Source organism: Gorilla gorilla, chromosome 1 (genome assembly GCF_029281585.2).
Source record: "Gorilla gorilla gorilla isolate KB3781 chromosome 1, NHGRI_mGorGor1-v2.1_pri, whole genome shotgun sequence".
In the NCBI taxonomy this organism is placed as follows: domain Eukaryota; kingdom Metazoa; phylum Chordata; class Mammalia; order Primates; family Hominidae; genus Gorilla; species Gorilla gorilla.
Window position 1 is genome coordinate 94,169,269 of NC_073224.2, and position 59,055 is coordinate 94,228,323.

General features: G+C 40.7%; 1 protein-coding gene across 34 annotated transcripts; it reads right to left on the reverse strand.

Moving 5' to 3' along the window:
- Nucleotides 1–1,506: 1,506 nt before the first annotated feature.
- On the reverse strand, nt 1,507–40,172 carry UAP1 (UDP-N-acetylglucosamine pyrophosphorylase 1). 34 transcript variants are annotated; one of them, XM_063693352.1, is made up of 13 exons: nt 39,835–40,096; nt 39,013–39,124; nt 37,926–38,210; nt 35,245–35,581; nt 24,553–24,757; nt 21,944–22,119; nt 20,091–20,263; nt 13,891–14,084; nt 12,727–12,867; nt 11,065–11,253; nt 8,792–8,842; nt 3,490–3,556; nt 1,507–2,073 (listed from the first exon to the last, which is right to left on the reverse strand). In XM_063693352.1, the coding sequence occupies exons 4-13, from the start codon at nt 35,522–35,524 to the stop codon at nt 1,981–1,983; spliced, it is 1,569 nt and encodes a 522-aa protein (XP_063549422.1). In that variant the 5' UTR covers nt 35,525–35,581; nt 37,926–38,210; nt 39,013–39,124; nt 39,835–40,096; the 3' UTR covers nt 1,507–1,980. The 34 variants fall into 34 exon arrangements, with proteins under 34 accessions (XP_063549422.1, XP_063549458.1, XP_063549446.1 ...); XM_063693388.1 differs by having other exon boundaries at nt 8,792–8,839; nt 37,926–38,048; nt 39,835–40,083; XM_063693376.1 differs by having other exon boundaries at nt 8,792–8,839; nt 39,835–40,083.
- Between the last annotated feature and the right edge of the window lie 18,883 nt (nt 40,173–59,055).

Below are 59,055 nucleotides of genomic sequence, written 5' to 3' on the forward strand. Positions count from 1 at the left end.
CCATTGGGCTTATATGTTCACTTGTGACTATCAAAAAAGTTATTAAATCACAGCCAGTCGATCAAGCCAGACTCAAAATGACTATCAACTGTCACATAAATTCTATACTGTTACTGCCAAATTATTCTAGCTTTTATTTTCATAAACATTTTACCCAATTCTGTATTTTCTGAATTATAACAATTACTTAACAAGAACTCATAAACATACATAATGCTATCACCTTATCATTTCATGGCTCAGAGGCTCTCAGAGTTTGCTCTTAACTACCCAATGTTCCCCAGCCATCGCTCCTCTCCAACAAAACCACTACACAATCCCGTTTCCATTCTTCCCTTTTCCTAGCATCACTAGTATTTTCTTACAACAGGGGGAGAAGAAATAGCAGGTGGAAATAGCAGAGGAAATAGCAAGGTTCAAGAAAAAAAGAAACGGATCATACCATTAGTACCAGTTTTTGGCATTCAGGAGCTAAAGACTCTGCAATTCCATTCTTACAACCCATTTGGAGCTCATTTCAATGAGAAGTCAAACTTCACTAATCTTTTTGAAAACTGGAATAGATAACAATAGCAAAATTGAGCTGTTATTGAAATAAAATAGAAAATATGCTAAATGAATGATTTAGGCCTTAGTTAAAAAAAAAAAACAGATAAGATTGATGGATATCAACATCACATGCTCTTCAAAAAAAAAAAAAGTGATCCTTAAACAAAAGACCTACCCCATGAATGACATCCTATCTTGTGACAACTTGTTAGTGGAAAATAAAATTTATTCATCTCTTTTCTAGATATAATTTTTAGAATCATTTATCCAGATGTTCCTTTTTATACTTTTGGTCAATACTTAAATATTATTTAAGATGCATTTATAAAGCTCAGTCTTTTCATGCAAACAGCATTTTAGACACAGAGAACCCTTACTAATGACCAATGATCTATGGCCCATATTTAAAGAACCACCTTTGTCTTTTTACTTTTTTAATCCTCTAAAATAACAACAACAATAACAAAAAACTGGAATAGCCTGCCAGAGAAAATTCAGAAACTACATTCTTTTGAATTCCTAAGTGCCACCAAATATTTGGGCAAAACAGAGTAAATGAATAACTTGAAACAAGGCTTCTCGACCTTGACACCATTGACACTTTAGGCCAGATAACTCTTTGTCGTAGGAGACCATCCTGTGCATTGTAGGATGTTTAGTGACATCCCTAATCCCTATTAGATGCCAGTGGTACCACTTCACTTTCCCACTTGTCACAACCAAAAATATCTCCAGACATTGCCAAATGCCCCTTTGGGTGGAGGACAAAATAATCTTTGGGTGAGAGCTACTATTATAAAGTGATAAGAAGATAAAGCCCAAAGTTAGATATTTGCTGAAAGTTCTATGACTCTGCAACCTCACTGAAGCATCAATTTGTTTTTATGCATTATCTTAAAGTTTCTCCCAAGTTTCATATTTTCTCAATGAAATAATTTCTTCAAGTACAAATGACACTCCAGAGACAAGAAGATACATTTATTTTACTGCCCAATTATTTTCTTAAAAAAGCTTAATGTTTGATAAAATAAAACAAACTTTTAGTACCATAGAAACCTTTCAACATGTACAATGACATATTATTACTATGTACAACTTCAAAAACAAATGCTTCCAGCTCCAAGTAAACTGATGTTGAACATCCTGCCTATATTTCAGCTGTACGAAATTTCCTGGATGGCCAATGGTCTCCTTGGCTTGGAAAAAATTATATAAATAAGACCTTCAATGAGTTGGGAATCATAAAAATGCTATCTGAAATTCAGTCATCTGGATCTTGGGAAGTTTGCAATAGCTGTAAGAGTTCAACAAGCAAAATAAAACCCTGTGGATATTTAAACTTCAGTTGTCCAAGACGTCTTGTAGGTTCACAGTTGGTCTATCAAAAATAAAAGCTATTCCTATCATGGCAAACAAAACTTGGTATCTGGTTCAAATACCATTTTTCACCAGCTCATGAACTCCATTCTCATCGATGATTAGAGGTGCATGGAATTCTTTATCTGCCACATAACTTTCTAATCCCTAAAAAGAGGAGTGAAATGAAACACAATTAGAAAATTTGCACTTGTCACGCAGTGCTGGACTTGCTATAATGATGATTTAAAGCACAAATGCCAAAAAAGGTTGAGATGCAGAATATAAAAGTCAAAATCTATTTAATAGACATTTTAGAGTAGACTTAATGACTGACTTGTAAAAGCATGAAACAAAAATATAAAAAGAAAATTACTCTGATCATTTCTACAGTTAATAAGATGATAAACATTTTTCCTATAATCATCTCTCACAGAGTTAACTTTTTTTTTTTTGAGACGGAGTAGTCTCACCCCTATGCTCACTGCAACCCCCACCTCCCAGCTTCAAGCAATTCTCGTGCCTCAGCCTCCTAAGTAGGTGGAACTACAGGTGCCTGCCATCACACCCATCTAAGTTTTTGTATTTTTTAGTAGAAACAGGGCTTCATCATGTTGGCCAGGCTGGTCGCGAACTCCTGACCTCAAATGATCTACCTGCCTTGGCCTCCCAAAGCGCTGGGATTACAGGCATGAGCCACTGCAAGCGGCCAGTTAGAGTTAACTTTCTAAGCAAGAAAGCTATCTCTAATGCTACAACAAAGCAATACAAAGATCTCCAGGAAAAATATTACATAAGTAAAAGAGTCGAGACCTCTAAATCCCCAAGTTTTAAAAGTGACAGTACTAAGTACTTGAACAAACTAGACTCCTTGAAAGAAAACTTACACTGCATTTAAAAAAAGCCAGGTGATTCATCTAAAAAACAAGGCTGATTATATATTTTTCAAAAGCCTACTGCATTTCAATGAGTAGGTGAAATGGACTAGATATTGTAGATGTCTGTTAATGGCAACTAACCCACTTATGGGACAGATGCAAAGCCATAACACGAATTCTCAAAGAGAAGAATTCAGAACAAATGCAGCTTCTCAGCTTGTTCCCAGGAAGAGCTCCTCAGGGCAGGACCATCAGAAAATGCTGCATCTTCTCTAAGGACATCCCTACTTAAACATAAAACAATGCCAGAATTCTACTTTTTAAAAAAGTTTTATTTCTTTTTTTGTAATTTTTTTTTCTTTATAAAGACAGGTCTCACTATATTGCCCAGGCTGGTCTCAAACTCCTGAGCTCAAGCAATCCTCTTGCCTCAGCCTCCCAAAGTACCGGGATTACAGGAGTGAGCCACTGTGCCCAACCTTATTTCATTTTTAATTGACAATAATTGTATATATTTTTCAGATACAATGTGATGATTCGATGCATATATACACTGTCGAATAATCAAATAAAGCCAATTAACATATCTATCACCTCAAATACTTATCCTTTCTTTATGGTGAGAACATTTAAAATCCACTTTTTCATTATTTTGAAATATACAAAGCTTTGTAAAAGAATAGAGGAAAAAGTAAAGCAGACTTACTTCTCCAGCATAGGAGATAAGAGGAGAGATTTCACACTGGATTGGTACATCATTGGCATCCTTCAAGCTAAGAAAAAAAAACAAGTATGTGTTAAAGACTTTGCTTCCCATGTTACTTGCCAGAGCAAAAGTACAAACCATAACTTTCCTCTGAGAAGCTTGCAGATAACAATTCTTCCAGTTAAACAAATGGAATAGATGCTACCCTGATGATCACTAAATTCCCTGAGGATTAAGTTAATATGAAATTCTCAGGTCAGAAGGACACTATTTGGGGCAAGTGCCAATAATTACTGGTAGCTCTTTACAGCACTTCACTAGTTTTTACACACTGTCCCCTTACATACATCTCATTTTTTACCATTTCCAAGTTTCAATTTGATAAAAAGGTGACTACTTACTAGGTATATACTATATGCCAAGCCCAGTGCTAGGTGCTCTGAAGCCTTCATATTGCATTTTAATCTTCACCACTACCTTGGTACTATTAATGTTGACAAACATTCTTTTTTTTTTTTTTTTTTTTTTATTATACTTTAAGTTTTAGGGTACATGTGCACATTGTGCAGGTTAGTTACATATGTATACATGTACCATGCTGGTGGTATATCTCCCAATGCTATCCCTCCCCCCTCCCCCCACCCCACAACAGTCCCCAGAGTGTGATATTCCCCTTCCTGTGTCCATGTGATCTCATTGTTCAATTCCCACCTATGAGTGAGAATATGCATTCTAAAGCTGTACTATCCAATACAGAAGCCAATAGCTGCACAGGGCTACTTAAATTTAATTAAAATTTTTAAAACTAATTTAAAATTTAAAATTCAGTTTCTCAGTCATAATAATCACACTTCGAGTGTTCAGAAGCCATGAATGGCCAATGACTACAAAACTGGACAACAAAGATATGCAACATTTCCTTCACTGCAGAAAGTTCTATCAGACAGTTAAATTATTACCCAATACATGTTTTTTCTCTACAACCCAAATGTCCTAGATTAGCTGAGCTAATTTATTCAATATGTTTCAAAGTACTTCTCTGTTACCGAAAGTCCCTTTTTAAAGAGCTAAGGCAGAATGCACTCAAGCAAAGGTAAGGTCAAAGTCCCTATTTGTTTCATCTAGGTCACAACCTAACATTTATAGCAGTTCTGAATTTCTAAGTTATCTAACACAAAAGTCAATAAATAGTCAATGAGTTTGCAGTCATTAGACCTCTTTGTTATTTGCCACTTCAAGAATCTTACCAATAAGACACAGGGCACAAAAATATTAGTCTTTTGTCAAACCATAGCTCTTTCTGTGCTTTCCCCAAGTACGTAGTCTCAAACTTTGCTGGAGTCAATAAAAATCAGAGGGCTTCTGAGTTTAGCTACAGGTCAACCTTTCTCTAGCATTCAAAGCACTCTCTATCCTACTTCACCTTACTTATCCTGAGACTCTCCACTCAAACCAGATCAGTCACACTCTTTGGATTATTCCAAGTCATTCTCAACTATGGTCCCATAAAAACCATACTCATCCTCCAAGATTTGGCTCAAGCCCCTATCTTCTCTTGACCACTGCATTTCATAGTGATTGTCTCCATCCATTTATTCATATAAAAAATAAATGTGGCTGGGTGCAGTGGCTCACACCTGTAATCCCAGCACTTTGGGAGGCCAAGGTGGGTGGATCACCTGAGGTCAGGAGTTTGAGACCAGCCTGGCTAACATGGTGAAACCCTCTCTCTAATAAAAATACAAAATTACCAGGGTGTGGTGGCGCGTACCTATAAAGCCAGCTACTCCGGAGGCTGAGGCAGGAGAATCGCTAGAACCCAAGAGGCAGAGGTTGCAGTGAGCCGAGATTGCACCATTGCACTCCAGCCGGGGTGACAGAGCGAGACTCTGTCTCGAAAATAAATAAATACATTAATTAATTAATTTAATTAATGTGGCCGGGTGTGGTGGCTCATGCCTATAATCTCAGCACTTTGAGAGGCCGAGGTGGGCAGATCACTTGAGGTCAGGAATTCGAGACCAGCCTGGCCAACATGGTGAAACCCCATCTCTACTAACAATACAAAAAATTAGCTGGGCGTGGAGGCGAGCATCTATAATCCCAGCTACTCAGGAGGCTGAGGCAGGAGAATCGCTTGAGCCCAGAAGGTGAAGGTTGCAATGAGCTGAGATCGCTCCACTGCACTCCAGCCTGGGCGACAGAGCAAGACACTGTCTCAAAAATAATAATAACAATAATAAATAAAAAATAAATGTATTAGACACCTGCTAAGTCACTGCCTCCCAGAATAATTATTGCTACAGCACACATTTAGCACCTAATCACATACTGCCTGAAAATGTTACTTAACTTTTATGTATGTGCATCTTGAACATCCCAGTAGTCTGTAAGAAGTGACTTATTTCTCTTGTATAAGATACTTCAGCACCTAGGATACTAATAGCACCTATAAACCTATGAGCAGGCCTACGAATGCTTGTTGTCTGAACAAATAACACTATGAAAATGATGACAAACTAATGAAGGGAAAAGATGAGGCATAGTGGGGCACACACCTCTCTACATACATGCCAGATTCTACCACAAGAGCTCAAGAGGTCTAGTCCAGACCTTCTGGGGCAACTCAAAGTCATACAAAACCAAATGAATCTTGAGTAGGCACACCAAGGGAAAAAAAAAGAAAAAATGAGGGCCCACCCCATTAAGATGTATATAGCCCAGTCCCACCTAAACCCCTGAAGGATTCAGTGTAGCAGGAACAGAAGGTGGCTGTGAACCCAAGAAACACATATATAGCTGGCCTGAATATGTAACTTCCATTCTACTACCACAAAGATACCCCAAGAAACTAAGGAGTGAACTTCAGTAAACAAAATTGGATGTCCTGAAGGAGGGAAAACAGAAGCTACCATCACCAAATGTAAAATCTCAGGATATAAGCAAATTAGCCCAATAAACCTACTGCCCCACAATTCTTTAGCCATGCATCCTTTTGGTAGCTAACACTATTCAGTAAGCATTAAGGTGAGAAATAAAAATAATATCGAGTCAAAACTCAGCATGGTTGTTTCCATTCTTTCAGAATACCTCCTAGTTGCTTCTTCCCTCTTTTACATAATATACTTCCTTTTCATCTCTTACTATTACATGATGTTCTTCAGCTGTGTAAGGTCATCCTTTGGTGCTAAGGATTATGCAGGAACTCTTTTTCAGTGCATGGTATCACTTAAAGCCAAACTTTGATTTCACTTTAATTATTCTACAAATGGCTAAAATGAAGTAAACTGGGCGATGGGGGATATTAAATAAAAGAGTAAGAATAATGTTTAAAGCTTTTTGTATCTTAACTAAGATAGCTAGATGCTGTCTTCAGTTATATAATTAACAATCTATTACACTGTTAGGTTAAAAGCTATGTTTCAATAACAAAGAAATTTAGTCAAAGTTTTATTTCTTAAATATAAAAGCAGCTTGCTTCCATATATTAAAAATGGTGGATGAGACAGAAAGTGACAAAGGGCTCTGCATCCCAGTTCCCAAGGCAGGAGAGACAACAGTCATCTATGGCAGTGGTCCCCAACCCCTGGGCCATGGACCGGTACTACTCTGTGGCCTGTTAGGACCTGGATCACACACCAGGAGATGAGCAGTGGGCAAGTGAGTAAAGCTTCATCTGTATTTACAGATGCTCCCCACCACTCACATTACTGCCTGAGCTCCACCTCCTGTCAGATCAGTGGCCGCAACAGATTCTCTTAAGAATGTGAACACTATCGTGAACCGCCCATGTAAGGGATCTAGGTTGTGTGCTCCTTATGAGAATCTAATGCCTGATGATGGCTCCCATCATCCCCAAATGGGACCACCTAGGTGCAGGAAAACAAGCTCAGGGCTCCCACTGATTCTATACATTACAGTGAGTTGTATAATTATTTCATTACAATGTAATAGTAATAGAAATAAAGTGTACTATAAATGTAACATGCTTGAATCATCCTGAAACCACCCTCACCACCCCAAGTCTGTGGAAAAACTGTCTTCCACAAAGCCAGTCCCTGGTGCCAAAATAGGTTGGAGACCGCTGATCTACAGCACCTATAACAAATTGATCAGATCTTTGAGTCCACTTCCTTGTTTACAGAATCACATCCCAGAAACACTGACACTCACAGGAATTTGTCTGGGCAGAGGAATGGCACAGACAGGAAAAAGCACTTGGGTGACACTGATGAAGGTGCTACTCTATTTCTGAGATAACTTCCATCTCCAGATCTTTTGCCCTGCATATATTTCCCAAATTACCTTAAAAACTTTTTCTTTTTTTTTTTTTTTTTGAGATGGAGTCTTGCTCTGTCACCAAGGCTGGAGTGCAATGGTGCGATCTCAGCTCACTGCAACCTCTGCCTCCCAGGCTCAAGTGATTCTCCCACCTGAGCCTCCTGAGTAGCTGGGACTACAAGCGTGCACCACCACACCAGCTAATTTTTGTATTTTTAGTAGAGATGAGGTTTCGCCATGTTTGCCAGGCTGGTCTCGAACTCCTGACCTCAGGTAATCTGCCCGCCTCGGCCTCCCAAAGTGCTGGGATTACAGGCGTGAGCCACCACACCCAACCTTAAAAACTTTAACTTTCAAAGTGTAACAATAACATCAAGCTGTCTCTTAAACTATAAAGATAATGGCTTTTCCAAACTCTGTCAGTACCCAGATGGGAGAGGATATGTGTTACTTCTAACTAAAAATGATCTGCCATTAAGATAAAAAGATTCTTTAGAAGCAAGAAAGTAACTGACTAAAATTAATGCAGTGACCAAAAAGGAGAGCTGTTAGTGTGAGAATAAATCAACAGAACAGTTTTCTCCATATTAAGGGCCATCAAATATGACAGGAACAATCAGCCTTTATACTGAGAGCATACACCCAATTCCACAAGACACATCTTCAGAATGGTATTTTTAACCCCGTATAAGCTTATGTTAAAGGTGCAAAATGTGTTCTCCCTGACCTGTAACCTGCTCTGGATCTTACCTATCATCTGAAAATCTGTCAGTTCCAGCTCTAACACCTGTGGTCAGATTCTTTAGTAAAGCATGCTCCCCATTTCCAGCATGCAACAAGATTCTGAGTTAGTGTCATCCAGAGAGATACCTGCCACCAAGTAAGCAGTGCACCCACACCAAAGCTTCAACCATCCTCCCTCCAGACCCCCAAAAGGCAGAGCACTAAACTACGATGCCAGTTAGTATGGAGGGAAGCACAGCCCCATCACCATGCACTGTAGGCAGGCTGGTATATTTACTTGTGATTGACATCAGCTGTGATGGTCTCTGACTTCCCATTTGTAGCACTGCTATGTGGGAATAAATAAGGATTAATGGGAATGGAAGCAAATCAAACAATAACAATGAAATGGAGTTGCAAAATATACTTGATTGAATGGTATGTATTTATGGTAAATCATAAATTCATCCCAAGAGACCAAAAGGGGGTAAAAAAATAAAAATAAAACTCAATGGCCAAAGATGAAACATGAGGACAATGTGACATGCCAAGAGCAAGCTTGTTGACAATAGAGCCCAAAAGTGGCCTTGGACTGGGAGATGAAAGCTACCACTGCTGCTTCTTGTAAAACCAGTTATGTACCAGTAAATTGCAATGTTCAATGTTCTCTACCATTTTATTATTTTTCTTGAGATGGAGTCTCACTCTGTCACCCAGGCCGGAGTGCAGTGGTACAGTCTCAGCTCACTGAAACTTCTCCCTCCCGGGTTCAAGCAATTCTCCTGCCTCAGCCACCCAAGTAGCTGGGATACAGGCATGTGCTACCATGCCCAGCTAATTTTGTATATTTAGTAGAGACAGGGTTTCACCATGTTGGCCAGGCTGGTCTTGAACTTCTAACCTCAGGTAATCTGCCTGCCTCAGTCTCCCAAAATACTGGGATTACAGGCACAAACCACCGTGTCCAGCCCAATATTTTACCATTTATTGAGGCATTCTTGCAGCCAGCCATCTTATCCGTTAGGAATATAAATTAAATGGCAGAATGCTTTTTACATAAGTACGGATATACCAGATGATTCAGAAAGGGAAATTCTAGGTGCCAGTGAAGGTTTCATCATAAAATACAAGATTTAGGCTGAGCACAATAGCTCACACCTGTAATCCCAGCACTTTGGGTGGCCGAGGCGGGTGTATTGTTTAAGCCCAGGAGGTGAAGGTTGCAGTGAGCCAAGATCGCGCCACTGCACTCCAGCCTGGGTGACAGAGCAAGACCTTGTCTTAAAAAAAAAAAAGATTGGCCGGACATGGTGGCTCACGCCTGTAATCCCAGCACTTTGGGAGGCCAAAGCGGGCGGATCACCTGAGGTCAGGATTTCGGGACTAGCCTGACCAACATGGTGAAATCCTGTCTCTACTAAAAATACAAAAATTAGCTGGGCTTTATGGCAGGCGAGTGTAACCCCAGCTACTTGGGAGGCTGAGGCAGGAGAATCACATGAACCCAGGAGGCAGAGGTTGCAGTGGGCAGAGATTGTGCCATTGCACTCCAGCCTGGGTGACAAGAGTGAAACTGTCTCCAAAAAACAAACAAACAAACAAACAAAACAGATTTAGCTGAAAAGTACTTTATCTTGGATTTAAATAACTACAATACCTTCTTTTTTTAACTTCTCAAAACCAAGGCCATTTCTAAAGTATCAGTGAATGTAACTGACATTTACTTCTCTTCTAGACACCTTCCTCAGTGACCTGAAAGTGCTACAGTGAAAACTGCCATTGGACTACAATTTGTAGGTAGCCTGGGGGTGGTGGGGCTATGAGTGGATCTCACAGACAGTACTATTAACAGTAGTGAGGTCAGCCGGGCCCAGTGGCTCACATTTGTAATCCCAGCACTTTGGGAGGCCAAGGCAGGCGGATCACAAGGTCAGGAGATCGAGAGCACTCTGTTCAACATGGTGAAAGCCCATCTCTACTAAAAATAGAAAAATTAGCTGGGTGTGGTGGCGTGTGCCTGTATAGTCCCTGCTACTTGGGAGGCTGAGGTAGGAGAATCGATTTGAACACGGGAGGTGGAGGCTGCAGTGAGCTGAGACTGCGCCACTGCACTCCAACCTGGTGACAAAGCAAGACTCTGTCTCAAAAAAAAAAAAAAATAGTGGTGAGGCCACAGATATATGGGCAACAACAAACAATCCTCTGTGGCTGAAGGACTTGCCCTGTGGTATAGTGTGTTACTGATGGGCTTTAACCATATGGCACACCAAAAAAAAAAAATCTTCTGATCATTATTTAGTAGCAGTCTTTTTGCTGTCATGGTGGCAATGTTTCCAAAAAATAAAAATTAAAAAAAGAGAGATCTGAAAGACTCCTCCTCACAAGAAAGTAAAACAATCATTCTCTTTGTAATAGGCAAAGCTACTGTTATTTCACATCAGGAACTGTTCACACATCAAAACTTTGCTTTTTAAAAAAGATCTAGGAATACAGAGAGAGAGAGAGAGAAAGAAGTCCAAGAGGAAAAGTCCAAGAAAGGATTCACACAAAAGAGAAAAGATACTGACTTACCGGGGAATTGCTGGAAGGCGAGAGCCATTTTCATCTATGAAATGGCCCCCTGCATTGAGGACCCAGCAATGATGAAGGGACATCAAAGCATGCCTTGCAGTAGTAGGGTTGTCTTTCCCATTCTGACTATCAGCATTCTTTAGTGGGGAAAACTCATCTTCTCGCAATACTTCATATACCACAAACTTCCTAGAGCGAAACCATATAAAGACCTCTTTATTATGAAACTGCACACACAGCTTCTAACCCTTTAATATAGCTAAGGCTTTGGTCTCAACAATAGGCTTTCCTATTCCAATTTGAATGATGAATAAAATATTGCTCACCCTTGGACTAAAGAAAGTTGAAATTTTCTTTTTCAATGCAAAATGAGAAATCATTTCCCCCCTCAACTATAGAACAGTTCATCTTAAGTCGGAAAGATTAGAAATCTTAATGTACAAAGATCACATTAGTATCTGTTCTGGAAAAAAAAAAAAAAAAACAGGCAAAAAAGATGATTTAGAAATGGAAAGATTAATTTCATTTTATTTATTTATTTTTTTTGAGACGGAGTCTCACTCTGTCACCCTGGCTGGAGTGCAGTGGCGCAATCTCAGCTCACTGCAACCTCTCCTCCTGGGTTCAAGAGATTCTCTCACCTCAGCCTCCTGAGTAGCTGGGACTTCAGGCATGCACCACCACGCCCGGCTAATTTTTGTACTGTTAGTAGAGACAGGGTTTCACCATGTTGGCCAGGCTGGTATCCAACTCCTTGGCCTCAAGTCATCCACCCGCCTCAGCCTCCCAAACTGCTGGAATTACAGGCGTGAGCCACCACGCATTAACTTTATACAGCTTATTTGTCTTTCTCATTTTTGCACTCGTCAAATTCTGAGACAAGCATCTCAACATCAAATGTGATCTTTATAGAGAGCTATATAATCTAAAAACATGTTTACTGAAACATCTATTCACAGGGCAGTAAGAAGATATCCTAAATACAAAACGAGACAATTCTTTATCTTAACCTTTTCAGTTTCTCATCCAAAATAAATGACTTTAACAACTTTACAGGAGACCAAGGCGGGGCATAGTGGCTCAAGCCTATAATCCCAGCACTTTGGGCGGCCGAGATGGGAAGATCGCTTGAGGCCACAAGTTTGAGACCCGCCTGCTCAACATAGCAAGACCCCATCTCATTTAATAAATAAATAAATATATATTTATATAAATAATACATATTTTTATATATTATATTATAATATATATATTATATTATTATATATATTATTTATATATATTATATATAATATATAAATAATATATAAATATAATATATAATATATATTTAAATATAATATATAAATATTATATATTATATAAATATATAAATTATATTTATATATTATATATATTTAATATATATATGAAAAAAACTTTATAGGAGCCAGAAACTAGTTGATTTAAAAAAAAAAAAAGTTGTACTCATAGGCAACTCAGATCACACTCCTGGTTTTATTCTAGAGAACCATAATGAATCTAGACTACATACTCACAATCAAAATGCCATGTGAGATATGTGCTATCAAATGTTTCCTGAAAACAGTTTCATGCCTAAGACAGTGAAAAGCAGCATTTTAAGACATTTATTTAACCTTATTGGTACTATTCAAAGCATACTTTGCAAACTGGAAGATGTCAAAGACAAATTTTTCCATCTTTATTCCATTGGGTTTGTCTGGCTTAATTAACTGTCCTTGGGTATCCACATAAGGAATCTTCTTTTGAGCCACATGGTGCTGCAACTGAGGTTCATAAACACTAAGAAGCAGGAGGAGAAAAGATATAATCACGTTCCAGATTTAAAATGCCAGAAAATCTTATAACACTCAGGAGCAAATGTGTCAACAACCAATACTAGGATTTTCAAAGTGAAGAGCATTTAAGTTTCAGTTCATATTTAAATAGTAAATGAATAGCTTTCCCCCAATCATCTCTTTATATTTAAAAAAAAATCAAATAACAGTCTCCACTAAAACTGTGTACATGTGCATTAAAACTGTATTCATTACAAATGCCTTAAAACTGTATATATGTACATTAAAAAACGCATTAAGTTACTATGGATGAAACAGTAACACAGCTACAAATGGCATAGAATGGGAAATATTTTGGAACTGGAGTTGATATTCTAAAGTAATGCATATTAACTTTTTAAAAGTAAACAAGTCATCTTGAATGTCTAAAAGCTAAGTGAAATCGATAGTGAGAATGTCCTTCATTTAAAACTATGGTGGGATAAAACAGCTCTTATTTTATCCTTTGTAGGACTACCCGCTAATTTTCATGCAGGTGTCAAGTAATTTCTTCACTCTTTAGCACACTAGTTTCTAAATGCCAGCCTGGGAATCAGCTGAATTAGAACTTTGTGGGCAGCTTTCTAAAAATATAGATGCCCCGAACCCACCTCCTGAAATTCTAATTCAGTTGGTGTAAGGTGAACATCTGTATTTTTTAAAAGCTCACAGTTGTGGTAAAGAAAGTTTCATTTCTTATGCTTTGCTTCAACAGAACCTAGCACATAGTTGGGGGTGGGAGGGTGAGAAGGGAGAAATGCTTTGGCCTCCCATTAATGCGCTGGGGAATGGGCTCCGATGATTCCCACCTTACAATACATCTTACTAAAAACAATCACAACATGAGATAAATATCCATTTGATAAGTGATCCTCAGGAAAGATGAATTCTGTGGGATATGGACTTCGGGTGTCTGCATCCCTCTCAAGTGTCTTAGTTTCTGATTAACAATAAATATAATTTTAAAAGGCCCCCATCTTGCCCATACTTGACAACATCTCTCAGAAATGGTACAGTGAAGAAATGGTTGGCAATGTTCCCCGCATTGAACAGCAGTCGTCCATCTGAGCTTCGTTTTTGAGCTGTTGCCAGGGAAATCTCACTATATTCTACCACCTGGTAAACTCCATCCACTCGGCAAACCACTCCAACTGGTTCTGTAGGGTTCGTTTTCTCTACCACCTGTCCACCAGAGAAAAACAGTAGAGGAGGAAATTGAATTAAATGTTTCTTTGGAGATTTGCCATTGTCAAAGATGACATTTACAACTTTGCTTACACTAAAAGGTATAAAGCCAAGAAGAATCTTTAACTTTAGACAATCAACTATCCATCTTTATATACCTTGACAGAAGCTTTCCAGCTGGAAATGAGGTATATTATTTCCTTCCTATTTATCACCTAACTAAACCTTGGGCTAGAAATTCCATCATATACATATATCTAGCACAGAGTAAATCACATTGGAGTGGGAATAATTACATCAGGAGTCAACATCCCCCATGTATCTTGTACTTTTTATTTAATTTATCCTTAACCACCTCAATTACTTTGATAATAAATAAAATGAAATTTCTCTGGGATTCACAAGACAAAAGACCTAAGTTAGGCATTTTGTCTCTCATTTTCTATTGCCCGATATTTCATTTGAAAATAGCATTTCTTTAATTTTGGCATTTTCCTTGTTTTTCAGGGACCTGAGTAGGAGGTAAAGAGGTTTAGAGCAGGCAGGTCACTAGCCTCCCACTCCAACTTTAATCAGAAAACCCACCCATATTTATCTGTTTTGTATACTCAATTTTGTTTGAAATAAGTGATTCTATACTTCAAAAAAATAATTCTGAAAACCAGTGATGTGATAATTTATCAATGGCTCTGGGCTGATGGGGAGCTGAGAAAAGAGGGTATACTAAAATCAGAGGGAAAATTAAGAATATGTCATTTTTTAAAACCTCACAAGTGATTTTGGTATGCCACCACACTAATCCCACACATCACTGACCTAAGTGTTTAGAAGAAAATTATAAAAGAACTATATGCAATGCACTAATATAAAATCAAGGTTCAGATAAGATAAATATCCAACCGAAGAAACAAACAATAAAAAATATTTGTCAACCTAGGCAACAAGGTGAAACCCTGGCTTCTATTTAAAAAATAAAAAAATTAGCCAGGCGTGGTGGCATGCTGGAGTCTCAGCTACTAGGGAGACTGAGGAAAGAGGATCACCTGAGTCTGGGGAGGTTGAGGCTACAGTGAAACGTGATTGCGCCACTGCACTCCACTCGAGCCTGGGCAACAGAGTAAGACCCTGTCTCAAAAATCCCTATCTATTTGAAGGTATTGTTTTGTTTGTCCAGTCTAATTATCAATTCAGCATGCTTCAAAATGTTTAAAACTCTGTCCTCAATTTGACAAGTCTATCCTAAGTAGACATGAAATTATATTAATAAAGTTAAGACTTTTCTTCAACAACTGATTTCTTAAAATAAATACAGTCAGTAACAGTCTCATTCAGAAAACTAAAGGCACTATTGAGAACTTCGTTTACACAGCAATTAGAGATATAGGCACTGAGTCCAGCTCAGTGAGGCAGGACTGCTGGATAAGTAAGCCTGTTGTGTGGTTCACTGTTTGCCACCCTGAAAGGAACACAGTTCTTAATGAAAAGAAACTTTCTACCGAGGAAGTAGATTAAACTGAAGGGGAACATTATGCAGCAAATTATTCAAATCAATCACGGGCCTATTTACAATTCTTATCTACCAACCCATCACCACCTCTTACTTCATGTACTCTACCTACAGTGGGTATCTTACTAGGCAGGGAATTTGGGATAGATTCCCCTTATTCTCTTTTTTTTTTAACGCACACAGGTTTATTTTCCAGTCACCACTATATACTCCTACTCCCAACCAGCCATAAAAATAAAAATATACATATTCACATTTTACATTTCCCAAAGGTTTACTTCTATGGCAACTATTAACCTCTAAATATTTTAAAAGTCTACATTACAGAAGAAAGCATTTGTAAACTGCATGAAGTGGGAATCCATTTATATTATACAGAAAAGATATAAAGTATAGAACGGGCGTGGTAGCTCACACCTATAATCTCAGCACTTTGGGAGGCTGAGGTGGGTGTATCATCTGAGGTCAGGAGTTCAAGACCAGCCTGGCCAACATGGTGAAACCCCATCTCTACTGAAAATAAAAAAAAAAAAAATTAGCCAGGCATGGTGGTAGGCACTGTAATCCCAGCGATTCAGGAGGCTGAGGCAGCAGAATCACTTGAACCTGGGAGGCAGAGATTGCAGTGAGCCAAGATTGCGCCACTGCGCTCCAGCTGGGGCAACAAGAGAAAGACTCTATCTCAAAAAAAAAAAAAAAGATATACAGTATAAACTTAAAAGGTGTACTCAATATTTCATAAGTTTAATCCAGAAAAACTGAGTCCGGGGCCAGGCACAGTGGCTTACACCTATAATCCCAGCACTCCAGGAGGCCAAGGCAGGTGGATCACTTGAGGTCAGGAGTTAAGAGACCAGCCTGGCCAACATGGTAAATTAGCCAGGTGTGGTGGCACATGCCTGTAATCCCAGCTACTTGGGAGGCTGAGCAGGAGGATCACTTGAACCCAGTAGGCAGAGGCTGCAGTGAGCTGAGAGAAAAGCTGAGTCCAAAATAACACTTTAACCTCAGAGTTACTATAATTGCTTTACAAAATGATCTTCAGTCAACAATGGTTCCTACCTTTTTAACTTTGTACTTTTGCAAACTACCTCACTCTTTCAGTCTTTTCTCATGTTCTTCACTCCATAAAAAATACTTAATGCACCAAGACAGGGGCCTATTAAAGTACTGCAGGCCAGGCATAGTGGTTCACACCTGTAATCCCAGCACTTTGGAAGGCTCAGGCAGGCAGATCACCTGAGCCCAGGATTTCAAGACCAGCCTGGGCAACGTAGCAAAACCCCACCTCTACAAAAAATACAAAAATTAGCCAGGCATGGTGCCGGGTGCCTGTAGTCTCAGCTACTCATGAGGCTAAGGTGAGAGGATCACCTGAACCCAGGAGGTCGAGGCTGCAGTGAAGCCATGATAATGCCACTGCATATCCAGCCTGGGTGGCAGAGTGAGACCCTGTCTCAAAATAAATAAATACAATAAAAATAAAGTACTGCAAATAATTCTACTACCACAGTATGAATCATCCCCTAACTTAGGTGTTTTGAGATACATATTTTAATGCTTTGATTTTCTTATTTTAAAAGGGCAGGGGAGCAATTACGTAAACGGCTTCTAACATTTCTAAAAGATTTTAATATATGCCAGTCTAATCATATTTTGGTTCCACCTGAATATTTACTTATTCATTCACTGAATGACTACTACATTACATGCCAGACACAGGACTAAACAGTGAGTGTCTTTGCAAGGAAGACTGAGTCTGGATTTATCCTACAGAGCCCACAGGTAATGGAGAGGAGTGACTTAACACTTGCATCTTTGCGTGATTAGTGTACTCACAAAAGTTAGCACACCAGTTTAAAGATTTTTGAACTGTCAGCAAAAACTAATCTAAAGAGTATGGTTCTATAATGTAATATAATGTAAGACTAGGAAGTTGGGAAACATGAACTCTAATCCTGGCTCTGTTAATGTGATAAAGAACCTTGAGCCTGAGTCTTATAAAGTACTAGAACTCTGGCCGGGTGCAGTGGCTCACGCCTGTAATCCCAGCACTTTGGGAGGCCAAAGCAGGCAGATCACCTGAGGTCACAAGTTCAAGACCAGCCTGGGCAACACAGTGAAACCCTGTCTCTACTAAAAATACAAAAAGACCCAGAAAAATTAACCAGGTGTGGTGGTGCACGCCTGTGGTAGCAGCTACTCCAGAGGCTGAGGCAGGAGAATTGCTGAGCCTGGAGGCAGAAGTTGCAGTGAGCCAAGATCACATCACTGCAATCCAGCCTAGGCAACAGAGCCAGACCCTGTCAAATAAATAAATAAATAAATAAACAAACAAAGTACTAGAACTCAGGATTCTCATTTCTGAGATCAAAGGGGTTGACCAGATGATCTCTGGGGTCCCTTCCAGGTTGAACACTCTCTGATTGCATAAAGTTTAAATTTGTTCTGAAGCTCGTAACAGTACAATTTTAAGTTTCTATTTTAGGAGAAAAGAGTGACACCGGCTGGGCACAGTGGCTCATGCCTGTAATCCCAGCACTTTGGGAGGCTGAGGTGGGTGGATCATGAGGTCAGGCGTTCGAGACCAGCCTGGCCAACCTAGTGAAACCCTGTCTGTACTAAAAATACAAAAAAATTATCTGGGCCTGGTGGTGGGTGCCTATAATCCCAGCTACTCGGGAGGCTGAGGCAGGAGAATTGCTTGAACCTGGGAGACGGAGGTTGCAGTGAGCCAAGATCATGCCACTGCACTCCAGCCCAGGCGACAGTGCAAGACTGCGTCTCAAAAAAAAAAAAAAAGAGAGTGACACCAAGTGGAAGGCGTGTGCCTATAATCCCAGCTACTGGGGAGGGTGAGGCAGGAGAATCACTTGAACCCAGGAGGCAAAGGTTGCAGTGAGCCAAGATCCTGCCACTGCACTCCAGCCTAGATGACATAGTGAGTCTGTGGCTAAAAAAAAAAAAAAAAAATACAGTTCAGATACTCACAGAGTATTGGAACAGATAGAAGTCTTAAATAACTGAACTAAACCAACACTTATTTTCAGAGTCCAGAGGAGGCTTATTAGGTCTACCAGCCTAATCTCTCAAAACTTGTATCAGTAAATTTAAGATTTCAGCTTCCAATGAGACTTTGCATAAAATTTCTAGATTAACTTTGAGAGAAATAACTTCTTTGGCAGATCTTCTTTTTAAATACAGATATTTCAAAATAATTTGAAATCGAATTTGTTTTTGTCAGAAGCCTATATGGTTACTGCTTTCGGTAGAAAGGTCTTCCTTTTGCATCACAATTATAAAATTCTTCTAATTTTCTTCTAATACCTTTATGATTTCATTTTTAAATATTTAACTGTGTAATCCACCTAAAACTGATATTTGTATGAGCTTTGACAGAGAGATCTTACTTTATTGTTAGCCAGTTATTTCATTCATTTCCTCCACTGAGTCAAAATGCCATATTTTATAAAATGTGTTCTTCTTATACATACACAGATGTGTTTCTGACTGACCTACTCTATTTTCATTAATCTGTCATTCTATTCTGGTTCCAGTATCACACTCTTTTAATTTACAATTCCTTTTAATGCTTGATAGATGGTCTTCGGCCCCCTTTCCTCCCTTATCTTCATCCTTTTTCAACATTTTCCTGGCCACCTTTACATGTTTATTCTAAACTTTGCAATCATTCTGTCAAGTGTCCCCAAAATAGTCTCACTGAGATTTTGACTGGGCTTTTATTATACTGTTTTTGATGAGAATGGATACCTATACAGACTTCTAGTAATGTTTATATCAGTATTTTTAAGTCTTCCAAAGTGTTTTTAAAGGTTTGTATGTTTGCTGTCTATTTTATTTCTAGCTATAATACATATATTTTTTGCTACCATAAACACATGCCATCACGTATACAACTAAAAACGTGTTGAAAAGTACAATGCCAAGAACAGACCCATTACATATCATTACAAACCTCCCTCCAACTTAGTATCATTCTGTGTGTGGTCATTCAAGCAGTTATTCATCTCTTTAATTGTCCTTATGCCCAACTTGCATATTTCTATCTTATTCGAAAGAACATCATAAGATACCTTGTCACCTGACTTAGGAAGTCTAAATCTGTTATTTCTACCACATTTTCCTTACCTACTCCAATAACTTTGTCACAGGAAAAAAGTTGGGTTAATCTGATTGAACACAATTTGATATTAATGAATCCAACCCAGGTCTAGTGATGACCACTTTCCCAAGTACTTACAAATCCTCCTCACATAGTTTAAACTCTTACCTGTGATAAGTATACAACATTACATCTAGAATCGAGTCTTGCCAATTTAAGAAAAAAAGTGGGTGTGGGACCGTTTAGTTACTTTAGAGAGATAAATGGTTCTAAAATATTCAAATCACCCTAATAAACTTGGTTTGACTTCTGGAACGCATACATGACAGAGCAAGACCATCAAAAGCCTCACCATAGTTGAGAAAGGCATTACCTTTGCTCCACAGTCTGCTCCTTTCTGAATGCAAAATCCAATGAACCGTGGGTCTGCCACTTTTACTAATATGTTGTCAACACAATAGACATGAATGCTCCAAATGCCTCTTTGCTCCATATCCTCCACAATATTCTGAGCTGCAAGTGCCCGATAAAGACCACCATTCCCATCTGGAAAACAAAATAGCCCATTAGTAGCATATCAAAATCCATCATAAAGGTAACACAAAGATTGTTTCCAAACTAGGGTTAAGATCCCTAAAAAACAAAATTCACTTCACAAAGGCAAGAAAACTGAATATCCATAAGGAAGGAATCAGGTGTCAAAAAAATTGAACTATAGGATTTTGAAGGTTACTTAGCATTAACTATCCAGAGAATAACACTATCAATGTAAGATCAGGCAACCCCAAAAACCGTATCTTTCTTTTTAACTCAGCCCCTTTTAGTAATATATTGTATGATATAAAATCCTTTATCAGGCAATGATTATTTCATAACATTTCAAGTTCCATTAACATTTGTATGATTCAAGTTAGCTCTGTATTTATAACCCCAACGCTGACAATTTCACCCATCTCAAAAATATGTAAGTATTTTGTATCAAATCATTTGTTAAAAAAACAGATTGATATGAAGGCCTAAGGTGATTTAAACCAGATATAAATAAAGCCTCTTCTTTCTCCATCTATTTATAATGCTGCTTTAATGTACTTTGTCCAATAACAACCTTAACCATAGCTTAAGTGATGAAAAATTAGACAACTTCACAAAATACAGCTAAGAATAGTAACTCTTCCATTAACCAAAAGAATTAAGATGAAATAAAAGCCTACATCTAGAGAGCACCGTTAATACTATTAATTTCTTTTCAGCCTTTCCTCCAAGTACAGATTCTCATAAATATAAATCTGTTAGTAGGTCTATTTTTATAGACTGAGGTTGTACTCAGGGTCACTGAATGTGGCTACACAGGCAATACACTGTCCAATTCTAGTGGGTCCCATTAACAAACCATGATGTGTATGCACTACCTGGAATTGTGCAAAGCAGTGGCCCTAATCATAGACTGTATGCAGTTTTTCATTTTGCATTCTCTTACTTAGCTTGCTGAAATAATGTTTAGCATTTAATGCCACCAATTATTTTAATGCTATTTAAGAATTAATGCTATTTTTAAACTATAATTTAGCCTCTCATTTATTAAATAGCATATGGTTTCCAAGTTTTCACTATAATAAACAATGTAGCCATGAACATTGCAGTATACATAAAATATTTGCTATATGGCTGGGCGGGGTAATTCCAGCCTGTAATTCCAGCACTTTGGGAGGCCAAGGCAGGTACATCATTTGAGGTCAGGAGTTTGAGACCAGCCTAGCCAACATGGCGAAACCCCTTCTCTACAAAAAAATACAAAAACTTATCTGGGCATGGTGGCACGTGCCTGTAATCCCAGCTACTCAGGAGGCTGAGGCAGGAGAATCACTTGAACCCAGTAGGCAGAGGTTGCAGTGAGCCGAGATTGCGCCACTGCACTCCAGCCTGGGCAACAGAGTGAGACTCTGTCTCAAAAATTTTAAAAAATAAAAAATAAAATACTTGTTATAGAGAAAGAATACCCTGAATGCTCCTCAAATTGCTCCATAGAGCAGACACCCACAACAAGCATAAAAGTGTATCCATTACACCAACGGGCATTTTCATCTTTTTAAATCATTTCCAAGCTGCAAAAAACACATATATATTAATGTTTAAATATCCAAATCACCATGTTAAAAAGAAAATCAACATTTGATGATTTATGTTGTTATCCTTTCTAGTCACCATTAAATAAGGATGATTACAAACCTGGAGCCATAGAAACTTTGTTCTTCTCTTCCAAAATAATTTTCCCATCAAAACTCATGGCGGGGAGCATTCCTTGCTGAAAAAAGATTACATTCTCTTTTTTTAAACCAAAGTACTTGTGCTTGGTGAAGAACTCCTTTGTAGATTCCATTGTTCTGCCACTGGTCATTATATACCTTACAAGAGAAAATCAGATCTTCTAAGCAACCATGCTAGGTGGACTAGGGCAAAATAAAGTTTCGTCTATTTCCTAAGCTAAAGATATCTTTGAAAGCACTTGCTTATTATTTTGACTTCCTTCATATTTTTCCTGGGTAAGACACATTCATTAGCTGTTACCCAAGGGGAACTTCTTTCAGTAATTTCATCAACTCTTACGTATGAAATAAATCTACTTACAATATTAAACATACTAAACATACCTCCTTCAAGAGAACCTATAAAATGGCTTAAGTAAACATTTTAGAACTCTGTGAAAGTGTATTTTAAATTTGAAATGCCTATTCTGAATAAACAGGAAGAAAAGGGTAACTGCAATACAGTTTAATGATCTCTTGGGGTTCTTTTTATTGAAATCTGAAATGCAGTCTGGGCTCTGCTAACCCTCCATTTAAAAATCATAAAAGTATAATTATACTTTCTGTTGTCACAAAAATCCAACCCATGCTAGTGTGGCAAAAAAGAAAAAAATTATTTCTAAAACTATAATTAGTGACTGTGGTAGCTTTTGCCCTTACTAGAACGTAAACTACATATAAGAAGGGATTTTTGCCTGTTTGGGTTACTGATTTATCCTCAACACCTAGAAAAAGACACTCAATTAATATTTGTTAAATGAATAAACAAAATGGTATAATTTCATACCACAGGAGGTATCTGTCTGTTTAACAAATTATCCTGGATATTTTGAACTTTAGGTACAAAAGGTTTGGATATATTTAGAAGATGACAGAAGAAGTGGCTAAACTTCTCTGCATAAGAACAGAAATTCTGAGTTGTGAAGAGATGGAAGAAAGAGAGAGAAGAAAATTCAACATGATAGTAGGAGGCCAGGGCTGTAAGTAGAATGTTGGCCACTTAGAACACAGATGTTCCTCCAAATTCCCCACAGGAATCAAGATGAACAAAACAGTTCACAGCAGGCCAGTACTCGTGGTGAGAAGAGCTAGAAGAGCTACAAAAATTACAAAAAGCAGTTTTTTAAAGGCATCAGAGAGCTTCAGAGGCAAAATAGATTGGAACTATAAGTCCAGAGACAGAATCTTTCAAAAGGGAACTGAGGCTATACAGCTGCCTTGTCCTGAGGGCACCTGCTGACTTGGGGTACAGGCTAGTGGTGAATATGGCTTGGACCAAAGGCTGCTGCTCCGGGACAGAAACTAGTAGAGCTTTTGTTGATCACATGGGACTGAAATAACAAGATAGGGACTTGGGGGACCTCAAACACACAGCTGATTTTCCCCTCAAAACATGCTAACTTCCAAAACTGCTTGGGGAAAGAGATTAAAGAGCTGAACCAAAAACTTATGAAAAGCAGAGCAGGATCTTCTGTAATCTCTTGGTCCTTAGGAAACTAACACTGGCTGGACACAGTGGCTCACACCTGTAATCTCAGCATTTTGGGAAGTCAAGGGGGTCAGCCCACTTGAGCTCAGGAATTTGAGACCAGAACCCTGTCTCTACAAAAAAAAACAAAAAAAATAGCAGGGCACGGTGGCTCATGCCTGTAATCTCAGCACTTTGAGATGCTGAGACGGGCAGATCACAAGGTCAGGAGTTCAAGACCAGCTTGACCAACATGGTGAAACTCCATCTCTACTAAAAATACAAAAATTAGCCAGGTGTGGTGGTGTGTGCCTGTAATGCCAGCTACTCAGGAGGCTGAGGCAGGAGAACCGCTTGAACCCGGGAGGCAGGGGTTGCAGTGGGCCGAAATCGCGCCACTACACTCCAGCCTGGGGACAGAGCAAGACTCCCTCTCAAAAAGAAAAAAAAATTAGCCAGGCATGGTGTCAGGTGCCTGTATTCCCAGCTACTGGGGAGGCTGAGGTAGGAGGATGGCTTGAGACCAGAAGGCAAAGGTGACGGTCAGCTAAGACTGCACTACTGCACTCCAGCCTGGGTGACTGAGACAGACCCTGTCTCAAAAAAAAAAGGGAAGGAACTAACACTGACCAAGGTGGAGCCCCTGAGAACCTGAGAATACAGCATACTAGTAGAGGCTGAGGACATAAGTATGGCCCATAGCACAGAAGTCAATGCAGCTTTCACCTGGTGTGTATGCGGAAGAGGCGCATGGGTGTGGGAGAGCTAAATAACCTGGTACCTGAAAATATGAGTTTCTAGATGCAGAGAGCTCACTGAGTACTTTAAGGTACTCAGTCAGGAATGTAAAAGTTGGCGGTGAGTATATATTGCTTATTAAGTCAATAGTGGTCATCTATCAAGCAATAATATATAGCACTTTTAACATATATAGTAAATTATACCTCCCAAGAAAATCAACAGTAACAAGAAATATGTCTGTGAGTGCATAAAGTATATATGCATTTTGAATATTATAAAACAATATATGTTCAGACACACTCCAATAATGAGACGTATCTTACCATGGAATAATGCATTTGTTGCCATAATATTTTTCAGCAACCTGCTGTAGCTTCAGGATACGCTCTGCTTGAATCTGAAAAAGTGTCTTACGGGATGGCAAACCAACATCATACATCCCCTTAGGATATGCAACGCCAAGTCTTGTCCCCTGCCCACCAGCTAGAAGAAGAACTGCTACTTTATTCTGAGAAATCTGGAAAAGTCCTAGAAAAGAAAACACTTGTATCACAAAACCTCTACAATTCAACACTTTAGTATTAAATATACATAGGTAGCAGCAAAGACTCATCAAAAAGGCAGTAAGGCTATACAGCTGCCTTGTCCTGAGGCCATTTGCTGATTTGGGGTACAGGCTAGTGGTGGAGAATCTGGCTTGGACCAAAGCCTGCTTCCTGCTTTTATTGATCACACGGGACTGAAATAACAAGATAGGGGCTTATCAACGTAAGGCACAGAGAACACAGAATCTACATAGAATCGTGGATGACTACCTTGCTAATAAAAACATTTCTATTATTAAAACAATTAAATTTATATAACCCAACCGAACACCAAACAATGAACGATGCATTTTAATGAACTAAATATTTTTTGCTGATAATGTCAGGAGGTAAGAACCGAGAGATATAATAAATGTTTCACAAAAATTTGATGACTAATTGATGTGGCAAGTCAAAAAAAAGACAGAATAAAGAAAATACCAAAGTTTCAGGATGAATGATGACACTATCAAACTACCTCCAGCCTATAATAAATAATCAATGAGCATGCAAATATAGCAGGTAAGCTACATAAAGAAAATAAATCTTCAGTTAGGAAAGTAGTAAAGTATAATGGGTGAGAACTCAGGCTCTGAAGTTAGGATTTCTGGTTTGAAACCCAACTCAACAGAATGCGCTTGGGGTATCACCTGCAAAGGGCATCAGAAGTCTTTGTAGGATGATGGAAATGTGCTTATGTTGATTGGGATGGTAGTTACATGAGTATACATTTGTTAAAACATAAAATTGGCTGGACAGTGGCTCACTCCAGCACTTTGGGAGGCCGCAGCAGGTGGATCACCTGAGGTCAAGAGTTTGAGAGCAGTCTGGCCAACATAGCGAAACCTGTCTCTACTAAAAATACAAAAATTAGCCGGGCATGGTGGCACACACCTGTAGGCTGAAACAGGAGAACTGCTTGAACCCAGAAGGCGGAGGTTGCAGTGAGCCGAGATAGCGCCACTGCACTCCAGCCTGGGTGACAGAGCGAGACTCAAAAAAAAAAAAAACAAAATACAAAAACATAAAACTACGAGACAGGCAGATCACATGAAGCCAGGAGTTCCAGACCAGACCAGGCTGGCCAACATGGCGAAACCCCGTCTCTACTAAAAATACAAAAATTAGCCAGGCATGGTGGTGCATGCCTGTAATCCCAGCTACTCAGGAGGCTGAGGCATGAGAATTGCTTGAACCTAGGAGGCAGAGGTTGCAGTGAGCTAAGACTGCACCACTGCACTCCAGCCTGGGTGACAGTAAAACTCTTTCTCAAAAACAAAACAAAATCAAAAGGTACAACTAATGCATTTTATTATATGTAAATATATATTAATTTATTAAAACGCCTTTTGTAGGCTGGGCACAGTGGCTCACGCCTGTAATCCCAGCACTTTGGAAGGCCAAGGTGGGAGGATTACCTGAGGTCAGGAGTTCAAGACCAGCCTGACCAACATGGCGAAACCCCATCTCTACTAAAAATACAAAAATTAGCCAGGCACGGTGGCAAGCACCTGTAATCCCAGCTACTCAGGAGGCTGAGGCAGGAGAATCACTTGGACCCGGGAGGCGGAGGTTGCCGTGAGCTGAGATCGTGCCACTGCACTCTAGCCTGGGCAACACAGTGGGACTCTGTCTCAAAAATAAATAAATAAATAAAATGCCTTTTTAAAAAATGGGCCATCTATATACCAGCTAAGAAGAATGTAAGACTCAGACTATCTTCATTACTGATTTATTTCTTTGGTCTGGAAGCCTGTCAATTTTTGCCAGTTGAATATTCAGCAATAAGTAGTCATCAAGCATAATGTTTGAATAAAAATGTTATTCTTCAAACCAAAATAAATTCAAGATGATTTGAGATCCAAATGCAAATAAATATAACTATAAAAGCTACAAAAGAGCTCTCAGTCTGAATTAAAAAAAAAAAATCTTGCCATAATCCATTCCTAAGACCCATCTTATTATTCAAAAGTGGATAGTCTCAGTACCATAAGGCAGAGTAGCTTGTGAGAAGAGGCTATGTGGAAATTGGGTCTCTGGCAAGCTAGAAAAACTATAAAATTAAAGCCATGGTAAACAGTTTCGTTCTTGTTTTCTGAGTTTCATACTTTCATTAGAATTCTTAGAAATTCTGTGAACAAACCTGGCCACTGGCCACAATTATAGGCTAAGCCAGACGACACAGTCAGTGATGGCAACTATCAATTATTATTTTAAAATCCTTAGGTAATGTGGGTTTATTTCATTTACCAACTTTGTGCTTTATTTGTTTTTGACATATTGGGTTTTCTTAAAGCTAATACACTAGTAGGTCAACAACATAAAGAAAAATAAACCCGGCCAGGTGCAGTGGCTCACACCTGTAATCTCAACACTTTGGAAGGCCAAGGTGGGTAAATCACCTGAGGTCAGGAGTTCAAGATCCAGCCTGGCCAACATGGTGAAACCCCGTCTCTACTAAAAATACAAAAATTAGCTGGGTGTGATGGTGCATGCCTGTAATCCCAGCTGCTCAGGAGGCTGTGAGGCAGATGAATTGCTTGAACCCAGGAGGCAGAGGCTGCAGTGAGCTGAGATCGTGCCACTGCACTCCAGCTTGGGCAACAGAGTGAGACTCCGTCTCAAAAGAAAAAAAAAAAAAAGAAAAAAAAATAACCCCATTATAAATTTAGAGCCAGTTCTGACTCTATTTTTCCTTTATTAGTAAGTATAGTCCAAGAATATTATTCAGCAATCATTCCAGCTATTTCTTCTTCTTTTTTTCTTTTTTTTTTTTTTGAGACAGAGTCTCACACTGTCACCCAGGCTGGAGTGCAGTGGCACAACCTTGGCTTACTGCAACCTCTGCCTCCTGGGTTCAAGTGATCCTCCCACCTCAGTCTCCTATGCAGCTGAGACTACAGGTGCACACCAGCGCACTTAGCTAATTTTTGTATTTTTAGTAGAGACAGGGGTCTCACCGTGTTGCCCAGGCTGGTCTTGAACTCCTGGGCTCAAGTGATCTGCCCACCTCAGCCTCCCAAAGTGCTGGGATTACAGATATGAGCCACCCTGCCCAGCCTATTCCTGCTATTTTTTCAATTTAAAAACCCAACAGCACATTATGTATTTTCATAATTTTCACCTTTGATATGAAGCTGACCTTAGCTACCTGAGAGTTAAATCTTCTTTCTTCCTTCCCTAAAACCAGAACTGTCCTCATTAACCCCATAGCATTTAATTGTACCTCATCAGAGTTTGAAAATAAGAACATAAAATCAGGTGTACCAAAATAGAACCCAAAATAGTAACTATAATCTAAGAGGCAGTTACTATGTAATTTTCACCACTTTAGAGATAATGAACTCAGAGAAGTTAAGAGTCTCACCCAGGGTCACATAGCTAGTAAATGTGAATCAGGATTAGGACCTGACTCCACCAGGGCCTCTTCACCACCACACCACCCTGCCACCAGAGGTTGTGCTGCCTTTTTTTTTAGTCTGTCTTACCCACCATCCTAAATGAAAAAACTGTTGAGCAAGAAGAGCCAACATTCTCCAAAACTTCCCAAACACTGAAATTTTTAACAGCCATTCCGAGTTTGTATTTGCCTTAAGCAAGACCCATAACCACTATATAACAAAAACTGAGATGAAGAAATTTAAAGGGAACAGGGAACCTTTCAAGACATTTGAAAACTGTTTTATATTTGGTTATTCCCTGAATTATATCAAATAAACTATGGTTTCTAGGAAATAAATTTAATTCTGCTGTCACCTACAAAGCATTGTTTTAAAATACGAGTCCACAATCTCTTACCTAAACCCACGGGTCAGATTTGTTTCAGAACGCAGAACTCTTCAAAATTTATAAAAGGACTATAGTACATATATAAAATGCTATATTATAATTATATATGTCCCCAGCAGATATGAAACAGCACCCTATAATCACATTAAGTGGGACAAATAAAGTTGACAAATAGTCTCATGTCTATTCAGGTCAGGTTTTGTACCATTTTCGAAATGCAGATAAAGAACTCCTGTCTGGACACTTGCATACCATCAAAGGTGTTATAATAAAAAATATTTCTGAACATCTTCAAAAGAAGTGCCAAATACCTACATTTTGGACACAGAGATCTCTGTTCTTTTTATACAGTACATTTTCTTCATACGGCACATGTGTTTTAAGTTGTTTTACTCTTAACATGGTGCCAACCTTCTTCCTGACTTCTTACTTTCACTCTCAGTCCCAGGAAAGTTATTTTCCTCAGCTAACTGACCTGAAAAAGGTAAAAGCTACACTCCCAGAGCCAGCTCCATGTCTCAGCTCCTGCTCACCTGATGGCATTCAACATCAATTCAGTGCTTTCTATAGGTCTAACCAGGTATCAAAATAGCCCTGTATAAACTTTTCTCTTCCTTAGATGGGTTCCCTAAATTACTGCTTCATTCCTACTCTCCAGTTGTTTCACATTTAAAGTTTTGCTAACCAGCAGCTCACAGTGGCCTCATTCTTTATTCAGATAAATGGCATGTGTTTGTTTACTAAACTCCTGTTCGCTCTTTAGTGCTTCTTTCCATCTCCAAACCTGATAACCAGTCCAGTCACCAATTAACAGTGGCACTGAGATGATGCCAATCAGATGCACACTACCAGGTAGATATCCATTTACATCTCATCTCTATTTAACCACAACTATTATAATGAATTATAACACAATCCACATATATTTGCAATAAAAAGGCTTTTCATTAACTTCTTCCTGTTTACACATCTCACTTATGAGCAAACAGTGAAAAACGAGAAAAGGCAGCAGTTCCTGGAGAATCAAGGCCAGCTGTAATTCACAAATGAAATGCAGCTACAGCTGTTGTTCACAGTATCAAATTGTGTGTACACTGGCTGAAGTACTCAGTACTCATCTACTTCAGCTGTTACTACGATAAAGTTGCAATGTTTATCAAAAGTATGTAACACATAAATTAGTATCTGTCTTATGATGACAGATAAAATGCTGTTTTGAATTAAGTGGCCCAATAAAATTCAATAAGCTTTTTGGGACTGCTTTTGTCATAACATAAATTTTATATGGGCAGCACAGCACCTACCTGAAAAATGTTAACTAAATATAAATGTATTTAAACCCATGTGACAATTAGGAAATTATAAATTTCTATCCTAAAGCTACCTCTGCAGAAATACTGAAAAACACTGAAAAGTTCAACACTGTATCACCCTTTCTATCTCTCCATGATAAGACATAAGGGTTAATAATTTTCCTACACAAGGGAACTCAACACAGGCAAAACTGAAAATGAAATTTTAAAAAGCGGCCAGGTGCAGTGGCTCACACCTGTAATCCCAGCACTTGGGAGGCAGCTCACACCTGTAATCCCAGCACTTGGGAGGCCAAGGCAGGCAAATCACTCGAGGTCAGGAGTTCAAGACCAGCCGGGCTAACATGTTGAAACCCCCGTCTCTACTAAAAATACAAAAATTGGCTGGGTGTGGTGGCAGGCGCCTATAATCCCAGCTACTGGGGAGGCTGAGACAGGAGAATGGCTTGAACCCGGGAGGCAGAGGTTGCAGTGAGCCGAGATCATGCCATTGCACTCCAGCCTGGGCAACGGAGTGAGACTCTGTCTCAAAAACAAACAAACAAACAAACAAAAAAATCAGAAGTTGGAAAAAAAAAAAAAAAAACAGCCAGACTGACACATTTCTAGGGCTGGAGTATCTCTCTCCTTGGAGAGTCATGCATTGTGGGTCCAAGAGAATCTAAGCACTTTTTCTGATAACATTCACAAGAAACAGAGAGAAAAGTTTACAGTGGCCTGTCAGAGGTCAAATGCTTCCTGGATAACTTCCTACTTAGACTAGTTCCTCCTATACACTTTAACGAGGAAGATAGCACAGGTCCTTTTGAAGTAAAGCACTGTCAGAACTTTCATTTAAATTATCAGAACTCCAGGACGAGTGGAGTTGGGTAAACAGGCTACTCAACTGGTAGGAATAAAGGAAAGCTATCCAAGAAAGTTAGAGAGAATAATTTAAGTCTTTAATTTTTAATCACGTTATAGCTGAAACTACAATATTTCCCCAAAATAGTAAGCACAAAAAGCAGACTAACCAGGAAAAGCTCTATCTGAACCAGTTTTTGATAGCAGAGATTACATTAGATGAATTTCATTAGGTATAATAATGGCATGTGATTAGTAAGAAAACGCCCATATATTTAGACATAGATACCAAACTATATGAGGATAAAAATAACATGATGTTTGGGATTTGCCTTAAAATACTGCAGCAAAGGGGAAAAAAAAAGAGGGAGAGAGAAAGCAAAAGGAGCAAAACTTTCATAATTTTTAATCAAGGGGGCTTATGTGGGGGTTCACTATACTAAATTTGCCACTACATATTTGTTTCAAAATATCCTTGACATTTTTCATGATAAATTCTTGTGCAGGCTACAAAACTATACACAATCCCAATATATGCATATGTGTGTGTGTGAAAGAAAAGACTGTAAAATATTACTAGTGAGTATCTCTGTATGGTGGAATCACAGAGATTAGTATTTTTTCCTTTGTAATTTTTAGTATTTTCCAATTTCTCTAAAATAAGTATTTTTTTTTTTTTTTGAGACGGAGTCTCGCTCTGTCGACCAGGCTGGAGTACAGTGGCGCGATCTTGGCTCACTGCAAGCTCCGCCTCCTGGGTTTACACCATCCTCCTGCCTCAGCCTCCCGAGTAGCTGGGACTACAAGCACCTGCCACCACACCTGGCTAATTTTTTGTATTTTTAGTACAGACGGGGTTTCACCGTGTTAGCCAGGATGGTCTTGATCTCCTGACCTCATGATCCTCCTGCCTTGGCCTCCCAAAGTGCTGGGATTACAGGCATGAGCCACCATGCCCGGCTGTATTACTTTTAAAATAAAAAAAATCTATTAAAAACATCAGTACCCTAGATTTCAAAAAATGTAGAGGAGATAATGTTAAGAATGCATTTCTTCTAAATAATCCACTTACTTTACTATAGTGCTATATGGTAGAGAAGCGCCATTATGATTAATAGGAAAATGTCTCATAGGCAAAAAAGGCTAAGACTGAATACTAATTAGATATTATAATATAAAATTGGTAGCTCTGTGTTCAAATAAGCATGCATTTGTTTTAATAAAGAATGGGAATTTTTATCAAGCAAACAGGTTTTCAAAGTGTATCTTTACCAATACAGCATTCTCAAAGCTTATAATTACTTCTCTTTCAAGATCTCAGCTTTGTAAAATAAAGATTTTCTAGTTGCTCCTTTACATTCCATTTTCTACAACTGCCTAGAAAACTTCAAGAAATAAAGCAAGATCTCTCTTCAACAAGGAGTACAGTGGTCACTTATATTCGACCTTCAGAAATAAATAATTTTCCACTCTAGTTGTAAAAATGTCCATTATCATCCGAATAACCACCAGATACTTTGCAATTACTGGACAATGCTTTCATTCCCTCATTCTGAGGAGGTGGGGGTGTGGGGAAGTAAAAACTGTCCCTGATACAATTACCAGGATCTTCCTACTACCTGAAATACAATGCCATGATCTTCACAATGGCTTCTCTTCCCTTTGATAACTTACTGCAGAAACTTCATTTTGTTATGAATTTGCAGACACATGGTAGTTTCTGGCTAAGTGAAAAGGACATAATGTCAACATAAAGTCTCCTTCTCCACCCTTACTGTTTAAGCTACAGATAAATATCTTTCCTTTGACACTAAGCCAAAAGGAAGTTTGCAACGTGTTATGCTATACTTGGTTCTAATAGTTCCGGATTTTAGTTTACATGAAAAGTCATAAATGTAGACTAGCTCCACATAGTCCAACAAAAAGGCCATAAAGAAGACTCAAAATTATAGGATATCTTAATTGTGGCTTATGTTCCCCATTACACAAGGTCAAAGTTTTGACTTTCCATAAGAGTTACTACTAAGACTTCATCCCCTTAAAATCCCCAGGAAAAATATAGGCAACTGGGATACAGAGGGTAAAGAAAGGCCTGTGTGGCTTTTGGTTTGGAATAGTAGCCTTTCTGAAACCCACGGAAGAAGGGAAGGATTAGTGAATCCAAAGTAATAGAAGTCATGGTATCACTGAAACTCTTCATTCACAAGGACATACCTAGGCATCATTCTCTCACATCTTAGTCGCAGAGCCCTATCCTAAGTAAAAAGCTAGGTTAGCTACTACCAAGCATTTTACATCTGAAAAGCACCTCCTTGAAGAAGATCCAATTATTTTCAAACTGTTTTTAAACTTCTAAACTCTTTCAAATAAAACCTCATGTAAAGATCAAACACACAGAACAGAAAAAGGCAGAACTACTCATAGTAGAGGATAAAGGGGTTGGAGACCTACCAGTTTAGTATCTGCTCCCTCCCTCCCTATAAGAGGCAGCTTCCCCAACAGTGAAAACCCTTGGGTTCTTTGGAACACCCTTTGAAAATCAGTAAATTTGTCAGCCTGGAGAAAGACAGAGAGAGGTATACAGCAGGTTGATAATGCCAGTAATCTTTCTTTTTACAGGGGGTAAGGGGATGCCAAAGAGTGGAAAACAAAATAAAAATAGCCATGTTGTAAATATAGACTATAAGATTGTATGTATAGTATTACTACACATCTATGAAATCAAATATATATACAATCTGCCCGGGCACGGTGGCTCATACCTGTAATCGCAGTACTTGGAGAAGCCCAGGTGGGCGGATCACTTGAGGTCAGGAGTTCGAGACCAGTCTGGCCAACATGGTGAAACCCCATCTCTACTAAAAATACCAAAAACTTAGCCGGGCATGGTCGTACACACCTGTAATCCCAGCTACTCAGGAAGCTGAGGCAGGAGTATTGCTTAAGCCTAAGAGGCGAAGTTGCAGTGAGTGAGGATCACACCACTGCACTCCAGCCTGGGCAACAAAGTGAGGCTGTCTCAAAAAAAACCACAAAGAAACAAAAAAATATGTACACAATCAAGTACTGGGTGGTAATGTGAGCAAATAAAAATATAGCTTTGATGAGATTATGCGCAATCTGTTATTTCAATATTATTTTTGCAATAAAATAATATCTTTTAAAAAGTTAAGGAAAGTATTTGCCCAAGTTCTCATTCACAGTTGAGAAAATGAGGCCCAGATTTGACAAGGATCATGTACAAACACTGAGGGAATCAGCTACAATATTTAGTCAACATTTTACTTACAGAGGAGTAATAGATTATAAAAAACACAGCTTTCAACTCCACCAAAAGCTACAGTTGAGCTATTTTGCCATTCTCAAAAGCACAAATTAGTATTAGGTTAAGGGGACAGATTTTTTTACATGCTTTAGAATGAAAAGCATTGGGGCAATTCAACAAACACTTATTGATCAATTTATAACTATAAAACTCTTGTTCTAAATGCTACGTAACATGCAGAGACAACTAGTACATGGGCTGCTCTTCAAGAATTTACAATTTATTGTATCTTATGATAAGCTAGAATGAAATAAAAGCATGAACAACTAATTCTAACTTGGGACACAAAAGAAAAGGTCATAGATAAAATATTATGTGTGGTAAACCTTAATGAATGAGTGTAAGTTCCCCAACTGGCAGAACTACTGCACTGTACAACTCCAAGAAATGACCTTACAAGGTGACCTAGCTAGGTAGAGAAAGGGCAAAGGGCACATCAAGCTAAGGATAAACATGAGCAAAAGCAGAGAAGGCATGGTATCATGTTCAGGGAAAGGTGAATTATTTGGTTCAGCTAAAATGTTGATTGGAAATATGGGTTAGGGTCAGGTTAGGGCAGGTTTAAAGATTAAGCCAGCTGGGCTGGGTGCAGTGGCTCACACCTGTAACCCCAACACTTTGGGAGGCCAAGGCAGGCGAAATCACTTGAGGTCAGGAGTTCAAGACCACGCTGGCCAACATGGTGAAACCCTATCTATACTAAAAATAAAAAAATTAGCCAGGCATGGTAGTGCATGCCTATAATCCCAGCTACTTGGGAGGCTGAGGCAGGAGAATCACTTGAGCCCAGGAGGTGGAGGGTGCAGTAAGCAGAGATCGCCCCACTGCACTCCAGCCTGGGCAACAGAGTGAGACTCTGTCTTAAAAAAAAAAAAAAAATTAAGCCAGCTTAAACTTAAGTATTTAACTTGTGCTTCAGGAAAAGAAATCTAGCAGAAGTATGGAAATTGAGGAGGGAAAGAGACTGGAGGCAAATTAAGACTTGAGTGAGAGAAGCCTTAAATGGAGCATCAAAAATAAAAAGACAATTTCGTCACTTTCTGCTAGGTCACCTGGTTTAATGTAGTATGAATCAAAATATTAGTGACATGATCCAGCTACCTGAACAATTTTAGTATATCTCAAATAAACTTCAGTAAGAAATATGTACATGCCCAGTACCTTCACTTTCCCAGGCCTGGAGCTGATCTTGATCCCTTGTAGCACTGCCTAATACCTCTCGAGGCACAGGTTCCATTCGTGCATCCACATTCTTTTGGTGAGAAGACTGGTTAAAACCTTCAATGGCCTTTTGGAAAAAGAAGTTCAGCTCCTCAAAGTTCATGGCCTGGAGCTCTGCATAAAGTTCTACCTGTTGGGCTTCTTCAAGCTCATTCCAGAAACGTAGTAGGTGCTCTTGCCCAGCTTTGGACAACGTGAGTTTGAGGTCATTAATGTTCATAATGCTCTAATAGCCAAGCTTTGTAGAAATAGGGGTGTAATGTATGTACCTGTAAACCTAAAAGAGAAAAGTAATTAATGGCATGTCAAAATCCAACCTCCAAAATTGAGGGCTTTTTTCCCCTCTAAAAATAAGAATATTTCAAAACGATGTTAAAAAAATTAACTTCTGCTTTTCCATCACTCAATATTTGTTAAGAGATCAAACCTGTAAGACAATAATATGTACCAGGCACTTCTAAGTACTTTACCTTCATGGTCTTGTTTAATTTTCAACAACACTATGGCATAGGCACTATTATTACCACTCTTTTACAGCTGAGAAGACAGGCAGAGAGGCTAAGCAACCTAACCAGTGAGTGGAGCTGGGACAGGAACCCAGGCAGCCTGATGACATGGTTCACACTCTCTACCACGTTTAGTTGTCTCTGTATTAGTCCTCTGACCACTAAGCTACCACGGAAAGAACACCTGACTGCTTAATATTTAAATGTTTTCCTTGTATCTCTAATGATAGAAATACTATTATGTGTTGTTGTAGTCAGTATAATGAAATATTCAGGAAGACAGAACAACCTATAATAAGGAAAAATACATTTCATTTCATTAGCAACTTCTGCAAAGAAGCAATAACACATCTATTTTCTCTACTCACTAAAAACTTGGATCCTCCTTAAAGAGACAAGCAATACACATATAACAATCAGTGAATAAGACAAATGTTTCCTAAAAAGCTATATTCTGTGATAATATAGTAAAATGTTAAACTTCATAGTGCTAAAAAATAAGAAAATGAGGAAATATTTAATCTACTTGCCCAATATAGACAAATGCAACAGGAGATAGGTGCTGTCTAGAAAGTTCACTAACAGGCACAATCTAGCCATGTGTTAAGGGTTGGGCAGACTACATAGATAAGATTAGAGGCCAGGCATGGTAGCTCACACCTGTAATCCCAGCACAGGCCTGGGCTCAGGAGTTCAAGACCAGCCTGGGCAACATGGCAAAACCCCACCCCTACAAAAAACACAAAAATTAGCCAGATGTGGTAACATATGCCTGTAGTCCCAGCTACTTGGAAGGCTGAGGTGGGAGGAACACCTGAATTCGGAAGGTGGAGGCTACAGTGAGGCGTAATCATGTCACTCCCGCCTCGGCAACAGGAAATTCTATCTCAAAAAAATAAAAGATTAGGAAACAAGCAGAGCCTGGTGGCCATGATGAGCAAGCATGTGTGGGATGGAAAGCAGTAAGAAGGTTAACGTATGACAAATGATATAAAATGGCCTGGGGTAGGGCTAGATCATGAAAAGCCTGAAAACTAACCAAAAGAATTTAGAATTCAGAGAATAAGTAATAGAAAGCGAACAGTAGATTCTCAAACAGGGCAGTGTTACCATGCTTTAAAGAGATGAGAGAAAGGAGCAATGGCATACAATAGATTGTAAGGAGGGACAACTAGAAGCAGGAAAAGAAGTTAAAAGACAACTGCAGGTATGAAATACCAAAGGTCTGAACCAGATTAGTGGCAGAGAAAATGAGAGTGAAAGGAATAAATTTGAGGGTCACTGTAAAGAATCATCACTGCATTATAATTGCTTCGATGTGAGAGACAGAGGTTAAAAGTAGGTACTAAGGACACTTATCTTCTCTTCCTATAAGAACAGTGAAAAGTAATACACATGGTAGTTCAGAGCACAATTCTAGGCTAAGCTGAGCCACTTAATTTCCCCATGCCTCGGTTACCTTATCTGTAAAATGAGATTAATAATAGTATCTACCTCACCAGGATCATTAAACATCAAACACCATTTACAAGCTCAGGTCTAGAGAACCTACATCTGTGTGTTCCCTGAGGTGGTAATAACAACACTCAGCTTTCAATGTTCATTATGGTATTAAAAGGCATTCCTATTGATTTATATAGGTTTCAAGAGTCATGATGCTATTATTTTTTAATTTTAAAAAATCACATTAAAAAAGACACTTGAGAGGAACAGATTTATATTAAATTATTTTCCAAGGAATGTAGTTTTTCCCAAGACCTTATTTATGCTACTGCTTTGCCTCTGATTTAAGGGAGTACACTGTAGTAGGAAGATCAGCAAGGAACCAGATAACCAAAGAATAGGAAGTCCCTGTTCTTGGTCCTTCTCCATCATTTGATTCTATGCAATCATTTTACCTCCCTGTGCATAGATTTCCTCATGAATATAAGACAACCAACCTTTCTCACATGCCTTCAAGATAGTCAAGAGTAAAGAGTGCTCTGTCTGATAAAAGGCATACACAAACATATTACTATAACATTTTAAGATATAAACCAAACTTTTCCTAAAAGATCATTAGATACTCCTCCACCTTCAGACACTTGGGAAAATGAATCCATGCAAATAAGATACCTCATAGGGCCGGGCGCAGTGGCTCACGCCTGTAATTCCAGCACTTTGGGAGGCCGAGGCGGGCGGATCATGAGGTCAAGAGATGAAGACCATCCTGGCCCACATGCTGAAACCCCATCTCTACTAAAAATACAAAAATTAGCTGGGCATGGCGGCACGCGCCTGTAGTCCCAGCTACTCAGGAGGCTGAGGCAGGAGAATCGCTTGAACCGGGGAGGCGGAGGTTGTAGTAAGCCGACATCACGCCACTGAACTCCAGCCTGGCGAAAGAGTGAGACTCTCCGTCTCAAAAAAAAATAAATAAATAAAAAGGGTACCTCACAGGTTAAACTTTGACATCTGGGCCTAAACCACTGGTAACATGTGTTCATCTACATGTTGTATAATGTTCATAATGTAACGACCATACTTGAGTTTTGGACAAGCACAATTCATCTATTATATTTATTTGAGGCAGATATAAGCACCTTCATGCCACAAAAATAGTAGCATGTTTCCCATTAACGATGTTTAGAGGCATGTGTGTGTAATGGTAAGCAGCAATTAACAGAAGAGTTAGAAGATATGGATTTTTATTTTGACAACCGAAATCTGAAAAAGTTGAAAATCTGCCCGAGAAATTATGACACAACTTGGTACATGCCCACAGCCTAATCCATCTGCATCAAAATATATGACAAATTTGGTAATAATCTACCATTATCAAATATATTTTTATTAGAATTTAAATACCAGTATTAAAGAAATCCAGTATTTCTCCCTCCTTTTCTGCTTCCCCCACCCAGCCCCTATCTCTGCTGGTATACGTATGCCCTCGAAATGAATAAGTAAGCCTCTTAAAGCTTTTGAAAAACAGTATCAGAGTTGAGACATAACCACCAACTGAATCCTATAAATGCTTGGCAGCACAGCCTATGAAGACTTTCTTTGCTCCAGCTAAGTGAGCCAACTGACTAACCGTGAAGGAATAGACAACTGCCTTGAGTTTCCGGCGAACTCTTGGATCCACACCCAGTGAATTTCACCTAAAAGTCCTTAAACTTTTGCAATACCAAATGACACACACATATGATCATAATCCTATTACCTGATTTCAGATTTCATAAACCATGTAGAAGTAAGTGTAGCACAGCGACAGGCCAAAGTTCAAGCAGCCATATGTTCAGCATACGTGTGCTCAGCCCTCCAATACCATCCTTCTGCTTGGCCAAGAGAGGGGAAACCCAGAAATTTCAATTCTCTCTCACTACCAGTATCATGGCACTGATACTGGTACCATCCAAACCAAAAAAAAGAAAGAAAAAAGTGGCAAGCAAACAGGTTTTGTCCCACTGTCCTGTCCTCCAAATGGATCCCCTGTCTTTGTCAGACCTCTCAATTCTTTTCCTCATATATTCAAGACACACCAACTCGCTTCCACCTGACAGTGCCAACGATCTCCTGTCCCACTACAGGCCCCCACACTTGGTATAACTGTCCACAAGGCCCTAGCCTGAGAGCCTCGAGGTCTCTACTGCCCACCCGGGAGAGGCCCCACTCCCAACCCCACACGCCTACACGACCCCCTCGGACTCAGACACTGGCCCAGACCTCCTCCCACAACGCCCCCCAGTCCATCTGGGGCGCGCTCATTCCATCCCTGGCCCCGCCATCCACCCGGCTGCCCAGCCCACACACCCTCTCGCGGGGTGGCGGAGGATGGGGTGCGACTGCGGGGCGCACGGGCTGGGGTGTGTGTGTGCGGGCGAGCGGGAGGCTCCTCGGCGTGTGCTCGGCTGCCCGCGCTGTGCACGTTCGTGCGACGCGTGTCCACGTCTGAGCGCGTGGCCGTGTGTGCGGTGGGGCCAGGCCCTCCGCCCGCCCGGGTCCCGAGCCCCGCCGTCTCCTCGCTGGGCTGGGAGCCCCTCACCTTTCTCGGCGCGACCGCAGCTACGCCCGTCTCCAGCTCCTTCCGCGCGGCCACTCATCGGCGTCCCGCGCCCGCTCCGAATATATACCGTCATCCGGGGGGCCGCGGCGGCGGGGCGGGCCGGGAGCGGGGGCCAAGGGGAGCGCCAGCCCCGGCCACCCCGCCCCTCTCGCCACGACTAGTGGCTGCCGGCGCCTGGAGGAGTGGAAGCCGACCGCCCAGACACGTCAGCGCCGGGAGCGCAGACGACGACGCGGACGCGGAGGCGGCCGCCGCCCGGGGCGCCGGGGCGGGGCTAGGGATGGGGGCCGGGCGTGAAAGGAGTAACCCGCCGGGGCGGGGTTAGGGATGGGGGCCGGGCGTGAAAGGAATAACCCGCCGGGGCGGGGCGGGGCGGGGCCTAGTGCGTCACTCATTCTCTGGCCCAATGGGAATAGTCCTGGAGCGCAGTCGGCTGGCGTCCCGGTCCCTCCTGCGCATTAACTGAGGGTGAAGGATGTCAGTTGGGTCTGCTAGGAGGGGCCAGGACCCGGCCGGCAGAGAGCGGCTCGTGGGTCCCAGGACCCCTGACGTCCTTAGGTTGTACTGGAAGGTGCGAGCCCAAGGCTCTTAGTCGGCCCAGCGGCACGGGGCACAAGCGGGCCACAGAGATGGGCAGGGAGCTGTGTCCCCAGGGTGGCGGATTTCCGAGCCACCCACGCGGGTGGTTGGGAAAGGGCAGCGGATTTTCCTGCGGAGAAACTTTCAGGGCGGGCCTGGCGCGCTCTCTGACCTTGGGCTAGTTATTTTGTGTGCAGTTCACAAGATGCCTGGCCGGGCTCCAAACTCGCTCTCTGTTTGGTTGTGTTTTGGCTCCCAAGAAGGCGAAGCCAGGCCTTTTTTCTTTTGCACAAACAGACAGGAAAGGAGAGAGGAAATGCAAGCAAAGGTAGTAGGTAACCTAAGGTAGTATAAGCCCGGGGTCATCTTTGTGAGTTTGCAGACTTAACGTCGCTAGGCCTCAGTACTCTGCAGAAACATGGTGGAGGACCTAGATGACCTCCCAGGCCATTCCAGGACCAGTGTTTACAGTCCTGTTACATAACCTAGTGTGGGTGTGCACACACAGGTTATTATATGTTCAGCACTGTGCCCTTGGAAGCTATGTTTACATTTAAAGTTGTGTTGCATTTTGCAGCTTTTGCAAGAAGTGGAATATGTTGAAATACGAAAATACCTAGATTTAACATACCACCTATCATAAAGAGATTCAGGCGCCTTTCTTCTACTTTCTTGGGTGCAAAGGCCTTTTCATTCCCTTTACCAATTGCATAATCACCCACTGCCTCAAGTAACAACAGAAAAACTTAAACTTGGTAAGTAATGCTGGTAGATTTATATTCAGGAGATTGAATACTCTCCATCTCTCATGATCCTAGAACTTCCTTCGTTTCTTTGAAAGAAGAATAGTGTAGTGATTGGTTTATAGTGTAGTGATTGGTTTCTTAATCATGGGATCTGAAGACAATTTCAGCTTTATTGCTTGTGATCTTTGGCAAGCTACTTGTGCTATCAGTTTTCTCATCTATAAAAAACAGACAATAAAGATGAAAATGCCATTTGGTGGTTGTATTAAACCAATCGATATAAATGAAGTATGTAAAACAGTAAACACTAAATAACCTTTAGTTATTATTTATTATTGAGTACTTATTAATTCAAACTAGGAGACCCAGATTCAAAATCAGTTTACGCTTACTAACTGTGTGACTTTGGGTAAGTCATTTAACCACTCCAAACTCCAATGTCCTTTTATGAAATGAAGCAAATACCTATTTCACATGGGTGTAGTAAAAAATGAGAAAGAACCTAAGATAATGTCTGGAATATTATAGGCATTCTATAAGTCATAGATGAATGACTGAGTAAAGAGCAAAATTATTAGTTAGAAATCCTTTAAAGAAAAAAGATAGAACTGAGGTCCAGCTCAATGTTTTTAATGAACTACTATAAAATCAAATTGGTACTTTTACCCTTTTTTGCTGAAGTTTCATTTGTTTGTTATTCTGGTTACTAGGCATAAGAGGGGCCATAATCTCATCTTGCCAGCTAAATGTCCAGAAATGTCTAACACTAGAGTTATTTCTGTCCTTCGAAATACTTTTTATATACATGGTCTTTTAAGAGCTGATTGAAGAAAACAAGGCAACGATGTTCACACTACCTGTGATTTTTTGACATTACACCAAAGGTATCAGCTAATGAAGTTAGACAACAGAAATCCTAAGAGGCTTATAAATTAGAAAAAATATATAAGAATTAAAAAATTATTTTTTAAGAATTTTAAAAAGTCGTAAAACTACTTCGACTTGCAAATGACAAGAGAGAATACCTGGAAAACCTTTGAGAGTCAACAATAAGACTAACAAACCACAGAAAAATTTTGGTTAGTGTATTAGTCCGTTTTCACACTGCTATCAAGAGATACCCAAGACTGGGTAATTTATAAAGAAAAGAGGTTTAATTGACTCACAGTTCTACATGGCTGCAGAGGCCTCAGGCAACTTACTATCCTGGTGGAAGGCACCTCTTCACAGGGCAGCAGGAGAGAGAATGAGTGCTGAGCAAAGGGGGAAGCCCCTTACAAAACCATCATATCTGCCAGGCGCGGTGGCTCACGCCTGTAATCCCAGCACTTTGGAGGCTGAGGCGGACGAATCACGAGGTCAAGAGTTTGAGATCAGCCTGGCCAACATAGTGAAACCCTGTCTCTATTAAAAATACAAAAATTAGCTGGGCGTGGTGGCACGCACCTGTAGTCCCAGCTACTTAGGAGGTTGAGGCAGGAGAATCGCTTAAACCTGGGAGGCGGAGGTTGCAGTGAGCCTAGATTTCACCACCGCACTCCAGCCTGGGTGACAGAGCGAGACTCTGTCTCAAAAAAAAAAAACAAAAAACAAAAACAGATCTAATGAGAACTCACTATCACGAGAACACTATGGCAGAAACCACCCCAGTGATTCAATTATCTCCACCTGGTCTGGCCCTTGACACATGAAGATTATTACAATTCAAGGTGAGATTTGGGTGGGGACGCAGAGACAAACCATATCAGTAAGGTAGCAAGTTATAAAATGAACATATAGAAATCAATAGCTCTCGTATACACACATTATAACATTTAGAAGACAAGATGGTGGAGAAAATCCCATTTATAACAGCAACAAAAAAAATTAAGTATAAATTTAGCACAAAATGTGCAAAATCTGTGTAAGGAGAGTTACAAAAGATGCCTGAAAGCCACACAAGATACTTGATCAAATGAAAAAATTCTGGAACTATTTCATGTGTGTTGCGGATGTGAACAAATGACTAAATAAATTGATTTTGGTCATTGTGCTGTGGTTATGTAAAAGAATGTTTATGTTCCTAGGAAAGACATACTAAAATATTTAGGGGTAAAAGAATATGATGTCTGTAATTCTTAAATGGCTCAGAAAGATCAGGAGCGATGGCTCACGCCTGTAAGCCCAACACTTTGGGAGGCCAAAGCGAGAGGATCACTTGAGCCTAGGAATTTGAGACTAGCCTGGGCAACATGGCAAAACCCCATCTTTATTAAAAAACACAAAAATTAGCCGGGCATGGTGGTATGTGCCTGTGGACCCAGCTACTCCCAAGGCTGAAGCAGGAGGATCGCTTTAGTCCAGGAGGTTGAGGCTGCAGTGAGCTGTGATCATGCCACTACACTGCAGTATGGCTGACAGAGTGAGACCCTGTCTCAAAAAATAAATAAATAAAAGGCTCAGAAAGAAATATATGTGCATAAATACATGGGGGTAGGCAAGAAAGAAATTTGGGAGGCAAAGTAAATAATAGTAAAGTCAATGGAGGAAAACACAATTAGTTAATTTAAAGGGTATTTAGAACTTCTTTATACTGTTCTTCAAGTAAGAATGAAATTACATAAAATTTTAAAATACAACCAACAGTGGAGTTGTTCATTACCAGTCCAACACAAAAGAAAATCTTTAACCCACAGAGCACACAGCTCTGAAGGAAAATGATCCAGGAAAGGTGTGACAGTGTACAGAACAGCATATCTGTACCATGTCGCAAGCCTTCTGGCATCTGGTCAGAATGCCACATCACCTGAGAAGCTGTAAATGCCACCGGTAAGTGCTGTTTATGGTGGCAAGTGTGCCTCCTTAGTACGGGAATAATGATAGGAAAATGTTTTTCTGTGATTCTCAGCCTTCTAGTTGGATACAGTGGAGGCTTAGATGAAGAGCACAGAAACCTGTACAGAGCGGGCATTGCCTGAAATCCCTCCATGTTTATATATGGATGTCTCTGAAGTTGAACTATTCTCTTAAGCGCAAACTGGCATGTTTTCAGCATTCAAAAAAGAACAAACTGATGTTTGCTCAAAATATGTTTATTTGGCTGCTCTGTGCTAGACTTTGTGATAGACATTCTAGGGAATCAAAAGATTCTGTGTCCTTAAGGGCTTATAGTGCAATAATAGAGATAGGAGAGGTTTCTTTTTCAATGCAGAGAGTCATAAGTGCCATAGTGAATGCACAAATAAAGGATTTCAGAGCTCAGAGGAGGGAAAGAATGAAGGAATGAAGAGGTTTCCCAAAAGGACAGCCAGAAGGTTTGGGAAAGAGGCAGGAGGCAAGGGACAGCCTCACTCCTCATGGGAGGCTGCCCTTTGATAAGCAGCCTTGGGGATGGAGGCCTTCATGTGTTTCCCCCCTTGTAACACCATCACCTTCTCTAACTCCTGCTGCTTCCTTAATGAAAAAGACCAAGGAATTTGTACTCAGGTTGAGAATTTAGAAAGTAAGACATCTGGCCAGGCGCGGTGGCTCAGGCCTGTAATCCCAGCACTTTGGGAGGCGGAGGTGGGCAGATCACCTGAGGTCAGGAGTTTGAGACCAGTCTACCAACATGGAGAAACCCTGTCTCTACTACAAATACAAAATTAGCCGGGTATGGTGGCACATGCCTGTAATCCCAGCTACTTTGGAGGCTGAGGCAGGAGAATCACTTGAACCCGGGAGGCAGAGGTTGTGGTGAGCTGAGATGGCGCCATTGCACTCCAGCCTAGGCAACAAGAGCAAAACTCTGTCTCAAAAAAAAAAAAGTGAGATATCTACTTAAGGGTTGCTATTAAATAAGCTGTAAAATTTGAAACACCAAAATGGAATATTTACCAAAATGTATGTATTTTTAGCAGTGTATTATGATCTCAGCTTGGTTTTCCAAAAGATAATATTTCATCTACTAGATAGATAGATAGAGAGATAGATAGATAGAGCCGGGCACGGTGACTCACACCTGTAATCCAAGCACTTTGGGAGGCCGAGGCAGGTGGATTGCCAGAGCCCAGGAGGTCAAGACCAGCCTAAGCAACATGGAGAAACCCTGTCTCTACCAAAAATACAAAAAATTAGCTGGTGTGCTGGTGGGCACCTCTGGTCCCAGCTACTCATGAGGCTGAGGCAGGAGAATCACTTGAGGCTGGGAGGCAGAGGTTGCAGTGAGCCCAGATTACACCACGGCACTCCAGCCTGGATGACAGAGTGAGACCCACATCTCAATAATAAAATAAAATAAAATAGAACAGGTATATAGAAGCAGTGAGATCTGGAAAAAAATCACCTAAATTCCCTGAACTTCAGTTTCCTCATCTACAAAATTGAAATATGGAGTTGGAAAGAGAATTAAAAGAGAAAAAGCCTAGCACACAGTAGCTATTCAATAAATATTAGGTGAATTCAAGGTCAGGAGTTCGAGACCAGCCTGACCAACGTGGTGAAACCCTGCCTCTACTAAAAATACAAAAATTAGCTGGGCGTGGTGGTGCACGCCTGTAATCCCAGCTAATCAGGAGGCTGAGGCAGGAGAATCACTTGAACTCGGGAGGTGGAGGTTGCAGTGAGCTGAGATGGTGCCATTGCACTCCAGCCCAGGTGACAGAGCGAGACTCTGTCTCAAAAAAATAAAATAAAATAAAATAAAATAAATAATAAATAAATGTTAGGTGAATAAATGAAAGACAGAAGGAAATAAAGAAAAAAGTGAAATAGAATAGTCCTCTATTAAAAATATAGAATCAGGCTGGGCTAGGTGGCTCACACTTGTAATCCAGCACTTTGGGAGGCCAAGGTGGGTGGATCACCTGAGGTCAGGAGTTCGAGACCAACCCGACCAACATGGTGAAACCCCGTCTCTACTAAATACAAAAAATTAGCCAGGAGTGGTGGTGAGCACCTGTAATCCAAGCTACTTAGGAAGCTGAGGCAGGAGAGATGCTTGAACCCAGGAGGCGGAGGTTGCAGTGAGCCAAGATTGCACCATTGCACTCCAGCCTGGGCAACAAGAGTGAAACTCTGTCTCAAAAAAACAAACAAACAAACAAACATACCGCGATTACAGGAGAGATGTTTTAAGTGGGCCATTACTACAAACAAAAAATTCAAGACATACAAGAGTAGGTTTTGTGTTTTGTCTTTTAGGGATGATAGAATTATGGTGATTTTTATATTCTTTTGGATGATTTTGAGGGGTTATTTTCTAAATATGCTACAGAGGAAATTGTTTTATAATTAGGAGAATTTTTTTTTTTTAATTTCAGAAGAGCAGGCATGCTAACAACTTAAAAAGCTGCTTCCTTGATTGTTCTTCTCTGAAGTCATGACAGATATGTGCCAATCTGGCCACACTCTCTTGCTTAGTACAACTAGTAATGATCCATCACCCAGGGTTTTTTGTTTTTGTTTTGTTTTGTTTTGTTTTTGAGACAGGGTCTCCATCTCTTGCCCAGGCTGGAGTGCAGTGGCATGATCTCAGCTCACTGCAACCTCCACCTCCCAGGTTCAAGTGATTCTCATGCCTCAGCCTCCCAAGTAACTGGGGTTACAGACATGTGCCACCATGTATGGCTAATTTTTGTATTTTTAGTAGAAAACGTGCGTTTTGCCATGTTGTCCGGCTGGCCACGAACTCCTGGCCTCAAGTGATCCACTCACCTCTGCCTTCCAAAGTGCTGGGATCACAGGCGTGAGCCACTGTGCCTTGCCCCACCAAGATTTTTTAACAGTAGGCTGGTATTAGCGAGTATACACTAGAGGAGCCTTCCCTCCATTGTCCTGAGTGCAATGGCCTCAGCTAGTCCACTGAACTTCTGCAAATGTCCGAATTATTTCCCAGCAGTATAGACAACACACCAGGAGAAAGTCTGGCTCAACTCAAGGCTCTGTTCAAGGCAAGGCCTGAGCATTCATGAGGTCACTGTTTCTGAGAGCCTTAAAATAAATGGGTGGGGTGGGATTAGGGTTTTGACTTTCCTGTTGACAGTTTCCTAGGACATGAGTCCTTCATTCTCCCAAGAGATCATCCTGACTTAGCTTACCACTTCTTCCACCCTATAAATTTTCTGTACTTCAAAGTGTGTTTTGAAATTCTGTGGAATGATGAGTACACTCTATTAAATGACAAATTTATTTTTTTTACCCAGTGTTTCCCACACCCTCCAAAAGTATATGCTGTCCTTCAGAGGGTTAAGTTGTCAGAAAAATATTTGTGCATCTACAGTGTGTGGGATGCTGGGGATGATATACAAAGATGAGTAAACGTACAACCTCTCAAAACTGATTATAACCTAAGAATCACATAAATAACAAAATGGAATGAACAGGAGAGAAAATGGGCAAGAAAGTATTGGTGTGCCAGGTACAGTGGCTCATACCTGTAATCCCAGCACTTTGGGAGGTCAAGGCGGGCCAATCGCTGGAGCTCAGGAGTTTGAGACCTGCCTGGGCAACATGGCAAAACCCTGCCTCTACAAAAAATACAAAAATTAGCCAGGCATGATGGCACATGCCTGTGGTCCCAGCTACTCCAGAGGCTGAGGTGGGAAGATCACTTGAGCCCAGGAGTTTGAGGCTGCAGTGAACCGTGATTGTACCACTGCACTCCAGCCTGGGCAACAGAGCCAGACTCTGTCTCAAAAAAAAAAAAAGAAAAGAAATAAAAATTGAGAGTATCAATGTGTGATAATTACAGGAGGTACACAACCACAGGATTCCACACTGAGGTATGGTCTTTATAGTGTGGAGGAGTGGACTTGAAATTTTATTCCTGTGTTGTTGACTGGAAATTACCTGGTTCACCTCCCTTAATTCATAGATAAGGAGACAAATTTTCTCATAAGCTAAGAGATTAACTAAAGGAAAGAACAAGTAGTTAAGAAAAAACAGGAGGATCAGAAGTCAATCTATTGCCACATAACAGAGATCCTCTGAAGGTAATGAGTGTAAAAATAATCCAGTCATTACAAACCTCAACCACCATAATCAATTATTCCAATATATTTTCTTCTCTTAAAACTAAATGGCTTGTAACCATTATGAGTCCTAGGTCAAATACTTAATGCATACTCTTGAGAGCCCACTTGGCTGAATCTTTCTTTTCTTTTTTTTTTTTGAGATGGAGTTTCACTTTGTCACCCAGGCTGGAGTGCAGTGGCACAGTCTCAGCTCACTGCAAATTCTGCCTCCCAGGTTCAAGGAATTCTCCTGTCTTAGCCTCTCAAGTAGCTGGGATTACAGGCGACTGCCACCACGCCCAGCTAATTTTTTGTATTTTTAGTAGAGACTGTTTCGCCATGTTGCCCAGGCTGGTCTCGAACTCCTGGCCTCCAGCGATCCACCCACCTTGGCCTCCCAAAGTGTTGAGATTACAGGCATGAGCCACCACACCCGGCCTTGGCTGGATCTTTCTAATGCAGGCAGCCACACAGTGTTACTCTCCGCAAGGTAAATTCCTCAAAAACCTAGCCTAGAATGGCATCTGACCTACATTGAAACCAGAAGGGCAGCATACTTTATTCTAAACCTGCCTCTCCACCTATTTGGTCATTGTTCAGCCATCCATCTCTGCTGGGCTGCTGACCTTCCATAAGATGGTTTCTCAGATGTGGATGATTTCTCAGAATACAATTTTCTTAATATAGTTTTTCAGCTCTACTCTAAGTGAATATGTCTGAATTTATTGTGCATTTTATCTCTTATCCTTCTCACACATACGATATACCACAAGTTATTTTTGTTGGAGATATCTCCTGGTCACCTATTCCTTCTTTATGAATAGACAACAAATTAACTTTGCTTTTATTTGCCAGGTAATATCTTAGGCACAGCAAAAACTTCCGCAACATTTTTTGCTCCAGACCTCATATCTCCCCTTGGCCTGTGTTACTGAATATTAGTGGAAGAAAGAACCGATGTTGCAACAAAAGTCTCTGGCAGTGCTAACTGGCTTGACATCAAAATTGAATTACAAAAACAAAAAAAGAAAAAAATTGAATTACAAAAGTGTGGTTTCAAAACTTACTTGGGTTCTCAGAGCTGCTGGGTAATTATTTCCTGTGTCCCCCCCAAAGCATTTATTTACTCATTTAATTTGTCATTAACTGCTTAGCATAATAGGTAAGAATATGAACTCTGAAGCTAGACTACAAGAGTTGGAGTCTTGGCTCTGCAGTTACTATGACCTTCAACAAGTTAACTGATGTCTCCATGCCTTGATTCCCAAATGCAGACATAAATAAAACCTATCAGGCCTGGCGTGGTGGCTCACACCCATAATCCCAGCACTTCGGTAGGCCGAGGCAGGAGAATTGCTTGAGCCCGGGAATCCGAGAGCTAGCCTGGGCAACATAGTGAGACCCCGTCTCTCAAAAAAAAAAAAAAAAAAAAATTAAGGTAGAAAAAGAAATAAGACCTACTTAATAAAAAGACCTACCGACTAGAGTTGCTATGAAGATTAATATTTATAAAGTGTTTAGAGCAGTTTCTGACACAGAATAAGAGCTCTGTAAGTTTTTGTTTAAAAAATTATATTTGTTGGCTGGGTGCAGTGGCTCACGTCTATAATCCCAGAACTTCGAGGTGGGCGGATCACTTGAGGTCAGGAGTTCGAAACCAGGCTGGCCAACATGGTGAAACCCCGTCTCTACTGAAAATACAAAAATTAGCCAGGCATGGTGGCAGGTGCCTGTAGTCCCAGCTATTTGGGAGGCTGAGGCAGGAGAATTGCTTGAACCCGGGAGGCAGAGGCTGCAGTGAGCCGAGATAGTGCCACTGCCCTCCAGCCTAGGTGACCGAGCAAGACTCCATCTCACTATATACATATATATACACCTATATATGTGTGTATGTGTGTGTGTATATATATATATATATATATACTCACAAAGCTGAACTTAGCAAATATGTGTGTGTGAGTGTGTATATATATATATACAAAACTTCATGATGGAAAGAAAGGAGAGAAAGAAGGGAAGGAGGGAAGGAGGGAGGGAGGGAGAGAGGGAATAAGGAAGGAAATCACCTTTTGGGCCTGGCACATAAAACAAATCCTGTATGTGTGTGTATACACAAACACACACACACACACATATATTTGCTAAGTTTGGCCTTGTGAGTGTCAGGTATTGAGAATAGAATGGTGTGCATTTGGAGGGGGTTTGTGTAACCCCTCTCCTTGAGTGCAGGCAGGACCTGTGACTTGCTTCTAACAGAATATGGAAAAGGAGATACTCACTCCCCTGAACACTTTATGCTATTTGACAAAGGTGAGTAGATGTCACTCCCAAGATCATGTTACATTATGTAAGACTCCTTCTTGCCAACAAACTATTTTCACAATTCGGCTGGCCTTGAGGAAACCAGCTGCCATGTTGTGAATGGCCTGTGGAGGACCACATGGCAGAGAACTGCATGCAGCTTCTAGGAGCTGAGAGTGGCCTCCAGCCAACAAAAACACAAACAAACAATAAGAAAACAACAACAACAAAACCCTGAAATTTGCAATCCTGCAAATGCAAGGAAACAGAGGGAGCTTGGAATTGGAGTCTTCTCCAGTCAAGCCTCCAGGTGAGAATGCAGTGAAGCTGACATCTTGACTACAGTCTGGTGGGACCTTGAAGCAGAAAACCCAGGTAAGCCCTGGGCCAACAACACCTTGATTGCAACCTTGTGAGAGACCCTGAACGAGAATGCTCAGGTAGATGAACATACTGGAGAAAAACGTGCAATCATGCTGACTGGTCTGACTTTAAATTCATGAACACCACAGAAATATGATATGCTATATTTCTCTAGTCTGGAGAAATATCATTTTACCATCCTCCTAAATGACTATTTCACATCTTTTTCTTTTTCCTCAGGCCTCTATAATCTTCTCCCCCATGCTCACTCTCAACAGATAACCTTGCTTCTTTCATTGAGAAAACAAAAGCAATCAGAAGAGAACTTTTACAAGTTCTCACCATCACACCCTCCCATGTACTTGTATCTGCACCCATATTTTTATCTTATCTCTATGTGCTTAGGATAAACTGTCCATGGTTCAACCCCTCTACCTGTGTGCTAGATCCCATCCTTTCATGCCCACTCAAGGACATCGTTCTGGGGCTTGAATTATTTAATTTTTTAAAATTTAATTGAGACGGGGTTTCGCCATGTTGCCCAGGCTGGTCTCAAGTGATCCACCTGCCTCATCCTCTCAAAGTGCTGGGATTACAAGTGTAAACCACCATGCCCGGCCTTGAATACTTACACAATTAACATGTCTTTAACTGAATTCCCAAATGATTCCTATACACCTCCAAAACTACCTGCTTCCCTCCCTCAGTCTTCCCTATCTCTATGGTTTCTCAGGCCAAAAATCTTAGAGTCGGCCGGGCGCGGTGGCTCACGCCTGTAATCCCAGCACTTTAGGAGGCCGAGGAGGGCGGATCACAAGGTCAGGAGATCGAGATCATCCTGGCTAACACAGAGAAACCCCGTCTCTACCAAAAATTAAAAAATTAGCTGGGCGTGGCAGTGTGTGCCTGTAGTCCCAGCTGCTGGGGAGGCTGAGGCAGGAGAATGGCGTGAACCCGGGAGGCGGAGCTTGCACTGAGCCGAGATTGCGCCACTGCACTCCAGCATGGGCGAGAGAACGAGATTACATCTCAAAAAAAAAAAAAAAATCTTAGGGTCATCCTTCGCTCCTTTTTCTCATACCAGATCCAATCTACAGCAAATCCCACAGGCTCCATCTTCAAAGTACATCTAGAATCTGACCAATTCTCACTATCACTTTCTCCCATCATCATTTCTTACCTGGATTACATAACGGCCTCCAAACCAGTCTTGCTGCTACCCTTGCCCTTGTTTTTGTCTTTTCTTTTCTTTCTTCCTTTTTTTTTAAATTGAGATGGGGTCTCACTGTTGCCCAGGCTGGTTTCGAACTCTTGGGCTCGAGTGATCTTCCAGCTTCAGCCTCCCAAAGTGCTGGGATTACAGGCGTCAACAACCACACCTGGCCCCCTTGCCCTTCTTAAAGCCATTCTCAATACAACAGCAGGATGATCTGTGGATTTATAGTACCCTTGTGCTCAAAACACTCTGATGGCTTCCTATCTCAACCAGAATAAAATGCAAAATCATCAAATGACCCACAAGGTCATCTATGCTGTCCCATTCCACCTGGCCTGCTCCTTCTCTAACTTCTCCCTTTTATGTTCTCCATAGCCTGCCCTGGTTCACCAGACTCCAGCCACACTGGAGCTTAGAATTTGTCCTGAGGGCAGTGAGGAGTCCTTGAAGGGTTTTTCTTTTTCTTGTTTTTTTTTTTTTTTTTTTTGAAACAGAGTCTCACTCTGTTGCCCAGGCTGGAGTCCAGTGGTGTGATCTCGACTCACTGCAACCTCAGCCTCCCAAAGTGCTGGGATTACAGGTGTTAGCCACTGTGCCAGATCCCCTGAAGGGTTTTTAAAAGCCACCATTTTGTCTTCTCTGCCTATAAAGTGGGACAAAATACAGACAGTTAATATGACAGGCCTGCACCTCCTACAATACCAGCCCCTTATGTGATAAAACTGTTCTGATTGGCCTTGCTGACCCAGCAGGGGCACAAAGGGTCCCTTAGTAGCCAAGCTGGTGTTACTTGAGACTCCTTTTTTATTTTCCTTTTTGTGATGAAAGAAAGATTAAAAGCAAAAAAAAAAAAAAAAAAAAAAAAATCAGTTAAAGACCTGAAGCTTTTAGGATTTTCAAAAGAAAAAAATAGATTATTTTTTAATTTTACAGATATTATAAACATTAAAATTCGAAACATACAAAGGAGAGAAAGAAGGGAAGGAGGGAGGGGGAATAAGGAAGAAAGGAAGGAAATTACCTTTTGGGCCTGGCACATAAAACAATTCCTATTAAAGCTAGTATTTTTCCTTATAGAGTTGAAAGTCTAAGTACTTTTAAAAGACTATTTACTATCCTTGGCAGTGTTCCTCCCCAGGGAGAGAGAGGAACAGTGTCTTCTCTGAAATCTTGACTTCACGTAGCACACCACACCCTGCCCCAGTTGAGCTCATTTCTCACCCACAAGTTTTTGAAAAGACGCCCTGGGGTTTGCTCATGAGCCCAGACCTTTCTGGCATCTCACTGAAGTAACTTCTGACTAGATTTGTCATGATCGTAAGGCTGTTTTAAAGAGACAATTTAGATTCTTCTTTTGACGGAATATATTTCATTGCACTGTATTCTCAACAGTTAAAATGAATGCATGATAAAATATAAACAGGCCACCCAAGAATAAAATAAATCCTTTTGATTGAAATAAACATACAGACTTTTTTCTTTTCCTCACCAGATTATCTCATTAAATTACATCATGATGGAAATCTACAGATTTTTTTTTATATATGGTGTTTGTTTGTTTGTTTGTTTGTTTTTGAGACAGAATCTCTCTCTGTTGCCAGGCTGGAGTGCAGTGGCGTGATCTCGGCTGACTGCAACCTCCGCCTCCCAGGTTCAAGCAATTCTCCTACCTCAGCCTCCCAAGTAGCTGGGACTACAGGTGCATGCCACCACACACAGCTAATATTTGTAATTTTAGTAGAGACAGGATTTCACCATGTTGGTCAGGATGGTCTTGATCTCCTGACCTCGTGATCTGCCTACCTCAGCCTCCCAAAGTGCTGGGATTACAGGCGTGAGCCACAGCACCCGGCATTTGTTTGTATTTTTAAAAATCAATTTGTCCTTTATTTATTTATCATTTAACATTATTCCATTAGTATTAGGTTTTATGCGGTTCTACTGTAACTCCTAAAAAAAAGTTGTGATAGTTTGTTTGGAGGTAGCCATTTTGTTTAAATAACTGTCTAAAATTGTTATTTATTATTAGCCATAAAAAACATGACTTTAGGCCACAATTTAGTACACAATAGTAAACTGCTAAAAAGCAATTTAGGAATATGAAAATATACAGTAAATGGAACTTTCCAAATGGCAGTTGTGAATTTTTTTTTTTCTTGTTCTATATCGCCCATGTCAGAGTGCAGTGACTCAATTACAGCTCACTGCAGCCTCAAACTCCTGGGCTCAAGTGATCCTCCCACCTCACCCTCCCAAGTAGCTGAGACTCCAGGTGCATGCCACCACGCCTGGCTAATTTTTATTTTTTTTATTTTTTGTAGAGAAAGGTATTGCTTTGTTGCCCAGGCTGGAGTGACTCTTTGATACAACACCTGATTATAGCTGATTTGGATAACTATTAGAACAAGGAAAGCCTATATTTAAATTAACAATGTAAAATATTTTCAATTATGTGCTTAAATTTTTTTACCACAAAAGTTAAGGTAATTTTCTAATAATTATTTTGTTTTTATGTTTGTTTGTTTGTTTGTTTTAGACAGTCTTGCTCTGTCACGCAGGCTGGAGTGCAGTGTGCAGGAGTGTGATCTCAGCTCACTGCAACCTCCGCCTCCTGGGTTCAAGCGATTCTCTTGCCTCAGCCATCTAGGTAGCTAGGACTACAGGTGTGCGCCAACACGCCCGGCTAATTTTTGTCCTTTTAGTAAAGACAGGGTTTCGTCATGTTGGCTAGGTTGGTCTCAAGCTCCCGATCCACCTGCCTCAGCCTCCCAAAGTGCTAGGATTACAGGCATGAGCCACCATACCGTGCCCTGATATTATTTTCATCTTATAGTTCAATAAACTGAGGCTGAGAAATGTTAAGTAGCTTTTTCAAGGTCTCAACTGTGGCAGATTTTGAATATGAACACATCTCTCTTACTACAAATTTCATACTCTTAATCACTGAATTCATATATCCAACCATTTATTTTCCAAAATAGTAAATACTCTGTCCAGCACCCATTTAGATAAATATTGCAGAGTAACATCTCAAAAAGACAATAATGGGCCAGGCACGATGGCTCACGCCTATAATCCCAGCTCTTTGGGAGGCTGAGGCAGGTGGAGCACAAGGTAAAGAAATGGAGACCATCCTGGCCAATATGGTGAAACCCCACCTCTACTACAAATACAAAAAATTAGCTGGGCATGGTGCCATGTGCCTGTAGTCCCAGCTACTTGGGAGGCTGAGGCAGGAGAATTGCTTGAACTTATTTTGTATTTTTAGTAGAGACGGGGTTTCTCCATGTTGGCCAGGAGGGTCTCGATCTCCTGACCTCGTGATCTGCCCTCCTCGGCCTCCCAAAGTGCTGAGATTACAGGCGCGACCCACTGCGCCGGGCCCCTGGAAGAAACTTTCTAAGTCATCATATCCTACCTCCCAACCAATGCATGAATCATTTCTTCAACATCTCTGACAGATAAAGAGCTAATGAAATCACGAATTAGGTATTGTCAGATAGAAATGTTATAAAATCTCTTTGTTCTATGGATGGATGTATTCATTTTACATGGATGCTGTAACAAATACTACAAACGTAGTGGCTTCAAGCCACACAAATTCGTTATATCACAGTTTCTCTGGATCAGGAAGCTGGGTAAGTTCAATTGGGTCCTTTACTTAGGGTACAAAAAGGCTAAAATCAGCTGGACGCAGTGGCTGATGCCTATAATCCCAGCACTTGGGGAGGCCAAGGTGGGTGGATCACCTGAGGTCAGGAGTTTGAGACCAGCTTGGCCAACATGGTGAAACCCTGTCTCCACTAAAAATACAAAATTAGCTGGGTGTAGTGACAGGCGCCTGTAATTCCAGCTACTTGGGAGGCTGAGGCAGGAGAATAGCTTGAACCCGGGAGGTGGAGGTTGCAGTGAGCCAAGATTGCGCCACTGCACTTCAGCCTGGGCAACAGAGCAAGACTTTGTCTCAAAAAAAAAAAAAAGAAAAAAGGAAAAAAAAATGCTTAAATCGAGGTGTTGGCAGACGGCTGTGCTCCTTAATGGAGCCCTGGGGAGGAATACACGTCCAGACTTGTTCAAGTTGTTGGCCATATTCAGTTTCTTGAAGTCCCTGTTTCCTTGCTGCCATCAGGCCAGGGCCAGGCTTTGCTCTTAGAGGGTGCCCACATTTATTTTCATGCTTTGCATGTGGCCTCTTCCAACAATGGCAAGTAGAGTTCTTCTCATGATTTGAATCTCTGACTTTCCCTTCTGCCACCTCTCTCTGACTCCAGCTGGAGTCAGAGAGACTCCAGTTATTTTTATTTTTTTGAGACGGAGTCATGCTCTGCCGCCCAGGCTGGAGTGCAGTAGCATAATCTTGGCTCACTGCAACCTCCGCCTCCCAGGTTCAAGCAACTACTCTGCCTCAGCCTCCTGAACAGCTGGGACTACAGGCATGTGCCAACACACCTGGCTAATTTTTGTATTTTTAGGAGAGACGAGTTTTCATCATATTGGCCAGTCTGGTCTCAAACTCCCAACCTTATGATCCGCCACCCTTAGCCTCCCAAAGTGCTGGGATCACAGGCGTGAGCCACCATGGCCGGCCATAAAAGTTCTCTGCTTTGCCGGGTGCAGTGGCTCACGCCTGTGATCCCAGAACTTTGGGAGGCCAAGGCAAGCAGATGACATGAGGTCGAGAGTTCGAGACCAGCCTGACCCAACATGAAGAAACCCTGTCTCTACTAAAAATACAAAAAAAATTAGCCAGGCATGGGGGCACATGCCTGTAATTCCAGCTACTTGGGAGGCTGAGGTAGGAGAATTGCTTGAACCCAGGAGGTGGCGGAGGTTGAGGTGAGCCGAGATCATGCCATTGCACTCTAACCTGGCAACAAGAGTGAGACTCCATCTCAAAAAAAAAAAAGAAGAAGAAGAAGAAGAAAGAAAAAAGAAAAAGTTCTCTGCTTTAAGGGCTCCTGTAACTGAATGTTCCCCACATCCCCATCACCAGGGATAATCCAGGATCACCTCCCTATCTTAAAGTTCATAACCTTAGCTGGATCTGCAAAGTCCCTTTTGCTATGTAATGCAACATGTTCCTTGGTTCCAGGGATTTGGGTATGGACAACTGAGGGGTGGGGGTGGAATATCTGCCTCCCTTGTGATTCTGCCCATTTTTCTGAATACTACCACTTGAACCACCCATTCCTTTCTCTAAAACCATCTTTGCAAAAATCATAACGGTGAGAAATTATGACAGTAAAAGAGATCTGATCTAACCAACTCCACCCTGCCTTAACCTCCAAACTGCCCTTGGTCATTCCTGGGCATGGGCCAAGCTAATCTGGGGAGAATTTTAGTTTATAGTTTAAATTATAATAGCCCTTCCCTAAACTAAACCAGTTTAGTAAAACCAATGAAAGGCCGGGTGCGGTGGCTCACGCCTGTAATCCCGATACTTTGGGAGGCTGAGGCAGGCAGATCACTAGGTCAGGAGTTTGAGACCAGCCTGGCCAACATGGTGAAACCCCGTCTCTACTAAAAAAATACAAAAATTAGCTGGGCGTAGTGGTGCTCGCCTGTAATCCCAGCCACTCGGGAGACTGAGGCAGGAGAATCGCTTGAACCCGGGAGGTGGAGGCTGCAGTGAGCCAAAATTGCGCCACTGCACTCCAGCCTGGGTGACAGAGCGAGACTCCATCTCAAGAAAAAAAACAATGGAAATCCACCAGATTACAAGGATGAGAGGGGCCTGAATTCTGCTAAGATGTAAGCACAGTTAAATGATTACCAGCCATTATTCTGGAGGTCATAAGATTTGCAACTTCCCCAGTCACTCCTGTAAATAACTTCAGTACTGTAAAACCTAAGATTGGCCTTTTGAGATGTCTTTTCAGACTTTTGCATTTCTGACAACCAGATGGCCCCACCTAGACCAGGGGCTCCTCTGTGGCCCCCACCCAGAAGCAGACTCAGAAAAAGACTGTTTCCTACACTCCTATGATTGCATCCTCACCAATCAGTATTCCCTCTTCTGAAGCCCCATGCCCACTAAATTATGCTTGAGAAGCGCTAGCCTCTGAATTTTTGAGTTTTCAGGGAGGTTGATTTGAGTAATAATAAAACTCCAGTCTTCTGTTTAGCTGGCTTTAGGTGTATTAAACTCTCTCTATTGCAATTCCCCTGTCTTGATAAAGTGGCTGTATCTAGGCAGTGGGCAAGATGAGCCCATTGGGTGGTTACATACGCACTTGACAAATAATTATTGGGCTCTTACTATGTATCAGGCAACATATTTGATACAGGGGATATAACAGTGACCAAGCCAGAAACAGTTCATGATCAAATGAAGCTAGAGGAGAGGCCATATTCAAATGTAATTACACTAATAAATGTTAAGGTACAATTATAATCAAAGTACGTATCTGTACTCTGAGACTGCTATGATGCTATGGTAGTACAAATTATGAAGTTGACATCACTTGGAGGGTGTGGTTCAAGAAATACTTCCTTAAAGAAGTGAAATCCCCGCACATATTTGAAAAAGAGCCATTACATCTCTGAAGTATTTTTTTCAAATATTCCTTATCTTTATATCATGCCAAAACAAATAAATGTAGTGGGAGTAAGGGATATTAGTGTGTGTGTGTGTGTGTGTGTGTGTGTGTGTGTTTTAGGGGCTGTCAAAGTGGCCTACCATTTACTTCTCCTTGCCTCTATCCAGCAGAAAATGTGTTAGGGGAATTTAGGCAGACAGAATTCTCCAATTAAATAAATATTTTGTTTTATTTTATTTTATTTTTTGAGAAACAGGATCTTACTTGGTCACCCAGGCTGGAGTGCAGTAGTACAATCACATCTCACCTCAGCCTCAACCTTCCAGGCTCAAGCAATCTTCTTGCCTCACCCTCCTGAGTAGCTGAGACTACAGATGCATGACACCACATCTGACTATTTTTTTTTTTGGTATCTTTTGTACAGATGGGGTCTCACTATGTTGCCCAGGCTGGTCTTGAACTCCTGGGCTCAAGTGATGCTCCCA

Bases quoted from the DNA above. Each gene is read 5' to 3' on its own strand.
- UAP1 (XM_031001640.3), bottom strand. From the start codon at position 35,524: ATGAACATTAATGACCTCAAACTCACGTTGTCCAAAGCTGGGCAAGAG. The intron at 24,758-35,244 runs GTACTGGGCATG...TTTCTTTTCTAG, and splicing joins CCAGGCCTGGGAAAGTGAAG to GACTTTTCCAGATTTCTCAG. The intron at 22,120-24,552 runs GTAAGATACGTC...TTCTCTTGTAAG, and splicing joins AACAAATGCATTATTCCATG to GTATATAATGACCAGTGGCA.